General features: G+C 36.9%; 4 protein-coding genes and 3 long non-coding RNA genes across 8 annotated transcripts; 2 read left to right on the top strand and 5 right to left on the bottom strand.

Moving 5' to 3' along the window:
* Nucleotides 1-13055: 13055 nt before the first annotated feature.
* LOC131010777 (transcription factor MYB73-like) lies at nucleotides 13056-14733 on the top strand. The gene has a single exon (XM_057938438.1). The coding sequence runs from the start codon at nucleotides 13403-13405 to the stop codon at nucleotides 14354-14356; it is 954 nt and encodes a 317-aa protein (XP_057794421.1). The 5' UTR covers nucleotides 13056-13402; the 3' UTR covers nucleotides 14357-14733.
* An 11123-nt stretch (nucleotides 14734-25856) lies between these two features.
* LOC131010774 (uncharacterized) lies at nucleotides 25857-30081 on the top strand. Of its 2 annotated transcripts, none has more exons than XR_009096658.1 (3): nucleotides 25857-26314; nucleotides 26730-27733; nucleotides 29939-30081. It is a non-coding gene; the product is annotated as an uncharacterized LOC131010774 (long non-coding RNA). The 2 variants fall into 2 exon arrangements; XR_009096657.1 differs by lacking the exon at nucleotides 29939-30081 and adding an exon at nucleotides 29231-29924.
* A 4536-nt stretch (nucleotides 30082-34617) lies between these two features.
* LOC131010771 (F-box protein GID2) lies at nucleotides 34618-35684 on the bottom strand. Its single transcript, XM_057938437.1, has one exon. The coding sequence runs from the start codon at nucleotides 35436-35438 to the stop codon at nucleotides 34842-34844; it is 597 nt and encodes a 198-aa protein (XP_057794420.1). The 5' UTR covers nucleotides 35439-35684; the 3' UTR covers nucleotides 34618-34841.
* A 707-nt stretch (nucleotides 35685-36391) lies between these two features.
* Nucleotides 36392-37145, bottom strand: LOC131010773 (uncharacterized). The gene is made up of 2 exons (XR_009096656.1): nucleotides 36775-37145; nucleotides 36392-36667 (listed from the first exon to the last, which is right to left on the bottom strand). It is a non-coding gene; the product is annotated as an uncharacterized LOC131010773 (long non-coding RNA).
* Nucleotides 37146-41846: 4701 nt separating this feature from the next.
* Nucleotides 41847-42571, bottom strand: LOC131010772 (uncharacterized). The gene is made up of 2 exons (XR_009096655.1): nucleotides 42230-42571; nucleotides 41847-42122 (listed from the first exon to the last, which is right to left on the bottom strand). It is a non-coding gene; the product is annotated as an uncharacterized LOC131010772 (long non-coding RNA).
* Nucleotides 42572-45618: 3047 nt separating this feature from the next.
* On the bottom strand, nucleotides 45619-47922 carry LOC131010770 (protein NRT1/ PTR FAMILY 8.2-like). Its single transcript, XM_057938436.1, has 5 exons — nucleotides 47828-47922; nucleotides 47646-47754; nucleotides 47347-47564; nucleotides 46718-47277; nucleotides 45619-46626 (listed from the first exon to the last, which is right to left on the bottom strand). The coding sequence occupies exons 1-5, from the start codon at nucleotides 47885-47887 to the stop codon at nucleotides 45768-45770; spliced, it is 1806 nt and encodes a 601-aa protein (XP_057794419.1). The 5' UTR covers nucleotides 47888-47922; the 3' UTR covers nucleotides 45619-45767.
* A 5050-nt stretch (nucleotides 47923-52972) lies between these two features.
* Nucleotides 52973-54778, bottom strand: LOC131010768 (cytochrome P450 81Q32-like). The gene is made up of 2 exons (XM_057938434.1): nucleotides 53787-54778; nucleotides 52973-53716 (listed from the first exon to the last, which is right to left on the bottom strand). The coding sequence occupies exons 1-2, from the start codon at nucleotides 54660-54662 to the stop codon at nucleotides 53111-53113; spliced, it is 1482 nt and encodes a 493-aa protein (XP_057794417.1). The 5' UTR covers nucleotides 54663-54778; the 3' UTR covers nucleotides 52973-53110.
* Between the last annotated feature and the right edge of the window lie 17311 nt (nucleotides 54779-72089).

Here is a 72089-nt window from a genome sequence, read left to right as displayed (position 1 = left end):
AAATTATACTTAGATGTATTTAAAATAAATAGATCTTTCAATATAATTTAGTCAAATAAAATTATATGGTTATATTTAGATTGTAAAAAACATATAACTTTCTCCCTAATAGACGATAGTCCAATATAAAAAAATAGTAGTATAACTTTCTCCCTAAAAAAAATAAAATAAAATTGTTGCAGGATTTTGAATTGTAGGAAAGAAAAAAAATAAACATGTTTTTTTTAATTAAATTAATTTTAAAGTCAATATTTAATTTATTGCAAGTCAACATTTAATTTAAAGTCAACAATAATTAGTAATTTTAACGACATCCTATTTATCCATCTACTTTAACTCTGCTTAGTTCCTGTGCTAAAAAGAAATAGGTCATGAATAACGGGACGGAGGGAGTATATTTTTATGAGAAATTTTCATTATTTTTAATCTTTTGTAATTTGTACAGTTACTATTAATATTTATTTTGTAATGTTCGGATTTTTTGTTGAGACAAGTAATCAATTAAGATAAATAAACTATATTTTGATTGTTCAAATATTTATAAACTTTTCGAGTAGTAGCGAGTATTATTATAAAGTATTATATTGTTTTATATCTCGAACTTTCAGCGTTCTTGATAAAATGACATGTTATACAAAATTTGACGATTGAAAATGTCTCTTCTCAAACTGATTGTTGTCAGTAAATCCTACACCACCAAATTGATAATTCAAGACTTCATCGATGAGATTAGTTAAATACTAGATCAAATAATAAAATTACTTTTAAATTGTGTTTGAGTGGTTAAATTGTACTAAATTCATTATTTTGATTTTTCGTTATCATTTATTACGATCATCGATTTTAGATGATTAAACTCCATGTATAAGGAGTAATTTTTAGTTATAAAGTGATTTTTAGTCGAATGTAACGGGTTATAAATTAGTAGCAAGAAAAAATGAAAAAAATGAAAACCGCGATTTAAAGGGGTGAAATTAAAACACACGTGTGGAGCAGTAGAGGTCACGTGAGGACGGATAGAAAATGCACGTGCGGGAAATGTAGGAGAGGACAGAAGTAGGTGGGAGTTGCGGCAGGTGGCACGTGACAAGTGTAGGCGTATGTTAGAAAGAGAGGAAAACTAATAAAAAAAGGAGATAGTGGGGCACAGCTGTAAACGAGCAACGGCTGCTGCAGAGTCATAATCATGCATGCGCAATTTCAGTTTGTTTCAACTTGATGAGCAAATTCACACACATAAATAAAATATATGCCTTTATTCTTCTACACCCCTAAAACCCGGCTGTCTTTTACTTTCTTTATCAAAATTTTGGCCGCTATTTTTAGGGATCCTCATTAAACGGGTATTGAGGGCTTTCCATTTTGGAATTACTTCCTCCATCCCATCCCATATGGGGTGTCCACTCTTTTTTATTTTGAAATGTTTCAAGTGTGTGCATTTCTTTTTAAATTTATTTTCTCATTAATATTTTTTTTCACTAATAACACATTCACTTAATATTTATTAAAATTTGTGTCACCAACAATTATACATACTTTTATAAGACGGAGTGAGCATATTTTTTTAGAATTTTAAATTGCATGTATACAATTAATCAACAATATTGCTATGACAGCTCATTCGGCATCGACATGTCCATTTCACTCATATCCATTGTGAGGGAAATCGGCCTGCCTGACTTTATGGTGAGAAAATGACATCAGATTCAGAAGTTAACTACTTTTCAAACTGTGATTTGTTGTTATGGTTTTTTCTTTGTTCAAGCTGTTGTTGGTGTTTTTGGTTTGTTGGGTTGTAGACTTTGGTACTACTGGTACCACCCTCTGATTTTTATAAAACTCCCTTTTCTCTGATCAAAAAAAAAAAAAAAAAATTGTGTTTTTGTCCCTCGCTATTTTCTTTCTCTGGTTAGGATGAATCAACTTGATTATTCTAACTTTAGATTTAGATCTCATGTTGATTGTTAGTTTGTTTTTGGTTTGATTTTTAGTTTGTCTTTTTCCTGATGTTGTCTTTTTTGACCTCTGATTGTAGTCACTTTTGTGCTATAGTTTTGTATGATTTTGTTCTATCTGATTTATTTTATTCTCTATTATTTCTGTTGGACGTTGTCACTTTTGGACAGCATCATGTATGAAATATTGGTTGAGTTTTTATTTACAGGTTGGAGGTCTGCTTAACCCCCCACCCTAAAAAAATCAACAATATTGTTATCATTATATTTTGTAAATAAATCAAAAATTTGCTTTAATCTTGCTGTAATTTTTTTTTTTTGAAGTATCAGGCTCTTTTGCAAAGACAAAATTAGAGTTATAACTCACACACTACTATACTAGATGATTCAAATTTCCGACTTAGTGATTGGAAGTAAATCATATTGTTAACTGAGCTACGCTTTGTTGATTAGATGTTCATTTTTTATTTTTCTATTTTGAAATACAAGATACATATCATAAATCTGAACGTATATCTATAATTTATAATATACTCACTCCGTCCACAAAAAATAATCATAGTAATAAACAATTCGGGTTTTAATAGAAATAGTTATTATATTATGTGTGTATAATAGATCTCACTTAAAAGTAATGTTTATAATGATAATTAATTGTATTTGAGTGAATAATAGGGTCCACCATGTGATTGATAGCTTCTTTTTTTTGGTCAGAAAAAGAAATATCATTAAAAATCAAGGTACCAGAGGTACCGAAAGTTACAAATTGAAATGACAAATGGTTTTAGACATCCAGTCCTCTATGCTAATATCACCCTCCATCAAGTGGAAGATTTTACTCCAACTCCAAAGTCTAGCTTTAATACCTCCAACCAACTTGTGAACCTCCCAATTCTTAATGTGACAAATGTGATTGATAGCTTCTAAAAACTGAAAGAGACTAATTTTTGTGGACATCCCAAAATGACAAACATGAACTATTTTTTGTGGACAGATGGAGTATTAAAAAGACAACTTTCAATTTGAAATCAATTTCAAAATTGAGTGGCAATTTTATAGTTATAATAAAATTGAAAGTTTATTATAAACTATATATTTTATTTTTCTTTATCTTCTTATTTTTATGTTTTATTTTTTCTAAAATTATGAATTCGAATAATTATAAAATATTTAATATGCATATCAAAGGGTGACACTTAGCGGGGTTGACATCAAGGGTAACGTCAACTGGACTGACGTCAAGGGTGGCACTTAGAAGAGCTGACCCGTTAAGGGTGACCTCAACATGGCTGACAACAAGGGTGACGTGCAGCTTGGCTGATGTTAGAGGTGACACAAGTGCCGATGTTGAGGTGGAGTGAAGCTTCCGTCTTGACTTTCTTCTTTGATATCATCAAGTTTGACTCTTTACCCTTTATTCATATTTTTTTATTCGTTAGACTTGGCCCGAAGAGGTGAGCATAATATTACCCTCATCACTATATTTGTTTTGAAATTAAAATTCAAAATTTTCTCTTTCCTATCTCCTCTTTTTTCGAATAAGTCCCTTTTTTCTATTTTTATTTTTATAATTTTATTTTCTTTCTTTTTTCTTAACTTATTTTATTCTCTTAATTTTTTGCTTTTCCATAATTTCAATTTTTTATTATTGTGATTTTTTCTTTATTTTTATTTTTATATTAAACTCAAATATATTAAGTTAAAATTATATTTTTTTATTATATTTATATTTTTATATAATAATTAAATTAGTATATGTCATATTTATAAATAAATAAATAACATTTTCCTTGCAAGAATACAAATACCATGGTTTAGTCACTACAAGAAATCAGGATATAGACTAAATGATATAGATGACACACCTTGAAAAACTATTGTCTATTTATCAATAGACGACGGTTTGTATCTTGGTCGTCGTCTATAACCTCGAATTCAGACTACATCTACTACAAACAGTCGTCTATGTACACTATAGACAACGATTTCGGGGGACGTGTCGTCTATATAGGGGCGACCATAGACGACGTGTCAACCAAAACTGTCGTCTATAGTATGTCACTTTACTTTCGGCACGAGTTTTAATAAAATGTGAGTGCAGTTGGTAGTGGAGTAAGGGTTCCACTTTAAATGTGAGTGGAATGGTGTGGACCCTATTACTAAAAATAGATGTGGCATATTTTTTGTGGACGGACGAAAAAGAAAATTGTGGCATATCTTTGGTGGACGGAGGGGTTACTCTTTAATGTGACAAAAAAAAGGCGTGAACGAATATATATATATATATATATATATATATATATATATATATATATATATATAGGGGCGCGCTCCAGTGAGACCCCCTATTTTTCGTGTAACATGAGTACAATGAATAAGACATATAATACTAATGAACAAAACGTATATCTAATGAACAAGATGTATATACTGATGAAAAATAAAATTTAAAAAATTCGTAATGAATAAGACATATATACTGATGAACAAGACCGTATATACTGATGAACAATGCAGTATATAGTGATGAATAACAAAATTTAAAATATTCTGCTCCCTCCAGGATTCGAACCCTGCGAAAAAAAATCACCGTCCAGATACAATATCAGCCATAGGATTGATAAAATAAATGCACCAGATCGTGCCCTAGATCTCACTAAAATTAGGGGGTCTCATTGGAGCGGCCCCCTATATATATATATATATATATATATATATATATATATATATATATATATAGGGTGTGGTTCTAGAGAGAACTACATTATTTGTGAGAACGGGAGAACCATCAAATCTAATGCACCCACTGTAAAAATTAATGCATTCGCTGTTAAAATTAATGCACTGAATTTTTTTTTAAAAAAATGCTCCCTTCAGGATTCGAACCCAGGATCTGCATTCATCCAACAAGATGATGCATCCACCGTAGATCTTGATGATCGAATGGCTGAAAATGGTTCTCCGGTCTTCTTTTATTTATGGTTCTTTTTTGAACCTCTCCCTATATATATATATATATATATATATATATATATATATATATAGTTAGTTAGTTAGTTAGTTAGGTTATAGTGAGATTGCTCTTTTTCGTGAGATGTGAGACTGATGAATAAACAGTTATATAGTGTTGAATAACGATATTAAAAAAATTAGTAAAATTTTCGCTTCATCCAGGATTTGAACCCAGGTAAAAAATTCCCCCCTATAGATAAATATCAGCATATATATGAGAAATCTCATTGGAACTATTCCATACATATATATCTCTCTCTCTCTCTCTCTATATATATATATATATATATATATATATATATATATATCTATATATATATATGAGATCATGTAGTACCCAAGCCTTAGCTAATATGTAGTATCAATTCTGGACCACACATTTTGTCCATGTGGCGCCCTAAGATTGTGACACGTGGCAGAGGCCTTCCAAAGCAGAATTCGTTATGGGTTAAATAGGATATTTATTTTTATTTTTTTATATTTATCATTGATTTGTTTTAGATTTCCTGAAACAAACATGTTTTTCACTCATAAAGTTTTCATACAAAAATGCATAACCCTACACACAAAAATGCATTGCAAAAATATCAGATTTGTCGAAAAATGCAATGCATTTTTTGTATAATTTAATGCATTTTGGTTTGTAAGGTTATACATTTTTGTGTAAAATTTTATGCATGGAAAACATGTCTATTTCTTTTTTTTTAAATAAATAAAAAAATTTAATTTTTTTTAATATCCAAAAATTATATTCCGATTTTACCCCTGCGTGGATTTTGCCTTGAAAGATTTTAGAAGCCCCTTGCCACGTGTCACATTCTTAGTGCGCCACATATATATATATATAAATTAATTATTGCTGAAAAAAATAATTACAAAACAATTTTTTTATAAAAACCGTGATTGTTGAAAATAAAATTTACAGGTCATATATGTTTATTTTTTGATAGCCTAACTACAGCTTCGAAGAAAAATAACTGCGCGCGGTTGGAAAGATTCTTACAGAGTGCGCATATTGAGTTGATTCTAAGTCCTAACTCATTTAGTTTCCATTTGTTTGTTTTATTTAATTTATTGTTGAAATGCTAGGGCCAAGAACTGTACTAATTGGTTGCTCGTCGGCAGCTACAAGCAAATTCCAGATGGAATCTGCAAAATTTCTGTACAATATTATTGTATCAGCTAGGTAAATTGCAAATATAACCAATTATAATAATGACAATAATGATAAAAACAAACAAGTTTTGTACTTTGACAGAAAAAGTGCAGTTGTCTCTTATGTAGTGAAATTAGCAATTGGCTACATTCTTAAAAGAAAAAAAAAAATCGGGAGAGAAGGAAAAATAAGAGAGCAATAAGTTATATTATTAAGAACATCCACATCGGCTTATTCATCCGGGGGGCTTGAGTCATTTTTTGGTTGAGTAAGCCGATGTAGCCCCCTGCTTACTCGAACCTTACTCATCCGGATGAGTAAGGCTCATCTGCCTTTATGTAATACGCGTGCACGCGTCATTTTTTTTTTTGGCAACGACCATAAACGGCCAAATTCAAATTTTTCCTCTTTTTTTTTTGACTCCTATTTCAACCCCTCATTTCGTCTTCATTTCTTTCATCCTTTTCACTCATTCCTTTCATTTCTTTATACGCGGTGATCAAGGAGACCCCACCTTGATTTTTGAAAGTTGTTGTATCCCACGATTTGTGGATTTTTAGCATGCCTTCTTCGGTGTCCCCGGCTCAAACAACGACATCAACGTTCTAAATAAGTCGCTTCTGTTCGCCGACGTCTTGGGAGGAACGTCATCGCCGGTGATCTTTGAAGTCAACTGACGACACTACTACCAGATGGACTACTACTTGTGCGATAAATCTATCATGAGTGGCCAACGTTCGTCAAGAACCTACCGTTGGCGGCCAATCCAAAAGAGGCGAGGTTCAAGAAGATGCAAGAATCGGCACGAAAAGGATGTCAAACGTGTCTTTGGAGTAATTCAAGTTCGATGGGAAATCATTAGAAGTTCGGCCCAAAACTGATACATTGATCATCTCAAAGATATCATGTTGGCTTGTATTATTCTCCACAACATGATTGTGGAAAACGAAGGGGAACGAGCTATCCATTGGAGAGATGACGACTCGGGATACGGGGCGTCTAGTAGTAACTCGTCGAAATCGGTTTGATCGACCCCGCCTAGCTTCAAGGAGTACGTGCATGGAGATGCAATTCTCAGAGATAGGACGATGGATGCCAAGCTCCAAGCGGATTTGATCGAGCACGTTTGGGCACGTTTCGGACCTCTAGGGTCGGAATAGATATTTATGTATTTATTTTAAGCTATGTTTTATTTTTTAAAATTTTATGTAATTTAAGTTAATGCAATTTTAATTTCAAGTAATTGTGTTTTTTAAGTTGGTGTAATTTAAATTAAATAAAAAAATAAAAAAAAAACAAAATTAATGGATATAAGTCATGTTGAATGAGTCTCTCCATTGCAGACTACTCACTTATAAGTGGTTCCCTCCTTGAATGACTCAGTAACTGACTCAAAGAATGTGAATGCTCTAACAAATCTTAGCTTTGGCTGCAAATTAAATTCTTATCTAACCGTGAATAATATGTTTTTGTTTTACTGATTTTGGTACGACCGATTCATATAGAAATATAATGGTAAGACAAAAGATAAAAAGGGCAAATATATTTCATAGAGAATTTGTAAATCGGGGTCAGTAAGATAAGAAAAAGGTGAATATATTTTATAGAGAATTTCATATGATACTTGTTTGTATTATAGGAAAAAGATAAATTATAACTTATAATTAAACTTATAAGTTAGAAATTGAACTTTTAATTAGAGAGAGAAATCGAAATGAACTTAAGAGGGTATGTGAAGAAAATAATAGTAAATTGTAGTTGAATAATATTTATAAAATAACTGTTACATATAAGATTTTGAAAAATAAGTTAAGGTAAATCAACTTATTTTGTGGAGAGCTTATAAGCTCTTTGAGGTTATTTTTAGAGTTTATAAACTATTTAGAATATTATTTTATCAAACACTTTGAAAGAAGTTATAAGCTGATTTAAAGAGGTTATAAGAGCGAACCCACCTCTAAATTACACATACCAAAAATTAATTACATATTTTCTTGTTTGTTATATAATGTGAATTACAAATGATTATTGGAAAACTTGATAATGTTTACTGGGTTGAGAAGGTTGGAAGAATATAAAACTGTTCGTCGCATCTAATGTTAACTGTCTTTGACTAGTTCTATAAACATATGATTGTTATTATATTAATCCATATTAAAAAACTTATCCAATTTAACGTTTATTCATATAGTATATTCTTATCCTGAAAGGACACGAGGCTAACTAAATCCAGTAGAATTTAGTGGCAATAAATCACAAGTTTGAACTTCTAGAGTTCACATTAGATTTTTTAAACCTACTAGTGTATAACCTGTCGAAATTCGACGGAATTTTAAATTATGATTTAAATTATGTATATTACTTTTACATAATATAATTATTTTTAATTAATTTAACTTGATGTAATAAAATTTACATTATATTAATCTCAACTATATTCGTCAATTTTAAATGTTAGTTTTTTTTGCTAAAATAATAAAAATACCCTTTTATATAAATTTTTTTATACTTTTTCTATATTGACGGATAAAAGTTAATTTAAGATCTCATATGACATATAAGCATCATCTCATCTCAACTCTGTAAGATTAGAGGATCATCAAGAACTCGAAAGACAATATTTGACTTTTGAACGCTAAACTTTTAAGTATTATCTCGTCTGGACCCTGAAACAATATATCTGACTTTTATGCGTCAATCGTTTGAACATCACTATCTGATGCTTTAAATATCATAACTCACTTTTAAACATTATTTTCATTAGGAGTTTGAAAGATCAGGACTGACTTATGAGATTATACAATCTAAAGCTTATAAGATCGACTAACTTCTAAACATCATCTTGTATGAAGTTTGAAAAAACATAACAAGCTTATGTGCATCATCTCATTTGAAGCTAATTAAAATACCATAACTGCGTTTCAAGCATCATTTCGTTTTGAAGTTTGAAATAATAAAATTGGCTAGTAAGCATCATCTTGTTTGAAGTTTGAAAGACCATAACTAAGTTTTGAGAATCATCTCGTCTAAGGCTTAAAAAAATTGATATGAGATTGATATGAGATTCAAATTATATCATGTCAATTTATATGAGAATATTTATTTATCATAACTATTCTATATCCTACGTGGCACTCTCACAATTTAGTATTTGCTTCACCCTCAATTCTACACTATATGACATTTTTACATTTGTTTTCATCTATTCAACATTGAGTTTATACAAAACTTCATCAATTCATAACCTAAATAAAAGGCTCAATCTCCATGAATACATTAGCTCATCTATCTTTCCCACATTGATATTCTTTTAAATTTAATCAAGAAAAAATCTAGATAAAAAAAATATTTGTAATATGTATTTCAAATAAATAGTTTTCCATTTTTTTTATAGTTGCAATAGTTTTTCAGGGTAAATTTATATTAAACTTCATAATTCAAAGTCTAAAAAAATTGTAATTAGATTTAAAATCACAAGTATTTATTTTTAAAAATAAAATGAAATAATTTTTTATTTAACCAAATAAAATTGATCAATCATTCCACCAATTAAATGTGAAATTTTGGTTTGAAGAGTAAGAGCATCCTTTTATATAGGTTTAATTTTGGTAAAATCTCATAAAAAAAAATCAACGTGAGATGAAAAGATTTAGATAAATAAGAATGAATAAATATTAAATTCTTTGGAGAATTAGGTTAAATAAAAATGCAAAAATATGGTGATGCAACATAGGAGTATTCCATTTTTTATTATATATGTGATGATATTAATATTTGTTCTCATCCCAAACCCATATAATAATACCAACTAATTTCTTGAATTTGTTTAAGTTTATAAAATATGTATATAAATAAATAAAATATAAATCAATAATTGGTTGATAACCTCGATAAAATTTCAAACAATAAGAATCTATTTATTTCAAATACATTTAAATATATTTTAATTATTTTTTCAAAGTTAAGTGTCTTTTTATTTAGATTTTTAAATGGCAAAGTTTAATAATCCTTTTATTTAAATTTTGAATTGTGAGATTTAATATAAATTCAATATATATGAGAATGTGTTAGATCAATTCAGGAATGATAATTTATTTGAAATTATTTTTCATGATCAAATTAAATTGAAGAATCTATTTATTTTTTAAATGCGTCTCAAAAGTATCATTTTATTTATGTTTTTTTCATGGTGAAGTTCAATTTAAGATCAATGCAAGAATGATAAAATATTAATGTGGGAACGATGATAAACTAATATATACATGGAGATTAAGCCTTTTTTAGTGCAAAAATAAATATGAAATTAAGCTAATATATACATGGAGATTAAGCCTTTTATTTAGGTAATGAATTGATGAAGTTTGGTATAAATTCAACGTGGGATGAAAGAAAATAAATGTAAAAATGTCATATAGTGTAGAATTGAGAATGAAGTAAATACTACATTGTGAGAGTGCCACATAGGATAGAGAATGATGGAGAATGCTCTAATAGATAGATTAAATAATAGATTGATTCCCCTCGACTCATAAGCATTTTTATGTTGCTATTGCAGTTTCATTTGTCATTTAATAATATATTATCTCCGTCCCATAATAAGGGGGTGTATTCGTTGTGGATTTCCACAGACTTTAAAAAGTCCATGGAATTCACATAGATTCCAGACGACTTTCAAAGAATTCGTGGTTGGATTTCACCCCGATTTTCACTGATTTTCGAAGACTTTACGGGATAATTTTGAAATTGAATTCCATGAAACCAGCGCCCACGGAGTCCTAGCGCCGCTGGAAACCCAGCGACCACTGAGTTCCAGCTAGCGCTGGTAACCCAGCGACCACTGAGTTCCAGCTAGCGCTGGTAACCCAGCGACCGCTGGGTTCCAGCGAGCATTTATGATGTAAGAAAATCAATAATACAAAGAAAGGGACAGGGCAATACACCTCGGGTTGCATACATAATTGCAGAAGTAGGATTCAGCATGGTTGCATACAATTGTGCAGCTACTTGAATAAAAATTAGTTTTTAGTCTAAGAAATTCAGATTCGCTGCTCTCAATTTGAAGGGAAGAAGAAGGGAAAACCCCAAATTCACTCACAGCCTGGTGCGGCCTTTACCGTCGGTCACAGGAGCCCATCTCTCGGGCAGCGCACTACATGTCGCTGGTCACCGGTCATGGGTGAAAGTTGAAACTAGATCAAGCTGCTTCGGATATCAATAATCAGTGCAGACCTAGAGAAATTTTTGAAGGGGAAAGAGGAACAAATCACAAAAATATTTCAGATTCGACTGTGAAAATCTGAATCTGAAGGTATATGGGTGTGTAAATCGATGATTAGCTCAGGGGATTGTGAGGGTTGGGTTCTTGAAAATCATATTTCAGATTTGCCAGCGGGGATAGTTAGATTTGAAGGGGAAGTTCGAAAACAAAGCTGTGTGAAAATGATGATAGTACCTAATGACAACGATTGCTGAGTTCCAGCGCTCGCTGGCTTCTTGGCCGCAAGCGCTGGAACTCAGCGCTCGATTAAAACTTCATGGATTTCAATTCTCGTGGTTCTTGGCCGGATTTCGTCGTGTGTATTTTTTGGATGAAATCCATGAAAGTCATTCTGAATTTTAAGTCAATGGAATAACGTATACACCTAGATTTGTATGGATTTTAAAAAGTCTTGAACGAATACACCCAGATTTATATGGACTTTTAAAAGTCTTGAACGAATACACCCAGATTTCTGCAGACTTTTAAAAGTCTTGAACGAATACACCCAGACTTTTAAAATCCATAGAAATCCATCAAATTCCACAACGAATACACCCCCCTAAGTGTGCTGGTTTGTTTCCACATAAAAATTTAAGTGAGTATGATTAAAGAATAAAAAAATAAAGAGTGATGGAATCCATTTTTATTTTATGCGAGGAATAGTATTAAAATAAAGATATTAAAGGTAAAAAGATAAAATGTGATGAAATTCATTTTCTTATTTTAGAATTAAAATACTTGTTATATGATAGGTCAAAAATAAAATTAGGATATTTGTTATGGGAGGGATGAAGAATTATAATGACTCTTCAATAAAAAAAAAAAGAAAAAAGAAATGAAGAATAACTAAAATTGTGCTGAAGGTCGCATGAGTTCTCATTCAAAGTCGATACACTCGATGTGTATAACTTTTGAAATTAATGGATGGATATAAAAGTATTAAATAGTAATGAAATTATAAATAAATATGCTATTAAAATTGTGAATATGACTATGTGAGTAACAAACAACAGTAAAACTATTTTTTCCCTACCTCGATCGAGAATCTATTGATGATTGAATTAGTAAATTTAATCAAAATCATTTGAAACGCTACATATCACGGAAATATGTGACAAGTATAATGCATCAATCTCCTAGTCGTAGGCACAAAAAATATACTAACAGAGATATTGATAAATTATTGAAAACCGAAAACATCAATTACCAACCAATAAACACGTCAAATATCTACAAAAATAGACTAAACAGTCATCCTTAACTAAAATAAAAATAAAAAAAGATATTAGTAGTAGTTTGGAGTCGCTATTTATCTCCTTTGATTTATATTCACATATATTCGAATTAGCATAACCGACACGTGGGCATTATATGAAGGGCCGTTGGGAAGTGTCAGGGTCTACAGCTGGATTTTGCCGTTTCCTCCCCGTTTGCTGGTCTTAGTTTGTCGTTTTGCGCCAGCTCACCGCCCCTCTCTCTATCAACCTTTTTCTCTCTCTAAAAATATCGTTAATGCTGGCCAGCCTGGCTGAGTCAAACCCTTATTTCCCCAACCGTAACACACTCTCTCCTTGTATTAACTTCCAAAACGGTCGGTGATTTGAAATTCCGTAATCAAAAAATCCTCTTCATTTTTATTCAAATTTCATTTTTTTCTTTTCAAAAATGAAAAATACCCGGAATTTATGTAAATCTGATTTCCATAGGTGTCCCGCTTAATCCCCCGCTAATCGACGCGTGTCCCGTGCCAGCTATACACTAGTAACTGCCCTTTCAGCCGGTCACCGCCACCGGCTCAGCCGGTAATCCCTATCCTCTTTGGCCTCCCTCGTATATATATACCCCTCTCCTCCGCCTCCTCTTTCCTCTCATCGCTAAGGCGAGGCTCCGCCTCTCCAACTATTTAACCTACACATACAAAATCCTGCATCTAACCCACTCACATATTCCAAAAATTTCAGGGTTTTAGGTTATTTTTCCTTGAGAAGAAATTATATCCGGAAATCTAGGGTTTCCGATATGGCGGCGAGAAGCGAAGCGGATCGGATAAAGGGCCCGTGGAGCCCGGAGGAGGACGAGCTGCTTCAGAAGCTTGTGGAGAAGCACGGCCCGAGGAACTGGTCGTTGATCAGCAAATCGATCCCAGGGCGGTCGGGGAAATCGTGCCGGCTGCGGTGGTGCAACCAGCTCTCGCCGCAGGTGGAGCACCGGGCCTTCACGCCGGAGGAGGACGAGACGATCATCCGCGCCCACGCGCGGTTCGGCAACAAGTGGGCCACCATAGCCCGGCTCCTCTCGGGCCGGACCGACAACGCCATCAAAAACCATTGGAACTCCACGCTGAAGCGCAAGTGCGTCTCCATGTCTGAAGAGTTCAACGACTTCGATCCCGAGGCCCGCCAGCCGCTGAAACGATCGGCCAGCGTTGGGCCGGGCACGAATATATCTGCTTCGGGCTTCTACTTCAACCCGGGCAGTCCCGACGGGTCGGATATGAGCGATTCCAGCCATTCGGGCCATCTCGTATACCGTCCTATCGCCCGAACTGGCGGGATCTCCCCGCCCGACCCGCTGCCCGACCCGGTCACATCGCTCAGCCTTTCGCTGCCCGGATTCGACCCGAGCCCGAGCCCTTCAGCGGATGTAAGCGCTAGATCTGTTTTGGAGCTTGACCCGCAAATTGTAGTGGATCCTCCCGTGCTTCCGCAACACTCAATTCAAATGTTGGCGTCTCACCCTCCTCCTCCGCCACCGCCACCAGCTGCTCCGGCGGCGGTTCAAACTCATCAGTTTGCCGCTGCGGCGGCGGATAAGCAGTTTTTCAGTGCGGAATTTTTGGCGGTGATGCAGGATATGGTGAGGAAGGAAGTCCGGAATTACATGGCAGGAATCGAACAGAAGGGTTTCTGTATGCAGAGCGAGGCTATTAGGAATGCGGTGGTGAAGCGGATGGGTATTAGCAAGATTGACTGAATCGGCGGAAGTTAAATCAAATTCAATGATGAAAAACACAAGATAAAAATTCTCTTTTTGGGAGAGGCATATTTTAGTTTAATTTCAAGATTAGTAGATTGATTTCAATCTTTGGTTAGAGAGAGGAAAAAATAACTTTGGGGTTGTACAGATGAGAAAGGGGAGGAGGTGGAAATGGCGATGAGCAAGAAATTTCGTGAGAGAAAATTGCCTGGGAAAATTGTGAGATTAAGAGGGTTGTGATGATGATGAACTGGGGAAAGAAAGTTTTAGTTGGTTAAATTAAATGTTTATATTTTCTCTGCTGTTGAACATCAATTTTTGGCCTTCTGTTTTAAGATTTTGAACTCAAATCAATGCCTTACTTGAACTCAAAATCGTTCTGCCTTTTTTTTTTTTTTTTTTTTTTATTTATGGATTCGGATGGAAATATTTTGAATTTAAAGGTTCTGTTTTTTCTGGTCATGGGTTTTTAACTACTTATACAATTAATTATTATTCTTATTATTAACATTATGTTTTAGATGAAATTTTTTCATTCAGAAAATTCAATTGTTTTTTTTATTAAAATTCGTCCTATTCTAAGACTTTCTTTTGGGAAAAAGTATATTTTAAAAATTTCTAGCATTCTCAAATTTTTGGATCTTTTCAAGATTGTTTGGCTAGATTTATATGGTTTTTAAAATTAAAATAAACTCTTAACAATATGAACTTATCAATTTTTATTTTTATTTTTTTAACGAAAAAAAAAAGAATTGCCTTATTTGTTAACACAGAACTTCATTATCATTTGGATGTCTTCGAAAGGACAAAAGTTCTTCAAATTCCTAAGTTTTAAACTATTTTTTCCATAGATTGTTTATAAGGACTATTTATTTTAAAAAATAGTTTTATTAAAATTTATTATTTTCATCATATACTCTTAGATTTAATTTATCTTTAATTTTCTCTTCTTAATTGTAATATTCTTTCTCTAATTTCAATTGCTACTTAATTTATAAATTCAATTATACAAATATTTAGATATTTATAAGTTTTAAAAATATTGCATCTTATAACTTTATAATTACACTTTATAAATTTTTTAAAATAAACTTGGCCAAACGACCAAGTCGATGTGTAGTTTTTCGGTGAGATGTTGAACTTCCATGTGGAAAAAGGTTGCAAAACTTGTATATGAAGAGTGGAATTTAAGAGATGATTAAGTTTAATTGTTAATGGGTACTAAACTGAGTTGGTGTGGTAAATATGATTCAATTGACTTCCGTTTTACTTGAAACTCTTTTTATATGGAAACATTTTGAATTAGATTCGGTTTTGCCTATTTTTGGCAAGTCCTTTTGAAATTTTCCGATTATCATTCAAATGAGAGGTCTTTAATTAATGAAATAAAACAATAAAATAATTATATCCAATTACCAAAACGACAAATGAGAGGTCTTTAATTAATGAAATAAAATAATTATATCCAATTACCAAAACGACCTCCATCATTCAAACGACGGTCTAGAATCCTCTAATTTATGGATTGATTCATCTATTTATTTCTCTTAAAGTTTTTATTTTTACTTTTCAATATGCTACAACATTGAGTTGATAACAAGCTATATCCACTAGTCATTTTTTATAGGAGAAACAATAATTTTAAAGATTATGTAACGATAAATTTAAACTTATTTTTTTTAATTTTAAATATTAATCATATTATCATTAAGAAGGTGTTTGGCTGAGCTTATAAGTTTTCTAAAACAGTTTACAAACTTGTTCAAAACGTTTGGCAAAATAAGCTACTAAAGAGCTTATAAGTTGTAAAAATAAGCTCTAACAGTTTATAAACTCCTAAAAAATAAGTTCCTCTACCCCAACTATTTTCTTATTATTTTACAAGCAACATTTATTTTGCAAAAATAACTCAATTATGATTTTTCATTTTCATCATATATCATTCTAATTTTATTACTATTCGATTTTCTTTCTCTAACTAATTTTTTTTTTCTCTCTAGCTTATAAGTTCAATTATCCATACACTTTGAGCACTTATAAATTTTTGAAAAATTACATCTTATAATTTTTTCAAACATTTTACAAGCTTCAAAAACTTATAAACTCTTTAAAATAAGCTTAGCCAAACACACTCTAAATCAATATACATACATAATTATTGTTATTAAAAAGCACATGGAACATGTCAATCTGGGGATAAAAAATCGATGCACTGGTTGTCTTGGAAGAAACTTTGCAAACAAAAATCTTGTGGAGGCATGGGGTTCCGTCGTCTTGATGCGTTTAACCGAGCTCTTCTTGCAAAACAGGCATGGAGACTTATCAAATTTCCGGAGTCCTTGATTGCTCGGGTTCTTAGAGGAAGGTACTTCAAAGATGTTGATGTTCTGGAAGCTAATGTTTCTTGCAACGCTTCTTATGCCTGGAGATCGATCTGTTGGGGCAGTGGTTTGTTGAAAGGAGGTATTCGGTGGAAAATCGGGGATGGTCTGTCTGTTAGGGCTTTTTCGGATCCTTGGATTCCCAATGAGGTTGGACAACCGCGAGCTAGGGAGGGAGGGTCAGACCCTTCAGTGGCTGTAGCGGATTTTTTGAAGGAGGGGAAGGATTGGGATCTCTCCAAATTATCTGCCTCTTTTCTCCCCCACGAAGTAGCTGCTATTTCGTCCATTGATAGAAAGTTTCCTGCTGTCAGGGATGAGAGATTCTGGAGATTTGACGAGAAGGGACGATATTCGGTTAAGTCCGAATACCTTTTCGAGGTGGGATTCTACTTTGGACACGAGTCCACGTCTTCTGTCGATCACAAAGGATGGTGGAACAGTATCTGGAAAGCTAATATTCCTCCTAAGGTCAGGGTCTTTATGTGGAGGGCAGTTCAGATGTTGATTGCTTCGGACTTGAATCTTCACCGACGACATATCCCTTGTTTAGGTATCTGTTCTTGGTGCCATAAGGACTGGGGTTCTACGGTGCATTGTCTTATCTTTTGCGATGAAACTAGAGCGGCTTGGAAGAAAACACAATGGTGGCTGGTGCTTAAAAGCAAGAAACATCTTTCCCTTGAAGATATTTGCCGTTCGGTGTTTGAGTACTCTAATGGCGAGAGCTTTGATCTGTTCTGCGTTTCGCTGTGGTGGACTTGGTGTTGGTTGTGCAAGGTTAAGCATGATTCTGATTTTAAAAAAGATTTGGAGCTTGTCGTGGGGTGTGCGAACTTCTTGTGTTCGTTTCATGAGGCTTGCCGAAATTTATTGATGCAAGGCAGGCTTCTGCCCAACGTTGGAGATCGTTCTTGGAAACCACCCCCCGCTGGTGCGTTCCGGTTGGATACGAACGTCTCTGTCCACGAGAACGGGGAGGCTACGGGGGTTGGATTTCTGGTTCGTGATCATGCCGGGAAGATCATTGCGGCGGCTGCCCACCGGGTGGGGAGGACGGAAACTGTTTTGTTGGGCGAGCTTCACGCGATGATGCTCGGGATTGGGTTTTGTTTGGCGAATCAAATTGGTCCACTGATGGTGTTCACAGATTCCCTTCTTGCGGTCCATGTTGTCCACGAAGATTCGGCTGGAACGGACTCCCTTTGCGATGAGCTTTTTGAGGTCTTTTCTCATGCGCGGCACCACCTTGTTTTAGATTTTTGCCATGCCCGTAGGGAAGCTAATCGGGCGGCACATCTCTTGGCGAATTTCGCTGCTTCTTCTTCTGATGTAATGATCTGAAAGTCGAGCTTTCCTGCTTGGCTTACAGATATTGCTTCTCGTGATCTTATATAATGTTGCGTTTTCTCTCAAAAAAAAAAATCAGATAGGCCGAGTCGTTGAAGGGAGTTTTTGAATTTTTTCTATTTCTCTATATTTTATTGAGAAAAAGGGGAAACTCCCATTTAAATGAAAGTTTATTTTTCATGATTAATAAGATATTTGATTGAGTACTTTTATCATTACTACTAAGATATATTCACTCTCACACTTTCAATGAGATACGATCAAACAAAATTAATTTAAAAGATAGTAATTATTTTAGTAAACAAGATTAACCTTACTAATTTTATTTAGTTATGCTAAACTTAAAAGTAAATGCCCTCTTAAAAATCTTATTCATGTTTTAAGATTTGAAGTTTTAACTAGGGTATTTGACGGAGCTTATAAACTCTTTGAAGTAGTCTATAAGTTGTTCATGAACCTATAATTTTTTAAGGGATATTTGTCGTAAACTACATGAACTTTCAACAAATTCTAGTTTTTTCTATGACCTTTAAAATTTGAAAAAAATAACACACACAATTTTTTAATTTTTTCTGATTTTCCCACGGGTATGAAATACTCCCAAATAGAAACTGATTTTAGGGCTTTTGACTTATATTTTTTGATACCTAAGCATGAGGGATAATAAAGGTGGCATAATAAAGTTGATGTACACGCTTAGTTATCAAAAAAATCGAAGTCCAAAGTCTTAAAACCAATTGTTGAAAGGTCGTGTATTTTACGGAAAATATCCATTTTTTGAAAGTGTTTTGTAAAATAAATTTTTAAACAATAGCTTATAAACAACTTATAATCTTCTAAAAATTTAAGTTGTTTTACCTAACTTATTTTTTTTATAATCTTATATGTAACGATCATTAAAAAAAATTAATCAAATGAGCTGATAAATCTCATAGCAAATTAAGATTGGATTTTAATACTATAAACAGTGTATGACCCTAAAATCATTTCAAACCATTAACAAATTTTTACTTAAAATTATAATTCAGCGATCACATTTGACCTATCTTATGTAGGATTGGTTACATATTTGTATTATCTCTTGGACCAGGTGTGATAGTCGTTTCTTTTGGACGTTTAGTGTGGTTAGGTCGGAGTGGCTTCTCTAAAACTTTTTCAGTTTCTTGATGTGCTGGGTACTGGCTCCGAATTTATTCGGCTCATTTGGTTTGAGTCTTTTTTTTGGATTGGATGTTTTATCATCCTCTCGTACTTCTCGTTGTCCCTGTCTTCGTTTTGTTCTTCTTTTTCTTTATTGTAATAAACATATACTCTTTTTTATTTATTGGTATTTTTCACTGAATTTTTACCGTAACTTTTTTGTTTTTTATATAAGGCTCGATCCTTAGTTAGCATCTTTGTCCTACCAATGAGTTCTTAGTTTTTCTTTTTCTTTTTTCCTCATGAAAATCTTAATTCGTTACATATTTATGTGTCAATTTAAGGGAGGACAACAACAGGAGAGGAGTTGAATTAAGTTAGATGGGTTTTTCGTGATTTGGGTTTGTAGGTTTATATGGGCTTTAGCTGGGCTGGGCTTTACTCATGGTTCTTTTCGGGCAAGAATTGGTAGAAACTAAAGAGTAAAGAGGATGAAAAATAGAAATGAATTTATCTCAAAAAAAAAAAAAAAAAAGAAATGAATCGGGGAGTGTGCGTTTTCCCCCACTTTAATGTGTGGTGGCGGTGACAATATTTGAGTTTCTATATTAATTTTTAGGGAGAAGTAGCAAATAGCCCCCTATCATACAACTCTTTAATACATTTATCTTCTTATGTTTTAAGTCTTAATTGTGGGCTGTTAGCCCCTCAACATCTCATAAAGAGTGCAAAATTTCCTCTGTTCCCAACGGATACTTAACACCGTTAAATATTTTTATTTTTTTATTTCTTATTTCACTATAATATTTGCCAAGCAAAACACACTCCTACAAATATTTCTACGCAAACCTCAACCTTAATTAATAATTAACAACTATCATTAAATATAAATTTGTATTTTTTGAGAACAATCGACGAGTACGCAAAGATTAAAATATGTAAGATTGGGTGCTCATAAGCTTTCACGTATTTTTCTCTATCATACCACTTGGATCTCATGGTCAATGTATCCTGCTTCTTGGAGAAATAAATAGAAGCAATTGCATGAGCATATTTTAATCTTTGTGTACTCGTCTATTGTTCCCAAAAAATACATACATACATATATATATATATATATATATATATATATGATAGTTATTAATTATTAATTAAGGTTGAGGTTTGTGTAGAAATATTTGTAGGAGTGTATTTTGCTTAACAAATATTATAGTGAAATAAGAAAAAAAAAATATTTAACGGTGTTAAGTGTCCGTCAAAAACAGGGGGAATTTTGCACTCTTTATGAGATGTTTAGGGGCTAATTTCCCACAATTAAGAGATAGGGAGGTAAATGTGTTAGAGGGTTGTATGATAGGGGGCTATTTGCTACTTCTCCCTTATTTTTATAATAATAATAGGGAAAATATGTTTCTTATTGACATTTCATACTCATTATAAAAGTTGTTTCCACTTATATAAAACATTAATTGGTTAGCTACAACCTATTCAAGTAGTATCAAATATAATCTCAAATTTGATTATCTTGTGGAAAAGATTCAGAAGAAGCTTCTCAAATGGAACCAAAGAGAGTTCTCGGGTGGTGGTAAGGAAGTGATGCTTAATGCTATTATTCAAGCTATTTCGACGTATGCAATGCAGTGCTTTCGGTTATCGAATTCTATTTGTGTTGACATTAATGGTTTGGCTGTGGGTTTTTGGTGGGGTGATAAGGATGAGAAACGCCGTTTGTATTGGAAGAAGTGGGAGTCGATATGTAAACCCAAAGAATGGGGTGGCATGGGTTTTCGTAACCTTCAGAATTTCAATCAAGCCCTCGTTGCTAAGCAAGCTTGGCGGCTGGTTACAAAGCCGAATTCTTTGGTGGCCCGAAATACTATCGGAATGGATCTTTTTTGGATGCGAGACCTAATACTAATGCTTCTTACATTTGGCGATCCTTGTTATGGTGTAAGCCTTTGCTTGAGAAATGACTTAGATGACGAATTGGTGATGGCTCACGTGTGAGAAATTTTCAGAATGCATGGGTTAATGGAATGTCGGATGGGCATGTGAGTGGAAAGGATTCCATGGTTGATCGTGCTTTGAAGGTTGGGCAGCTTATTGGTGATAATAAGACCTGGGATTATGAGATGTTGACTACTTGGTTTTGGCCTCATGAAAGAGAGGCTATTTTGCAAACCCCGATTGTCGAGTTTGGACTGGAGGATACTGTGAGTTGGAGGTTTGATCCGAGGGGCGTGTTTTCAGCGAAGACGGTATATCTCTTGAGCCTGGGATATTATGATAATCATTCGAATCAGAGTGATTTTGATAGGAAAAGCTGGTCTCAGTTAGTATGGAGTAATTCTCTTCCGCCAAAGGTTAAAGTGTTCATATGGCGAGCTCTAAATAATATTCTTCCAATGGGCGTTAATTTAAAGCAGCATAAGGTACCGGTTGATGGTGTTTGTGAGCATTGGCATAGCAGGTAGGACTTCACAAAGCATAGTTTGATTTTCTGCCCAATGGTACGTAATGCATGGAAAAACTCTATCTTCTGGATGGTTTTGAAGCATGCTACTGCTCTTTCCATTCTTGATATTGCAGAGTTAATAAGGCAAAATTTTGGCGTGGATGAATATGCGTTGTGGTGTATGTTGCTTCATCGGCTGTGGAGATTTGTTTGTGAGGTGATTCACGGTAAAGCTCAGCCGGATTTTGTTCCCTCCGCTACGGACAGTCAAGCAGCCCTAGATGTTTTTTGGGCTGCGAAACCCACCTTCTTGGTGGAGAATATCATGGGCTTAAGTTTGGGCAAACGGTGCTGGGAGCCACGCGGGCTGGCAGGTTTCGCTGCGACGTAGATGTGCTCTATGACCCATAGTGGCGGCAGTATGGTGTTGGTGTCGTGGTTCGAAATCATTTGGGAGAGGTTAAGCTGGCGGCAGCAAAGACGAGTAAGGCGAGTTCGAACCCGCTTATGATGGAGATTATGGCTATGGTCGCCGGCATTACGTGGTGGTTTGGAGTATGATATTTTCCCGAATGAATTATTTACTGACTCTATGATGACTGCTAGAGTCATGGCTTGTCTGGAGGAGAAGGGTCGTTTCTTGTCGGACAATATTTGGGATATTATTATTGTGGCTAGATCGTCTATGCTTATTAGTGTTAATCATATGTATAGGGAGGCAAATTCTGTAGCTCATATTCGCTCTTGTCAGCATCCTGTCTGTTGGATTGCTGTTTTTCTCGTTGGCTCTGTGACTTGGTTTCAGAGGACGTTACTTAATATATGAGCAAGTTTTCTGCTTCAAAAAAAAAATCTAATCTCAAATTCAATTCTAAATTTTTTAAAAAGAACATGTATGGCTCATTTAGTAGAGTAATTTAGATGTGCAATATACTTATGACATTATAATATTTTGTTTGATATAAAATATGACTTTTATAAATTAAAAATTTGAAAATATTATACTCCCTCTGTTCCATAAAAACATGCATACTTTTCCTTTTTTGTCCGTCACATAAAAACATGCATAGTCCATTTATAATAGCAATTCTCCAACTAAACATTACAATCAATGTGGAACCCTTTCTCCACTCACACTAAACTTTACAGGATTTCTTAAAACTCGTGCCATCCCAAACTATGCATGTTTTTATAGGACGAAGGGAGTACAAGTTTGTAAGTTTCTATATATCTTCGTTCCATTATTTATGACATATGTATTCTTTTTTTATTGTCCTATATAATATGACATATGTCCCTTTTGGGCTATAATTTTTTAATCAATCCGTTGTTACTTTCTCTCACTCACCCCCTGCCTCCCTTCTCTCTATCCAAATTTATGGCGCTTGCCTAGCCTCCATCTTCCACCGTACCTCCTCCACTGTCGATGACACTCACGACTACCTCTTCGGTCTCGACGCCCTCTCCATCTCAACCCCTCTTTCCAACCACCCCACCCTCGAAGAACTCATCTACTTCTCACACTAGCACCATCACCTTCTTCCCACCTCCCCATCCAGCTGCCATCTGTCGCTGCCTTCACCTATGCGACTGGGTCTTTGTCCGCTGTAAACCCCCCATTCGTCCCTCTTTGAATGACTCCACCGCTTCTCTCTTCCTCCCACCCCCTTCACTGAGTGGAGATTAAGTTGAGAGGGTTCTAGCTTTTTTAGATTCGAAAATGGGAAAATTTGGTGAACTTTTGTTTGAGTTTGGATTTGATTTTGTGATAGAATTTTTGTTTGTGTTAGATTAGATTTTTCGAAGAATTTTGAGCCTGTATACCTTTCTACTACAATTTATGGATGGTTTTTTTTTTAATTGTTGTGAAATGAAAAGAATTTTATTGCAAGTAATAATCATTATAAAATAACTCTTAAACACATTATTAAACATGGCACATATCCATCTTTCCTCTAATTTTATTTTCTTTAATATTCGTGCCCAAAAGTCATAGACTATATATAGCGGAACGTGGGGAGTACTACTCCCTTTGCCCTTATAAAAAGTATCCCTTCTAAATAGCACGAGTTCTTATAAAATAGTTGAATGCATGTGTTGTGAGTTGAATAAAAGTCTCATTTTATTGTGAATGAAAATTTTATGTTAATAGATAAAAATAACAAATTCAATACATTTATGATGACGAAAGGAGTACATACCAAACGAGTTCGTAACGTAAGAATTGGTTACGATTCTGTGACTATTCTAACGTTAGACCCAAAACACACTAATACAAAATTTTAACTTTTAAGATTTTTTTTGGGGGAGGGGGGGGGGGGGGGGGTTGGACCTAGAGTTTCCCCTCATCTATCCATTGTAATAGCCGCCAATTGGTTTCATAATCTATTGTTGTTGGGTGGATTAGTTAAAGTACTTGCAAGAAAGTTTGACTAGCAATTGAACACATGCGAGAAATGATACTATACAATGCCGCCACATGCATCCATATATCCATATATATACAGCCCCATTCCGGAGATTTCATGGGCCCTAGGCGAAATGAGAAAAAATGACCCTTTTAATTGAATATGCTTGTGTGCTTGTGGGCCCTTTTTTTTAATAGAATAAGATTGGAGCTTTTGGGTTTGTATGTATTTTTTACTGATTGAGGCCCATTGTACAACTAAAAAAAATTATTTTCATATAATAATAGCAATAAAAATAAAAAAATTGGGGCCCCATTCTGCCCTGGGCCCTAGGCGGTTGCACCCCTCGCCTATGCCCAGGGCCGGGCCTGTATATATATATATATATATATATATATATATATATATATATATATATTTGTAACTGACTAACTGTATCTGTATGGACCAAAGCTTCTTTGAACGATAACTCCTATTTTGTCTATTTTATTCTTCACATGCATGCATCTTTAACCGAGCTAGCTAGCTACGACAAATTAATAAACTAATACTGCAACCTGCATTTTTTTTTACTTGGATTTAAATCAAAATCTTAGCGATATAGATTAAGTCTGTTTGTCTCCTAAATAGGTCGAATTCAACTCAAGATTTCGAGAGAATTGAATACGTTGATTCGGAGCGAACGTATATTGATGCATGGAGGGGAAAATACATCATTTTGGTATGCATTTAATCATTAATTCAACAAGTAGAAAAAATATTCATTGATTTTGGTAAAAGAGTACAAATGTGTAAGATTTGTCTTCTAAATGCAAATTTGATAATTTAAGTAATTTGAAACACTACAAAATATTCGAGTTCTAGTGACGTAATTTTCGTCTCAAAACCCCGTATATTCCGTCGTAAACTTGTAGTTGTAACAAAAAAGCGACTGGATGAGGAAGACACTAAAAAGGGGTTGCGAAATTTCGTAACGACAAAATTAACTTTCCATCACAAGTCTTACGACGGACTTGCCACGAAAAAGTAATAGCAGCCTCAAAATTGGAAGTGACAACACTAGGAGTGCAGAAAGAAGCAAGGAGGGCTCCAGTGTGCTCACAAATCACTCATCCACTGGGCACCATGCTGCGTCTGTGAATCGTAAGATCCATCAGAGTTCAACTTCACCCATAGAGACTTCGGGGGAGGGGGGCAGCGCACCATAGTGGAGTGAAGAGTCCTCCTCACGAGGGAAGGAGGGGGCTAGTGGCATGAAGTCAACTGGGGCAGCATATCCTCGCCAGTGAGTATTGGTGAGTTTTCCTGCCGCAGCAAGTAGACGTAGATGATGAGTAACCAACCAACTCACATGAGAAGCATGAAAAGGAATAGTCCTGTGCTTACGGCTATTCGTTCTTTTCTGTTCAAAGGAACCGCATAATCAAATAAGGAATCAGAAATGAAATATGCCTCTTGGCCTCCCTGGGGAAGGCGCGCCTCCAGTGACCTAGTCTACGTGCAATATTGGTACTCATGTGAAAGCTATGCACATAAGAAAACAAAGAATCAAGACAATCAAAGCAGCCTCACTCCACATGAACACTAGGCAAAGTGAAGAGAAGAAGAATTCAAGCTAATTTCATATTTAGTGTTACGACGGAAATAGCTATCTCTACATATTTTAATTATATATTGCATTTTTTTAATTACCTTGCGACAGATATTTCTATCGTAACATAAATTATTTTTAATCCTGCGCTCTCCTTAATCCGGGGAGAATTCACCATTCAAAATCTCTGCAATTCTAGAGCCTCTAGCTCAATTTTCTATCGCTGACGTGACAATATAATTCCACATCACTTATTTTATTTTAAAAAACACAAAATCTAACATTTCTCTACCCCAATTCCCAAAACCTAAAATCAATTCCCCTTCTTCCATCTCTCACATCCGATTCTCCCCTCCCCGCCGCCGCAATCTGCCCTACTGCGCCCCGCCCCTCCACCGCCACGATCTGCTTCGCCGGACCACCTTCAAACCTGAAACCCTAATCTAGCGCGCCTCCACAATGTGCACACACTTGCGCCCCTCTTCTTCTCTCCTCTGAGGCGCGACCAGACCCCGTCGCATCTCATTCGGCCACCGTCGCGTCGCCCCGCTCGCCGTCACGCCGCGCTGCGCCGTCGCGACCAGAGCAGTCCGCCAGTTGCGCGCTTGGAGCAGGGGATGATACAGTCAGGTAGGATTCTAATTGTTAGATTTAATTGTTGGATTTATTTCAATGGCAGTGGGTAACTAATGGGGGCTGATTTTCGATTTAATTGTTGGTTGGATATAATTGTTGGATTTTCGAAAGATGGGTGTTAATGGGTCAGCCCCTTTTATGCTGTTTCTCCTTGCTCTCTAGCTGTTCGACGAAATGTCTGAATGACGATTGTGTTGATGATGCCTATTGGGTTATTGTGTTATTTAATCTATCTTTTTCTGTACAAGTTCAATCTGGTGGCTGCTCTAAGCATTAGTATAACTCGTGTTTGAAGTGGCGATGCATTTTTTTTGTTTCTCACATAAATTTTGGAGTGTAGATAGGTTTGATTTTATTAGTCTGTTCTGAATAATTAACATAACTCAAGGAAGTTCTGTATTACTGTCAGGTTTATGCTGAGTTGGCTTCAAAGTATCGTGTTCAAGTTTTCAAGACTTTGAAGATCAAAGTGGGGAAGAACTTGACATCTGATATTGAAGTTCTTAAAGCTATACGCACAGTCCATTCTGATTGTTTGTTCATTTTAGATGCTAATGAAGGTTATAGCTCTGAGGAAACCATTCAAGTTCTCCAAAAATTACACGGTAACAAAGTAATTCTGAATGTGTGCATTCATGCCAAGGCTGCGTGAACTTGCATTAGTAGTAAATATATGTTTCTTCTACCTGCGTATATTCTTGGAAAGATCTCAGTTTCCTTCTCTTTTCTGGCAGAAATGGAGGTAATGCCTATTCTTTTTGAACAGCCAGTTCACAGAGATGATTGGAAGGGTTTTGGTCATGTTAGTCACGTTGCAAAAACCAAGTACGGGGTATCTGTTGTTGCTGATGAAAGTTGTCAATGGGTCAGCCCCTTTTCTACTTGTAGTTGTGTTGCATGGATGATTCTTTTGGGCTATCTGATATTATTTTTCTTTGCTTATAGTTGGTACTAAAAAATGATGCTATTTTGATGCCAAAAAATATCTTCCTGGATTGATGTCATTTTATCCAACGGTTTGCTTCAAAAGGATGACTATATTATGATTTTTGTTTATGGAAATCGAATCACCAAAGTAGGTTGATTCTGCAAAACCAACATATTAGATCATCTGCTTTGCCATTTGCTGGGTCAGATCTGGTCCTAAGCCCTTCACAGTGGAGCAGTCATGTTGTTGGTTTGTCCTTCATCTTATACAGCTATTCTTTTATTTTTATGTATGTTCTGATCATACTTGCAATTGTGTGCTTGAGCTTCTGTAATCAGGCTCAGCCATGTCAAGGATATCATTATAAAGCATATACAATATTATGATATTGGCTGTAAGTAAGCGATTGCTTTACTTCCCTGTTTTGTCGTGGCTGAGATCTCCGAGCACATCACCAACAAAGTCTTCGAGCACTGCATAAAAAGGTAAATGCTTGCGGGCTGGCTACAATAATGTTCCTTTGACTAATAGTGTTTTTAGTTCACTGGCGGGCTGGCTAATTGAGTGTTCTTTCATACTTTGCACCTAATTGTGTGATTCGTGAAAATTTCTCAATCTTTTGTGACAATTGCAATATGAATGGTGACAATAGCGAATGATTTAAAATGATATTTCCATGCATATTTATGTGGAGTAGTGATTTGAGGAATATATTATTTCTAGATATGCTATAATTCATGAGTTTATTTGTATGGTGATGCTAATATGTAGTAAGGTGATGTATTTGAGCTCTACATCTCTTTATTTAGCCAAGCCATGAATTTTGTTTAGTTGAAGCAAGACATGCCTTGCTGTCAATTCTTGGCTGGAGTGGACAGAGTGTTGCGGGATACTTTTGGGGGTGTTCCCGTGGTTCAAATCAGTTGAAATTTTTACAGTAATAACTTTATTACGAGTAGTAAATATTTGCAAAATTTCAGCTAAATCCGAGACCCTTAGATATGTCAAATTAGTTTCTGAAAAGTACTGCACGAAGCAACGAAGTTCAGTGGCAGATTCTGCCTTTTGTGATATAATTTCGTATACACTTGATATATTATATTTTTGTAACTTTCTACTAAAGATAGACTTTAATAGCTTTCTAAAAAGGTAAATCTTGCGTTTTTCTTTGAAGTAGTTGATTTTATATGATTTTTCAAAGTTAGAATTCAAATGTATATGGTTCTTAAACTTGTGAGTAATAATTAGTTGAAATTCTAAACTACTAAATTTGGATTGAGGCTTTATTTTCTTTTAACTTTTATTTTATTCTCACTTTTTGGAATTGATCGAGTGAGATATAATGCAATGTTTTGGTTTTCTGAACCTCTTGGATTTTGATTGTGGAACTCAACTTTAGCTATGTGTAATGATTCAAGAATGATTTATTTGACTGAATGTAATCTCTATTAGTATTTTTGCTTTGATAAAGTTTTGTGATCTCTGCTCTGATTCATGTTGAAATGAACCGATGTGATTCTGATTTTCAATGGTCAGGAATCTATGGAGAGATTTCTCTAACATGGTTCTTTGAAGATTCTCACTATACCGATATTCTGAAATTTCGAATTTTGTAAACAATCTTTGTGTAATTGTATATATGGGTTTAGATATCTCTACTGATTTGTATCCCTTTGAGCTTAGTTGCATTTTATCATAATTATTTATGTTTGCATATTGCATAGCATTTTACATTTATGACAAGCCATGCCAAATGCCAAGAGGAATCCCAATCCCATAGCCTTTTTTCTGGAGAAAAAGATAGTTTGCACTTGCGCACACACAAAAATGCAAATCGGAATGAATATTTAAATTGTGTGGAATTAGAGCATGTTGATATAGGGGATAACATTGAAGCAAATATGGATGGTTAGACATCATATGGTTATATGTGTATTACCAAATCAAATATAGCTTCTCTAATTGATATAATTTTTCTGCAGGGGTTATGGAATGCAAAATCGTCCATGTTTTTGCTAAAGCATTTTGTTTATCTGTGTAAAGCATTGAACTACAGTTGATAGTTGATTGGACTACAGTTGATAGTTGAGTAGTTTTTTAGTTAGATTTGTTGTTATGGTGTATTAGTCTTTGAGGTAAGTTTTGTAATTATTGCAACTGAACTACAGTTTATAGAGGATTTTGAAGGTTCTCTATTACAAGTTAGATTACTTGTAGAGCTCATAGATTAAATTTGGTCGTCTCTTTTATCTTTTTGTTGTGGGGAAGGTTGGCTACTATTTTATTGGTGAATTATGAATTTATAATATATATAAAATATATTTTAAATAAAAAATTAAAATGTATTTTTGACGTATCGTATCATGTTTTTTGGAAAAATGACGTATTTACGTCCCCGTATCATTTTCATATTACGTATTCGTTCCCAGGCTTCATCGAATTATTATATTATTCAATTAATATTTATCGTTATTTTCAAGCCTCGCGGGTATCCGACGGGTAGTGGGTGACGGATATCTGGCGGGTGGCGGGTTGGTGGATACCCAACGGGTGGCGGGTATCCGCGAGTCGTGTGTATGGGTGGCAAATAGTAGTGTACAAGAAGTTGAAATTTTCTCTAAAATTGCTGTAATTTCGTGGTGATTTATTTGTTGGGTGGTTTATTGCATTTGTTGGGTGTTTGATTGCAGGATGTCGACGCCGAGAAGTAGCAGTGCTCCTACCTCTCAAGCCTCAGCGGGTATCTGCGGATCGCGAGTATGGGTGGCAAATATCTGCGGATCGCGAGTATGGGTGGCAAATAGTAGTGGGTGACAAATAATTTTTTTGAATATACGTTTCAAAGTCATGTTAAGGATGAAAGTCATTTTTAATTTATTTTTTTATTTTAGTTTGATGTGTTACGTAAACCTATATCATATTAACAGCTTTTTTAGTGAATAATCTCCATAATTTATAAATATATTAAAAAATAATTTTTACATTTTTTTATATATAAATTATAACATCAAATGATACCCGTCGAATTTCGACGGGTTACACACTAGTACATATAATAGCTGGAATTGCAAGATAAAGCATTACAATCGGCCAGTTTTATTCTTATAATTATTTAATTATTAGTTTACTACTAATTATAACAGAACTTAGAAAATAAAATATAGTAGGATTATAATTTCTTAAAATTGAATTCTTCTTTGTTGAGGGATCAAAGAGACACAAATAATTGTAGGGCAATAAATTGAAAAAATTGCAAAAGAGCCCAAAAATAATGAAATTCTTCAAAACAACCCTAAACGCACCCGATTCGTGAGGTGGGCACACCCGATTTGCGAATCCATTTTTTTTTTTTTTTAATCTTTTGGGGGGATTCGCCATGTGGCGAATCCCGTGCAAATTCCACGCGAATCGCACCCGCACTCTACGCGTATCTGATATTGCAATGTGCTATTTTTTGAAGAATCCGTGCATCATATATAACGACTCATGTTATAGATCTACTGTTGCAAAAAGAATTTTTTTTTGTAGTAAAAGTAGGATCATAATTTTTATAAAAATGGACATTTTCAATATAAACATTATCAATGTGAGCTTTTTAATTCATCTCCATAACATTCACTAATAAAACGAAATTGAAATGGTCCATATTCAACTAATATGGTTATACTTTTCAATATGTGCACGTTGCAAGGCTGACGCTAACAAAATATGTATCATCCAGACAACCGACAATGTTGAAAGAAAGAATTACCGTTTCTCTCTCCCACTCTCTCATCTATATTTCTAATTTTGTATACTTGAGTATGAAAAACAATATAAATCGAAGCGTGGTGACATATTAGTAGTTTAGAAGGAACTTAATTACAACGCAAAAATTTAAACATTAATTTAGAAAAGAATGTATATATATATCCGAACGAATAATTTCTTTGTTCACGAGAAAACAAATAGTACAATATTACACACTGGCCCTATTATTACTCTCACCACTCCAACGAAAGAATAACAAATCAATTAACATTACAATAATTAATAGAATATGCAAATTAAGTAAACAAAAAATAATAATTTTCGAGAAGTAATTAAGCCTCCCAAAGAAAATTAGAGGCAGCGAAGTAGTTTAATTTCCTGCTCCTGGGCTTGGACCAGATTTCTTGATTCCCTCAAGAGTTAAAGCTCTATTGGGTGCGGCATGGCCTTCGCCGCCGCTACTCGGCCCGCCGGTCTTCACAGCCTCCACGTACAAATCATCCAAAACTTTCATGATCTCCATTTCTATGGAGCTCTGAGGTTTCAGCAAACGCGCTTCGTTACCAAAAACGATACAACTGAGAAGAACAAGAAGAAGAAGACTCGAGAAAAATGTGGCACCTTTCGCCATTACTAAGGAAATTTAATTTTGCAAAATCTTGAATTTTACTTCGAAGATTTGGAAGATGAGAGTTCGGTGATGATTTTTGTTGATGTTGGAGAAGATGTGGTTTTTTCCGGCCTATTTATAGAATGCATGCATGCAGGAAATTAAAAAGGTGGTGTGAAATGGAAATTTTGACTGTAATTTCCAATTTATGAAAAGGGTTTGGTTTTTGTAGTATGGTTCATGCTTGGTGCCGGCTATGCGTGGAATTTTTCTCAAGGGAATTAAATTTTAGGAATGGATTTAGGGGACACAAGAGTGTTAGGAATGAGAGTCCAACTTTGATTGTGAAAATTCAAATTACTTGTGTAATTAGTCCACAACATAAGTGGGATATTGAATTGAATATTTTGGTCAATGTTTAGAACTTTTTGTGACTTCCGTGATATTGCTTTCCAATTCACATTTTTAGGCTTAAAGTGCTCGACGTAATGGCCTACGTATTATATAGTGATTTTTGCTTAGTGCTCAACAATTAAATGAATCGCCTTCCTTTGTCATGTACTAGCTAAGAAGGATACGATACGGCGTCATTTGATGTAATTATCCAGTGCGAAATGCGTGAAATTTTAAGGGACATTTATCTTTAAAAATTAATTTTGATAGATAAAAATAATAAAATTAATCTATTATTTCTTTCGGAACGTTTAGACATCCAAAATTCTCAGCCCGATTTCATTTATTCCTCTGATATTCTCGGTTGCACAAGGTTCTTACTTTTTATTTTATTTTTAAATTAAATTTATTGTGTCAAAAACTCACCATGACATGTAGAAAATGATTATTTCCTTAAAAAATTATGTTTTCTTATGGAAATGAATTTGCCTCTTTTTCATGGTAAAATGAGTTATAAAGAATTCATATAGTCAATTTCGTATTACATCATAAAAAGGCCATATAGAGTAATCGACAGAAAATCGATAAAAATATGAGAACAGACAAAAGGCTAGCCAGTAAGGGGTATATATTGTATATATGACCGAAATAAGATTTTTTCAGAGTATAATTGACGTGAAAAATTCGGTTTCGCTCTTTATTTATAATGTCATATAATGTCCGAATAATCTCTCAAAAAAGAAATAATGTGGAAATTTCCTCTCAAGAAAAATAATAATGTGGAAATTGGTTGAAAGTTAAAACGTATTTCCTCCGTCCCACGAAGCTTGAGCAAGTTCCTTTTGGCACAAGTTTTAAGAAGTTGATATTTTGTTTGTTAAGTATGGTAGGTGAAAGAGTGTAAATGTAAATAAAGAGTAAATTTTTTATTATATAAAGAAACTGCTCAAATTTTATTGACAACCTGAAAAGGAAAACTGCTCAAGCTTGAGTGAGATAGAGAGAGTAATAAAGTTCAGGCTGAGAGTGTAATTTTCGCAAAATAAAAAAATGTAGGAAATCCATAGCGCTTTAATGGTCTTGTTGTTTAGATTTGGATTAAGATGATCTGAAATTAAACGATTATTGGGCTGGATAGAAGGCTTATTTCAAAGCCTCCACTCCTTAGGAAAACCATAATTAGTTACTTTGAGAAAATAATTCATTGCAGCCCAATACAATCCATCACAATCTTCGATAAAATTCCCCTGATTATCATTAATCAGGACGTGCACTTATTAATTGTATTTTGAGTTGATGCAATGATTATAGGTTAAATAACTCGAACTTAAAAAAAAAAACTCGAGTTTAGTGTTTAATCATCGTACGGACTTTGATTTTTAACATGTTTTATAAGTCGTTTAATAATGACAATTTTTTTATTTATTGACAATTTATTAATAATGATAACATATAAATTACTGAATAACAAATTCTTATTCTACATATGACTTATAAATTTTTTATTAAAATTATTTAATTATTAATTTTTTTTTTCTTTTCTCATTTTACATATTCGTCCATTTTTTGTCATTGTGACGTGATATAAATATACTCACTTGGCATACATGACATAAATATACTCACTTGCTATAAGTATGCTTGCATGACATAAATATGACTGTGTGAAAAAATAGAACTGACGTTGTATTGTAGTTGGATGGAAACGACATCGTTTCAGGACCAAAGTTTGACTGGAAAATGAGAAAATAATAATAATAATAATAATAATAATAATAATAATAATAATAATAATAATAATAATAATAACAAAAATTTTAAAATTCACGTACAAAATGAGAATTTGTTGAAAGTTTAGTAATTTATATGCAATTAACTCTAAAATAAATATGCCTACAACTTTATAATAAATTTGACTGAAAATTAGGGTAGCATGGAAAAAAACCACAATTACTTTTCGCCATTGCAAAATTTCGAATGTATCTATTTTGCTCCAAAATTAAAAGTGGTATGATTATTAAAATGGTTTATAAAATGTTTCTAAAATAGAAAAATGGGTCAAAGTTTGCAAATTCTCTAAGACAATGTACCTTCATTAGAGTGATCAGTGATACCGCATCTTTGCGAAAGAAAATTTTAATGATTAACATAAAAAAAAGGGGAACATATGAACATCCCAATAATGTCAGAAATCAAGAACTCTCCAGAGAAAAATTTAATCATTAACATAAAAGAACAAATAAACATCTCAATAATGTTAGGAAACAAGAACTCAATAATTTTAAAATAATTTTTATTATTATTATTATTATTATTATTATTATTATTATTATTATTATTATTATTATTATTATTATTATTTCCTACTTTTTTGATGAATGATGATAACTCAAATCTCCAACCAACCTAGTGATAAAAAAAGGGTTTTGCCAAATGAACAATGTAATTTGTATGTTCAACTATAGAATTGTGTGTAGCTCAAATAGAGACTACAACTAGAATTACTTTTCCACTCATACTAAGCTTATAATTATATTTTACCTAAATTTACCATAATCATACTTTTTTGTTTTGAGGTGTACCATAATCATACTTAGACGAGTATGAAAGAGAGGATTCAGCACGGTAAATATAATTAACTTAATTAGAAACGAGGATCAATCATTACAGTGGTAGATTCATAATAATACACCAAACCACAAATATTACAAGCAGTTATGCGTCGGTTAAAACATCATTAAATAATTAAAGAAAAATAGGAAAAAAGAAAAGGGCACAGAAATTAACTTCAGATAATCAATCACCGAGATCAATCGGAATGAATTCAAATCACCAATTTCTCATTTGCTTCGGTGATTGAAACTCATCTTCTCGAAGTACTTAATCGAGAGCAAGGAAAGCGAGAGATTCACTTCATCCTTCCCCCACCGCGCCTTCAACCTCGCCGCCCCAGGCGGCGGCGCCGGAGCTAGAGGAAGGCAAGGCCACGGGGAAGCAGCAGCAGCAGCAGCAGCAGCAAGCGGCGCTGAAGACGAAGAAGAGGAAGCCGGCTTCAGCAGCGGCCAGAGATGGCTCGAGTAGAGGCGGCGGAATCCACCGAGCGCCGAGACGACGGCGCGTAGCTGCGTCGGGCTGCGGTGGTAATGCCTCGTGCAGATCAGCTCCCAGATCCGCTCGTCGTGAGCCGTCCGCCGCCACTGCCGGCTGACAGAGGCCGCCTTGGCCAGGGTGGGGCCGTCGTCGACGCGGCGGAGCACCTCGTATAGAAGATTCTCGTCCAGCAGCACCGCCTCCGCCTCCTTCGACATCTCTCCTACTTCGTCTTCTTCGCTGGATTGTTTGATCTTCTTGTTCGCGTCTTTGTCACCGGTGGCAGCGGATTCTCCGCCGCCGGCAGCGGTGGAGTCGGATTCTTCGTCGGCGAGGGGGCGCTTCATCGCTGGATCGGAGAATTGTGGATGAGGATTGCGGATTTGAGGGTTTTGTTAATTGGGGGGAAATTGACGAGCAAGAAGGAATTTCGTGAATTGGGTGTTATCAATGAGGTCAGGATCGGAAATTAATGCCTTTTGGTGTTATTAATATGAAATGACGCCTTTAACCTTTTCGTATAAAATTCTAAACTATAGTATTTGGTCTCAATATCTAAGTGATGATGTCTAAAGAACCCAAGAAGTTTCTCAAATGTGAGTCAAGCCAATACTATTTGTGTGGCATTAAGCAAATACACCCACTTTTGATACAAAGAGTGTAAAAATAATTAGTTTAATAAAAACATTCATTCTATCAAATTTAATGCATACTGATAAAATTATCTATCAATAAAAGATTGACATTGAATCACATGTGGGAATCTGTTGTATTTTGGCTGGTATTTACTTGTGCTTATAAGTGATGTATTTTGTCGAAATATTGTAGCTTTTCATTACTAGAAAAATGACCTTTTACTATATTAAATTTGTGACACTTATCATTATCTCTCTTCTTTTTTGCTGTAATCATTGTTATCTGTCTCCTTGCCCTCCGCAAAACAGAGAGGTCCATGCTCATTGGCATCATATAAAACATCGGAGGCATTAGCATGTATGCCTTCTCTCCGCACTGATACATAAATTCTGTTTTTTCTTTTTTCTGGTGACATGTATGTAGTGATGATCGATAGTGAAATTATTTGCCTAACGGATATGTCTGGATTGCAGAAATGTGCCTTAAAAAATAAGAATACCAAGTACATACCGTTTTGATAATGCTATGCTTGCCTCGAGAAATCTGACCGCTACATGGATGTGAGTTTATTTACTAAATCATATAGTATTAATTTCTTTCTTAAGAATTCATTTAGATGTATAACTTATATATGTATATGTTAGAACCGGGTACACGATCGAGATATTACAAAATAAATATTTTGAGATATTACAACTCAAAATAATTGAAAATATTACAAAGAAAATAATTTGAGAAATTACAACTCAAATAATTGTATACAACTGAAATATACTGTATAAATAAATTATACGTATAAACTAAGTCGAGTCGAGATGAATCTCTTCCCGCAAGAAGATTATCGCCCCGGTAGTGCTCTTCGGTTTGGCGTATCTTCCCCAAAGGTAAAACGACTTCGTCTCGGCGGATGTAGCACCACAATCCGGCGAGCTCCGGCGAACTGAATAAGGATCGAAAACTGAGCTAGAGGTGGAATGCAGAATGCAGACTATTTTGTGAGTTGTGAGTTGTGAGTTTTCAGAGTGAATTCTAAAGCTCACCACACACCCATATTTATAGGTGTTAAACCGAGTGTGAACGGATCGGCAGTCAACTCCGGCGGCTGCGGTAGGTGGCCGCAATCGTTGAACGCAGAAGTTGAAACAGTCAATTCCGGCGGCTGCGGTAGGTGGCCGCAATCGTTGAACGCAGAAGTTGAAACTGATTTTCCCTCTTCAACATCCAAACTTTGACATACAATATCTCACTCACCGGAAATCGGTTTTGAGACTTCAAGTATATCACGTTGATCTACTCGAGATGTAGATTAACATCCAATTATTATTTTAATTAAATAATAAATATTTAATTAAATAATAATTTTCAGATTTGGCATAAAACCATATTTCCAACAATCCCCCACATGAGTGAGAAATCAGTATGCGTATGTATGCAGACATTTAGCTCAGTCTTCTTAAGAAACAACATTGCTTTTGGAAAGGTAGCTTGTGGCTTTGAACCTGCCATAGTCAATATTATCGAGTATACCGGCGGCCTAGTGGATTGTGTTCCTTGAACTAGTCCTCCTCGGTGTATACTTAGTCAACAATATTGACACAATATTGCTTCAATCCTTATTCGTTCTCACGTTTGTGTCCATTACAGGCCTTGGAACACCTCTTTGGATTCATAAGTGTTTCAATCGAAGCGGCCCCACTTCACACTTACATAGGTGACTCTTAACTCAAGTATCCTGCTATACTTGTCCTCTTCGAGGAGTTCTAGAGTCATTAAAAGTCAAAGACTTAACCTCACCACGTGCAGGTTTCCGAACACTCACTGTTCTACAAGGAATAGGCAATTCGAGTGTTCAACACACGGATTTTCATAGCTTAGTTGTCCCATTGAACCAAGTTCTTGGGATCCTCCAGTCATCATGGTTGGGTTGCCACTATGATTATCCTTAATTTGTGGACTTCAAACCCATTCCCCCTAACAGTTTATACATCTGATCTCGATGGATACTTTTTGTCAAAGGATCCGCTATGTTATCAATTGATCTTGTATAATCAATTGTGATAACTCCACTAGTGATCAGATGTCTCACGGTATTATGACGTCGACGAATATGTCTCGACTTACCGTTATACAAATGGTTTTGTGCTCGTCCGATAGCAGCTTGACTATCACAATGAATTATTACGGACGACACAGGTTTCGACCAACATGGAATATCCTCGAGGAAATTTTTAAGCCACTCGGCTTCTTCACCAGCTTTATCCAAAGCTATGAATTCTGATTCCATGGTCGATCTAGCAATACATGTTTGCTTCTTGGATTTCCAAGACACAGCACCACCCCCCACAGTGAATACATAACCGCTCGTTGAAAACGAGTCTTTGGCATCAGATATCCAATTTGCATCACAGTACCCTTCAAGTACAGAGGGTTCCCTAGTATAATGAATCGCATAGTTTTGAGTATATTTCAAATATCTCAAAACCCTTTCAAGAGCTTTCCAATGTTCATTACTAGGGTTAGCTGTAAAGCTGCTCAACTTGTTGACCGAGCATGCTATATCGGGACGAGTGCAATTTGTTAGATACAACAAGCTCCCAATAATCTTCGCATATTCTATCGCGTCAACAGGTTCTCCTTTGTGTACACTCAAATGCACACTAGGTTCCCATGGTGTCTTAGCTATTGGCTTGTCAAAAGCGTTGAATTTCTTTAACACTTTCTCAACGTAGTGAGATTGTGTTATAATAATACCATCAGGTCTTCTTAGAATTTTAATTCCAAGGATAACATCAGCTAAGCCCATATCTTTCATGCTAAAATTTTTACTTAGCATGCCTTTGGTTTCTTGAATCACTCGGGAATTACTTCCCATGATGAGCATGTCATCTACATAAAGACAAACAATAACATATCCGTTATTAGAATTCTTAATGTAGACACATTTATCGCACTCATTGATTCTGAATCCATTTGACAACATTACACTGTCAAATTTTAAATGCCATTGAAGCGGTGCTTGCTTCAACCCATATAAAGACCTTTGAAGTTTGCATACTTTGTGCTCTTGCCCAGGTACTACAAACCCTTCAGGTTGCTTCATATATATTTCATCTTCCAACTCGCCATACAAGAACGCAGTTTTCACATCCATTTGGTGAATCTCGAGATTGTGCAAGGCAGCAATAGCGAGAAGCATCCGAATAGATGTTAGTCTGGTCACAGGTGAATAGGTATCGAAGAAATCGTACCCTTCTTTCTGCCTGAAACCTTGAACGACAAGTCGGGCTTTGTACTTATCTATAGTACCATCAGATTTGTACTTCTTCTTTAGGATCCATTTGCATCCTAAAGCTTTACTTCCAGGTGGTAGATCCACTAACACCCAAGTATGATTCTGCATAATGGAATCAATCTCAATATCGATGGCTTCTTTCCAGAGAGCTGCATCTGAGCCAGACATAGCTTCTTTAATCGTCACCGGTTCGCCATCTAGCATCAAGACAACATAATCCGGTCCATAGACATTAGCTTTTCTAACTCGTTCCCCACGTCTCGGTTCTACATCCATAGGTTTAGACCTTGGTCTTTTCCTATTAGGTGGTACATGATTAGAACCCGTGGCATCATCTACTTGAGTAGAATTACTAGCTACTTCCATAGGTTTAGAACCTGTAGCATCACCATCAACTCCATCATTAGAGTTCGATGTACCTTTATCCTTGTTAGGATAGATATTTTCAAAGAATATAGCATTCCTTGATTCTATCGTTGTCCCAACATGTATATCAGGTATCTCCGATCTGTGCACTATAAAACGATAGGCACTGCTATTAAGTGCATAACCAATGAAGATACAATCCACCGTTTTAGGTCCTATTGTAACTTGCTTTGGTAAAGGCACTTCTACCTTGGCTAAACACCCCCACACTTTGAGGTATTTATACGAAGGTTTCCTTCCTTTCCATAGCTCATAGGGAGTTACATCTTTCCCTTTGAGTGGAATCTTGTTCAAGATATAGTTGGCCGTTAAGACAGCTTCCCCCCACATGTTCTGGGGTAATCCTGAACTAATCAACAAGGCATTCATCATCTCCTTAAGAGTTCGATTCTTGCGTTCAGCAACGCCGTTAGATTGTGGTGAATAAGGAGCCGTCGTTTGATGGATTATACCACTTTCGTTGCATAATTCAGCAAACGGAGCTACATATTCTCCACCTCTATCACTTCGAACCATCTTAATTCGACATCCAAGTTGATTCTCGGCTTCATTTTTGAAGTTTATAAAAGCTTCAATAGCCTCATCTTTACTTTTCAATAAGTAAAGGTAACAATACTTTGTGCAATCGTCTATAAAGGTGATAAAGTACTTCTTGCCACCTCTAGTTTGCACGAACTTTAAATCACAAACATCGGTGTGAATAAGTTCCAAAGGTTGAGTGCTCCTTTTTACCGATTTAAACGGTAACTTAGCCATTTTGGCTTCAATACAAACTTCACATTTTTCTTGTGAGTTGTATTCATCAACTTTTAGTAAATTCATTTTTACTAATCTCTTTATAGCATTTAGATTAACATGTCCAAGTCTACAATGCCATAAATCAGAACACTCAATCAAGTAAGCAGAAGAGGTTGATGCATCTTTATTGATTTTAGCCTTGGCAGGCTTACAAGCTCTTACACCAAGTTTGAAAAGTCCTTCGGAGGCATAGCCTTTCCCTAGGAACTTTCCCCACTTGCGTATTACAACATAGTCAGATTTGAAAAACAATTCAAAATCCTTATTCGTAAGCCTAAAGCCCGAAATTAAATTCTTTCGGACAGTTGGAACGTGTAATACGTCTTTTAATGTGATCTCCACGCCCGACGTGAGTTGAAGAATCACATCTCCCATGCCAAGGACTTGGGATGTCCGCTCGCTAGCCTCCATTATCGTTTTGTTTTCCACTTCCTTGTAGTTGTGGAACAACTCACGATTTATGCATATATGGACGGTAGCGCCGGTATCCACGAACCAAGCGTTCGGGTTGTCCACATGATTCACCTCGGAGATCATGGCAGCAAAGTCATCGTGGTTCCAATCGTCGAAGTCCTTCTCGACGTTGTTCACGTTGCTCTTTGCCTTCTTCCGCTTCGGCTTGCGGCAATCTTTAGCCATGTGACCTTGTTTGTCACAATTAAAACATACACCATCAAACTTTGATGGTTGACTACCGCCTTGTTTCCCTTTACCCTTATTATTAGGGTTAGGGCGACCACGTTTATTGGAGGGACCGCCTTTCTCGGTGAGATTGGCCTTTGCCTCCATCGGAGCTTTTCCCTTTTGATCACGACTTCTCACGTGATCCTCCATTTGAAGCTTGGATATTAATATCGGCACGGACATCTCCGAGCGCTCATGCTTCAAAAGGTTTTGAAATTTCCTCCAACTAGGAGGTAATTTCTCTATGATGATTGCAACGAGCAATGCATCCGCCAAGGGCATCCCTTCGGCTTGAACCTCATGTGAAAGATTTTGGAATTCTTCCACTTGGTCCATCAATGGCCGGGAGTCGACCATTTTGTATTCCAACCATTTGGCGACAATATACTTGGTAGTATTTGCCTTGTCCACTTGATATTTCAAATCAAGGGCCTCCCACAATTGTTTCGCGGTTTCATGAACCTTGAAAACACGGTAGAGCCGTTCGTCCAGAGACATGAGAACGGTGTTACGGCACAAGTAGTCGCCGCGGCACCAGTTCAAATATCCGGCAAGAATTTCTTGGCTCGTCTCCCCTTCACTCGGGGTTGGAGGTTTATCCTCCATCAAGAATCCGGCAAACCCCACGGTTGTGAGGTAGAATAGCATCTTTTCTTGCCAATATTTAAAATTCTTGCCCGAGAACGTTGATGGTTTCTCAGCAAGACCAATAGTTCTGGATGTTTGCAATGGGGCCATGGTTGACGTTGAAGCGCCCATTGATGCAAACGAGGAAAACATTGACGACGTGGTTGAACCGATGGTTGCAGAGGTGGTGGCGCCGTCCATATTGACGTCGGTGTGAGCCATTTCTCGAACGTGTATCAACGGCAGAGAAATAATCTTCTTGCGATTGTTAGAACCGGGTACACGATCGAGATATTACAAAATAAATATTTTGAGATATTACAACTCAAAATAATTGAAAATATTACAAAGAAAATAATTTGAGAAATTACAACTCAAATAATTGTATACAACTGAAATATACTGTATAAATAAATTATACGTATAAACTAAGTCGAGTCGAGATGAATCTCTTCCCGCAAGAAGATTATCGCCCCGGTAGTGCTCTTCGGTTTGGCGTATCTTCCCCAAAGGTAAAACGACTTCGTCTCGGCGGATGTAGCACCACAATCCGGCGAGCTCCGGCGAACTGAATAAGGATCGAAAACTGAGCTAGAGGTGGAATGCAGAATGCAGACTATTTTGTGAGTTGTGAGTTGTGAGTTTTCAGAGTGAATTCTAAAGCTCACCACACACCCATATTTATAGGTGTTAAACCGAGTGTGAACGGATCGGCAGTCAACTCCGGCGGCTGCGGTAGGTGGCCGCAATCGTTGAACGCAGAAGTTGAAACAGTCAATTCCGGCGGCTGCGGTAGGTGGCCGCAATCGTTGAACGCAGAAGTTGAAACTGATTTTCCCTCTTCAACATCCAAACTTTGACATACAATATCTCACTCACCGGAAATCGGTTTTGAGACTTCAAGTATATCACGTTGATCTACTCGAGATGTAGATTAACATCCAATTATTATTTTAATTAAATAATAAATATTTAATTAAATAATAATTTTCAGATTTGGCATAAAACCATATTTCCAACAGTATATATTAAAATTTGGATAATTGAAAATGGAATTGAAGGAGCGTTTTCCGTGGTGCAGTTCTTTGTGTACGCTTATTACTACTTCACAGCTAAGAGCATCTCCAGCCCGAGCTTGGAGTGCCAGCTTGAGTCGACACCAATGGAGGGGTGGCGGGCTGGAGTGCCTCCTTGGCTCGAGGGTGGCATCATGCTTCGTGCCTCAGCATGAAGAAGAGAGAAGAAGGCGCGTGTTTCACACGCGTTAATTTTTTTTAAAAAAAATCTGAATTACATCTGTTATTGTTCAAACCGTAATTTTTTTTTTCTTTTTTCTTCTTTTGACGGTTGCAGCTTTCTTTTTTTTCCACTAATTTTTCTTCTATAAATACTACCCTTTCTCTTCTTGTTTTTCAGATATTCTACAATCTCTCTACAATTTCTCTACACTCTCTCTAAATTTCATCTCAATTTCAAGCAATGGAGGAAAGTTTTGATGATTTTTTCAAGAAGTATTCTTAAGACGCGGCCTTTCCGACTACCAACCCGATGATGGGGTTCACTCCTTTCTTCCAAGCGTCCAACGCATTAGAGGTGGGCAACGTTTCACTCCCGGCGAACCCACCCCTGTTGCCGACGAAGTGAAGCCGAAGGCTACAAAGGGATCCCGTAGTGGCTACACCTCCACCGAGTCGAAGCTCATATGCATGTTGTGGGTGGAGGCTACCCACAACTCCATAGTGGGAGATGCTCAAAGGGCTATTGAATCTTGGGGTAGCATCACGGAAAAATACAACGCGAGAAGGTCACCGGGACTTATTTATCGTGAGCTGCGGCTTATCAAATCACACTTTCAACGAGTTCAAAAGAGTGTTAAAGCTTGGGAGGCGATAAGCGATATAGGACAAGTGCAAAGGCAACTGGGGAAGCGAGATGAGCGACGACCAAATCAGTGAAGCCGCACAAGAAATCTACGAGTCCAACCATAGAGCTCGATTCAAGTACCTCAAATGTTAGCACATTTTGCGTGAATGTCAAAACTTCGCATCTCAAGGTGAGGATGTTCATTCCTCCAAGAAGTCGAAGGGATCCGACGGAGCGGCCGCTACAACATCTTCGGAGCCGAGCATCACGACGCGAACCTAAGGCCAGAAGGTGGCGAAGCGCGACAAAGAAAAAGGAAAGAATGAGGAATCATCGTCGGACAAGTCAGCGTACTATATGGCACTTGAACACGTCGCCGAGAGCATGAAGGAACATGCCATTCAAACTAGTTCTATCGCCGAGGCAAAATTCAAAAAAGTCGACGTGCGAGCTAAAGAAGTCGAGGCGAGGCTGCGAGAAGCCGAAGTATGAAGGGAGGAGCTCGATTACAAAATTCTCAACACAGACACTTCGGGTATGTCTGAGGCTCAATTGGCATTGCACAATAGCATGCTCCAGGACGTGATGAGGCACAAAAGATTGATTTAAATTTATGTAATTTTTATTTTATTTTAATTATTTAAATTTATGTAATCTTTATTTTATTTTAATTAATGAAATGTTGAATGTTTAATTTAAATGAAATGTTGAAATTTAAATTAAAAGAGTAAAAAATGAGATTAATTGGAAATGGGGATTTTAGTGTCACTTAAGCGCCAATACACTTGAGAGGGGTGGCGCTAAGATGGGGACCAACAATTAGCGTCACCCCTAAGCGCCAAGGGTTGGAGATGCTCTAAGAACAATGTGACAAAGGATGGAGTTAAGGAAGATGATGTGTACCTTATTACTTCACAACTAATAACAATGTGACACAGGATGAAGTTAAGGCAAATGATGAAATGAAGCCAATCGTGGAAGTAGCTTGTACGTAACTTATTGTGTTTCGATGGGATATCAATTTACATTATAATTTATAAGTAGATACTATAAAAATAGTTTTACATTTGGATAGGATTGTGCTATTTGAAATCGTTGAATATGGTTGAGTATGACATCGATGCGGCTACTATGGTCAATCATCTACACCCATGTGTATTTGTACCCGTCCCAAATAAAATTAAAACATAGTAATTTTATTACTCATCTTAATCAAACTTGTATAACATTACTCATTAATTACCTAAACACATTTGAATGTATAAATATAATTATTACAATAATTAATATCCATCGCATGTAACACCCACATATTTGTAAGACTAGAATGGGCCTATAAATGTGTATAAAATGCAAATTGCTTTTTAGCAATCTCGTTCTTAGTTTGTTGGAATTCTTGAATTTAAATCTTTTATTCAGACAAGATCAATATCCGAACTAAGAGATAATTAGGCACGTATTAAAGTTAAATTAAGAGTTTACTTGACATTGTAGAGTGAACGTGCATATCAATTTGGGAGTTAACAAGATTCTTTCTCATCTCTTTTATAGATTAGACATAGTCCACAATAATAGTATAAAATTTAGACCGACGCCTATATAATCAAGTGCCGATCACATATAATTATTTTATTCGTATTTACTTTTCTTGAATGATTTGAAAATTGTTACACAAGAACTACAAAGATTGATGTCTCTATGAATGAAATAACGGCTTTATAAAAGATTGGTGTCTTTATTCGAAAGCTTTGTATCTCTTCTAGTCTATAATATTTTTGTTATTTTGCTTTGCACAAGGAATAAGTACTCTTTATTTATATAACAAACAAACTAAAACATAAACAAAACAGAATGCAACCCCCATTCATAAGAAAAGCTTGTAAACCCAAATTCATTCGAATATTGAAGAAAAATCAATTTTGTCATAGAGAAGAATTATCAATCAAAATTAAAGCGTTGGGAATTAATCAATCAATCAAAATTATCTACGTTAGTGACATTTTTCTATATAGGTCTTACCAAAATCGCAAAGCTAGCTCAACAGTGGACATTATATTGTCCATTGTTAAATTTGCTAGCGATTAGATTTAGAGTCGAAATATATATGTCGTTATCGTTGTTCGTAGATATTTTTATAGTGTGAGTTCCTTAAAGATACCATCTACTTCTATTTCTAGATCCGAAATCAAGGATGCATCAAATTTCTAGAAATAATGTGACTTTGTGGGTTTGATATAAAAAGTTGAGATTTTACAGCAATACTAGCACAATTAACTTTGCAGCAAAGAATTGAAGAAATATTTGAAAACTAGTTTAGTAAACTAAAAGAAGGAAATGTGAGAGATTCCATTCAGATGGCCACGCTGCGAAACTCGGCCTTATCATGGTCATCTCCATTTGGGACCAACTCAACCGCCGCGACGCTGCTCCGGCCACCGTTCCTCCCCTTATACCGCTGCGCAACGCACACATACACCAAGAAGTTGGCGGCACTGATCCCGGCGAGAGTCCAGTAGAAATAATCGAGGCGGCTCTTGTTCAAATCATTCCGGAGCCAGCCCTTGGTGACCCCGCCCGTAGCTCCCTCGATGATCTTAACAATGGCGGTGCTGAGCCAGCTCCCGATCCCGATCTCGCTCAAGAACATGGCGCTGCTTATGCTCCTCGTCCCGTCCGTCGCCTCGTCGTAGAAGAACTCCAGCTGCCCCACGTACGTGAACACCTCCGCCAACCCGATGAGAAAGAACTGCGGGAAAAGCCAGAAAACGCTCAACTTCTCGGGCGACTCATCCCTCCGCTTCTTCTCCACCAGCGCCTCCGAGATCATGGCGAAGATGGAGACGAAGAGGCCGATCCCCATCCGCTGCAGCGACGTTATGCCCCTCGGGTGACCCGTCTTGGACCGGAGAAACGGGACCACCAGCTTCTCGTACAGGGGGACCACCAGCAGGGCGTTGAGGACGGCGAAGACGGGGCTCGAGCTCGCCGGAATCTCGATCGTGCCGATTCTCCGGTCGGTGGTGCCGGCCTGGATGATGAAGTAGGTGGAGAGCTGCGCGAAGGAGATCGCTAAAGCTATGGTTGAAGCCCAAATGGGAAGGATTCTCACAAAGGATTTGAACTCCTCAACTTGCGTCACACTGCAGATTCTCCACCGGTTCCTCGTGTCGCAATCCTGTTCCGTTATGACAGCAGCTTTGTCCAAGAAGCTGATCAACACAAATGCAAGAATCGTTTTGAAACTTCGAAACGCAAATACATAACACATAGCACAAACAAACTGGATGAAATATTACAGACCTATACTGTTTGGTGTGATCGAGCTTCCGTGCACCAAAAATGTCGGATTCTTTGGTCTTAACCTCGTAAAGATGATGAGCCTCCACGACACCAACTCCTCTAACATGATTTCTAAGTGCAACCAGCATAACTTGCAGGAATCTGGTGAAGGCGCTGCCCATGGGCTTCTGGTATCGATATTTCATGAATCCGGCGGCCAAGATGAGCATGGAGATGATCATGGCTGCGGTGGGGACTCCGAATCCCCAAATCCATCCAAACTCATCTTGTATGTACACCATGAGCGTGATCCCCACAAGTGCTCCCATGTTGATGGCGAAGAAGAACCAGTTGAAGAAGGCGTACTTCTTCTGGGCTTCGTTGCTGTCGGATTCATCAAACTGATCCGCCCCGAATGAGGACACGCACGGCTTGATGCCCCCCGTGCCCACGGCTATGAGCGCCAGCGAGCAGTACAGGAACGCCGTCTGCCTCCTCGTTGATGGAACGCATGGTCTCTGGCTGCACCGAGGCGGCCTCAGGCTGTCTATGGATGCTGAGAGTGTTAACATCACCATTCCCTAATATTCAACAATCAAAACAGAGTGAACAAATGTGCAAAACAATTACTCTAATAAATAAATTCTTACCACTGCATAGATACCGGAGAAGATGATGATGGTCCTGAAACGGCCTAGATAGGCGTCTGCGAGGAAAGCTCCGAGCAGCGTCAGAACGTATGCAGCTCCGATCCAATCAGTGACATGAGTGGCTGCATCTGGGAATGGCTGATGCATCTCTCTCACTAGATAAGCCACCATGTTCACAGCAACTGCAAAGAATGCCAGTCTCTCTGCAACCTCATTCACTGCATGAAATGTACATACTTTATTATGATCATATCATTAGGTGATTTTTGAAAGAAAATTAAACAGTTCATGGCAAGAACCTATTATGAATGGGGAGGCTTTCCATCCTCCAGTAGCTTGTTTACTTGCAATCCTCCCTTTATAATCCACGCAGCCATTCGAAACCAACGCCAATTCTGTCGCTTCTTCCTACAAAATTTCGTATAATTAGGAACATATTTACAAACAAAATCAATGTGAAGAATTTGTTGATGATGTTCACCTTCATGTTCGTTTCGGAGAACACACTGAATGATCGCTGTTTTACGGTTGTAATTTCCATGAAGATGATGAGCTACTGTGTGATGTATGTGTATGGACTTTGTATCATCTTTTATAATCCAAGTTTTTTGAGAAATTATATTTAATAAGTGTACCTTTTGACTAGTATGCTTAGGCGGCAACATATATATCATTAAATTAAATAATGTTGCAGGATATATATTATAAGGGCAAAGGAATATATTATGGATGTTATTGGTGAGGTGCTTGCTTCATCAGTCCATTTGTTTGTAGCCAGCTGATGCAGTCAAACTGTGCCGTCCTGGCATACATGAAGGAAATTTTATGCTTTAAATTTAAGGATGTAATAAGCTAAGTAATCAAGAAGATGATTTGCCAGATATGCTGCATGTCATATTTAACCGGCGATCATAGTATATAATTAACTAGTTTGTACCCGTCGAAATGTGATGGATATCACTTTATGTTAGTACTCGTTCCCTCTCCAAAAGATTAATTTGTTCTATTTTTTTAGGGATGTCTCCAAAATATTTATTACGATCTACTTATTTTCTATTTTTGTACATAATCACACTATCAACTTTACAATTACAATCCTTATCAAATAGGAGTATAAGAGCATCCGCAATGGGGTTACTTGATAGTGGTTGTGTTATTGAGTAGGTAGTGCTGCATTGGGGTTACTTGATAACATTAGTTTTGATTTTTATGTTTTTCATTTAAATTTAATTGCATAATTTAAATAACATATTTTTCTAATAGTTAAATACGCCATTAAACATAAAATTTTAAAACACCTAAAACTTAAAAAAAAATTACATAAAAATTAAAAACACCTAAAACATCATAAAAAACCATCATTAAAATTACATAATTAAAATCCTAGTCTACACCACGAAGCCTGAGCACGTCGGCGACCATGGACGCGTGCAATGCCCTTTGTGCGTCGTATCCGCGTTCAGGAGCTGCATATCGAGCTCCCTCTCCTTGATATCGTTCCTCCGCTGGTACTGGGCGGTGAATGCCCTCATCTGCTGGTCGGACCTGTCCAACCTCTCCACTATTTCCGGTGGAGGATCCGAGCTCGTATGCGACGCTGATGCCTTCCCTTTCCCCTTTGCCGCCTTCGCCGCCTTGTTGCCAATGGGCCGGGAAGAAGAGATCTCCTCGCCCGACGCCGAAGTGGTGAAGCCGCCCTCTTCCGTAGTCTTTGTCCTCTTGGAGGCATGCACGTCTCCAAGGAGGTACATCAACATGAACTTGGGATTGTTCCGGAGAACTTTCCACGGGTTCCAAAAATTGAATACGGCCTTCTGTGGGCTTCGAGCCTTGAAGAGGATTTGGGCCTTGTCACGAAGCATATCATCCGAATGACCGGAGGGCCAATTGTTGCGCGTCTCCACCCAAATAGCTTCCCAGAGACGCACATCCGCCGCTACTCGAGCCCAGTGGCCTTGAAGTTGCCGGATCTTAAGGTCGACGCCGAGGATGGGGTTCACACGTGCGCGGATCCGGCCCCAATACGCCTCCCCCTTCTGATCCGTGCCACGGATGGCATCGTTGGTCTCCTCCGCCCAAATTTGGACGATGAGATCCGTATGCTCGGGAAGGTAAGTATGACGGATCCTTCCTTCCTTATCGTGCTTGATTTTGGTGGCCATTTCTAGGGATGGCAGTGGATCTTGGACCCGGTCCAGATCCGTGGATCCACATCCCTTTTTACGGATTTGGATCTCAATTTTTTGGACCCGACGGATCTGGATCTGGATCTCAGTTTTGAAAACGGATCTGGATCTGGATCTTGAAATTTTAGATCCGGATCCGGCCCAATCCGACCCGTGGATCCATATATATATATTTTATATTTTATATTTAGTTTACTAATAATATTAATTAAATTAAAAATAATAAATAAATTATATTCAAAAGAATAAAAACTAAAAGTAATTAGATAAAAGAATTTTGTGTTATATTTTTCATGATGGAAATTAGATGTTGTTGATTTTATGATTTTTTTTAATTTAATTTAAAAATAGTAGATCCATGGATCTGGACCCGTGGACCCGCGGATCTGACGGATCTGGATTTGGATCCAAAATTTTCAGATCCACGGATCTGGATCTAGTATATGAAAACGGATCTGGATCTGGTATTGGCCAGACCCGATCCAGATCCGGCCTGTTGCCATCCCAAGCCATTTCCTTCCTCCGACCGCCCTTCTTTGGTTGGGAGGCACTCTGCTGTGCACTGACCGATTCCTCCTCGGGCGGGGTCTCCTCCAAGTTGATTCCTCCCATATCGGGATGGTAATCGAAGGAGAGATCGGGGCACCAATTTGGATAGTAGAAAGGGTTGTGTGGATCCATGAAGGAAGAAAATTCTTGAAGAGAAATGGAGGAGAAGAAAATTGGAGAAGAAGAGGTGTGAAGAAAAATGGAGAAGATGGGGTTTTTTAAAGAGGAGAAGAAAAAAAAATTAGAAACGGTCGGTCAAAGCACAAATATCGAGGCAAAGCAGTCAAAATTCGAATTTAAATTCGAATTTCTCTATTTTTTTTAATTAGGGCGCGTGCATTGCACGCGCCTTCCATCTCCCCCCCTTCGAGCATACTCGAAGACTCGAGTATTGCTCGAGTACCGCCCCCCCGCAACGCACCTACTCGAAGGCAACGCCTTACTCGAGTAGGCACTCGAGTAAGTCGTTGCCGATGCTCTAATTTTTGTACATGACTCCATCATCAAATAACTTTTTACCATCTTTTGTTAAAACTTATGTCATTTTCGTTGGGGCAAACTTTTCAGGAACAAAGAGAGTATAATTTATTAGTAGAAATTATAAAAGTAATTTTATACTACTTAAGTAGTTTTTATTTTTTAGAATCATTGGTTGTGGTTAGAGCTATCAAGTAGGCGGGGTCGGGCCAGCCTGGCCCACAGAGCTTTCAAATTATTCTGGGTAGAACAAACTGGACGGTTGGGCCAAACCCGCCTAATAACTTTTTTTCCCCAGAAGTGATTTAAAAAAATAAACTAAATTAAATCGTCTTACATCAAAACAAATCATCAATTCACAAATATAATTAAAAACAAAATAAGAATCGTAAATCATACCATTGTAAGTCAAAACACAACGAAAAATAAATGAAAATCAACATGAGATTCAAAATAAGATGGATATAATGAAGTTGTGTTTTTCATTCTAAAATACTCCATAAAAAAATTTCATAAATCAAATAATTACCTGTGTTAAATTACAGAGAAAGAGAAGAGAGAAGAGAGAAGAATATTTTATTTTAAAACTTCTGACATACATAACTTTCTTATTTAAAATCTATTATTTATAAATTATACTATATCAAATTAATATTCTTGTCACAATCTTTAATTTGATATGTATATTGAATACTCTCTCCGTCTACGAAAGAATTTCCTAGAAGGGAGTTACACGAGTTTTAAGAAAAATGTGTTGAGTGCATTGAGAGTGAAGATAATGTTGTTAAATGTTTTGAGAATGGTGAAAAAGTATTTTAATTAATATTGGGAGTGGTGAAAAGTAAGTAGTGTATAGTCCAAAAATAGGTAGGAAGTTCTTTTATGGACGTCCCGAAAAGGAAAAATATGAAGTTCTTTCGTGGACAGAGGGATTATTTTATAATTAACCAAAGTACTTGTTTTTAGCAAAATAGTGAATAAAAGAAGAGAAATAAATAAATAAAGAAAATTTTATCATTTAGTATAATATTTCCATGTAGGGAGAGATAATTATTATTGAAAATATAGAAATAAAATAATAAATTATTATTAAAGAAAATAAATGTAGAATTGCATAAAAATAAAATCTCTCATTAATTCACATGGGACCATGAAAATATAGAAATAAAATAATAATTATTATACAATTATTAAAATGGCAATTTCAGTTTATTTTTCTTTAGATTTTTTCAACGATGGCCCAACATTAAATTTTAATAGACTGACATCAAATTTTTCAATATGTAGACAGTAGGCAATCTAAATTTATTTAATTTTAATAGACTGACATCCAATTTTTCAATATGTAGACAGTATATAGGCAATCTAAATTTAAATACATAATCTCATGTGGGTTCAAAGCACCGACATGCCATGTGGGATTTTAGGAGCCAGAAATTAATATCCATTGGCGTGTAATATAATTGTAAAAATTTAAACGCTAGTTATTGAACATTAGGATATTATTGAAATTAAAAAAAAAACGATCAAATGTTGGGATGTAAACTAATATTGTCCTAGTGACAAAAAATTGTCAATCTGTTCATGTTCATGAGCGGATCCTTTTGTTGGTCAGTAATGGTCGATTTCATGTTACGCTAACATGGATTTCTTCAGAGGTAAACCGTTTATGAATATTATTTCATTAAATAACCATCGATTACTTCTCGAAAAAAAAACAAAACAAAACAAAAAAAAAAAGAACAAATCATTTGCTTGTTAATCCAGACGCGATCAGATCCCAACTTATAAAAGCATAAGTGTCAGATATATTAGTTGGATCTTTATAGCTAAATCTTTAGTGCTAAGTCATGCATGTGCAGCCAAAATAAAAATGCATTAAATTAATTTGCTTCTACTTATAATTAAGAAACAAAGAAAAAACTTTTGCCTGCTGCTCATGCAGTACAAGCCACATCTCTTCATTATTTGTAATTTGATATTTCTCGGAATCAAATCCTTAATTCAAGAGATTATCTGTAACTCTAACGTATAAGATATTTTAAGAACTTATAAAATATAATGTCTCAAAAGTTTATAAATTATAAAAATATATATTTGAACGTTGAGCTTATAAAGTAGGGGCAAAATTGTAAATTACAGCGACAAAATTAAAAAAACTGAAATTGGAAATGTATACTATAGAAATAATAAACTATAGTAAAATTACTTTTGTAGAATGATTGTTGGTTGTTGAGATTAAAGTGGGCCCAGATTACTCGAGATTGAGTTGATCCAAGATTAATTTAGTGACATGGGGTAAGTCAAGACTATTTCTGCGTGGCATTATCTTGAGATTAAATACCGGGTCGTATCCACCCAACCGAACAAGATATTATAAGATTAATCTAATCTAATTTCATCTAATCTTTCAAACCAAACAATTGTTTAGAAGTTTATTTTGTGAAACACCCAAATAATTTGAAGCCATACACCAGTCTCCAAAAACAACAGCTTAATTATTGCAACCAATGAAGAAAGAAATGAAGTGATGATTAAAAAAAATTCAAGGCCTAACAGAAAAGCTTGATGATATCCTCCCTTGGTTTGCATAGAGCCTCAAGGGGCTTGGCCTTAGGTATACTAAACCCTGTGCCATGAGCCATGTCCACCATCTCGTCGCTCACTCTCTCCCAGTCGAACGCCTGAATCATCGTCCCCAGGGCCAAGCCGAGCACCCTGGTGGCGACACCTCCACCCGGGCACTTACGCCTCCCAGCTCCAAACGGGAGCATGAACTCCCCCTCTCTACGCGCCTCGTGCCTTTCTGGCTTGAACTTTTCTGGCTCATCCCAAAGCCTCGGATCCCTGTGGATGGCCCACAAATTGACTAGGAGCATCGTCCCCTTTGATATGTCGTAGCCAGCAACTTTGCAGTCCTCAGAGGACTGGTGAGGTACCAGAAAAGGCACAGGCGGATACAGCCGTAGAGTCTCTGTGATCACATTGTGCAGGTACCCCAGCTTCGGCAGATCCTGCTCGTCCAGGAGGCGATCATGTGGCACATTCGCCTCTATCTCACCTCTTACCTTCTCCATGCTTTCCGGGTGGTTTAGCAGCAGTGCCATTGCCCACTCCATGCTTATCGACATTGTGTCAGTGCCTGCTACTAGCAGCACCTGTTCCATATGTTACAATATAATTATGCACGGTAATACTTATTTAATTATGATAAACACAAGCACTGACCAGTATAATTCCTTTGATGAGCTCATCTGTGTAATACTCGGGCTCCTCTTGTTGTAGCGACAGCAAGTGATCGATCATGGTGTGCGACGAGGCCGATTCCCGGCGCTCGTCGACCAACTCCTGCATAAACTTATCAAGCTTCTCCATCAAATCGGCGAACTTCTTCTCCAACCCTTGGAAATCAAACCATTGCAGAAACGGCAGAAGGTCTGCCAAATTCGTATTCCCACTGTGCTCGAGCATCTCCCTCATTGTGAACCTCACCCTTCTCGCCTCCTCTGCGTCGCCGACATTCTCGCCGTAGTATCTCTTCCCGGCGATCGTCATAGACAACACATTGAAGGCGAGCTCGATGAACTTGGACTTCAAGTCCACCGGGGACGTTCCTCCGCCGCTGTTGCGGGCAAGATCACTCATGAGGAGCAAGAGCTCCGTCCTCCTGGTGGCGGTGAAGGCGGCGATGCGGGCGGGGGAGAAGATCTCGAGGGCGGCGAGGCGGCGGAGGTTGCGCCAGTGGTCGCCGTAGGGGGCGATGCTGATGGTGGTGTTGTTGTAGCTGAAGTGCTTGGTGGAGAGAGTGGAGGGGCGGTTGGCGAAAACGATGTCGTTGGTGGTGAAGCATTCATCCACTGCAGCGGGGGAGGTGATGACGAGGACGTCGCGGACGCCGAACTTGAGGGATAAAACGTCGCCGTATTTGGCGGAGAGGGACTGTAGGGTTTGAGTCATGGGATCTTTGAGTAGGTGGAGATGACCAATTAGTGGGAGTGAAGGAGGGCTTGGAGGCCGGTTTTGCCTTTGTTTCTTTTTGTGTTGAATGAGGAGCAGCAACACAAGAATTACGAGTATGGTGAAGAAGAGAGTGAATTCCTCCATTTCTGCTGCAAAACTTGAGTTGTGTGTACGTGTAAGAGCTGTCAAGTAGAGTATTTGGAGAAGGTGAGCTACAGGGTTATCGTTTATTGCTTTGTTTTTTAATGTGTGTGTATATATATATATATAGTCTACAGGGTTATAACGTTGTGAAAAGTATAAAATTGTATAAAAAAAAAAAAAGGTTTATTGCCAACCCACAAATCTTCTGTTCTGAGAAGGGTTTTTTTTTTTTTTTTTTTTAACAAAAATTGTCAATGGAGATTAGTTAGTCTCTCGATTATGTAATGTTCTAGGTCACCTCAAATATTCGATCTCATTTTTTGTTTGAATATATATTCGATCTCATTTTTAGTGTGTCATTTCACATCCCATTTTTTTTTCTGGTTTCTAATTAGTATATTTTTCTTCAAATTAATTTCTCATGTTTTATTATAATTTTAAGATTGTTAACTAGAGTTTAATTATGAGGTATAAAGTGATTATAATAGCGTAAAGGGATCCACAATTTTATAGGGTCATGTGGTGTAATTTTACCAAAAATAGAAAGAAATATTAAATTGAATGACAGACTAAAATGAAAATATGAATACTAAATTGTGAAAGAAGGGCAATAATACTTATTTACTTTTGTTGGTTTAATTCGTGCAAAAGTCGTGTATTCATCAAAGGGAAGGTCGCATTTATAATGCGGAGGGTCAGTTTTGCAATTAAAGAATCACAGAGGTATTTAGTTGCAAAATTCTCACGCCCCGATTCCAGGCACGAATGCCGAGATATGACTAGGGATTGGATTTAAGAAAGAGAATAATAATAATAATAATAATAATAATAATAATAATAATAATAATAATAATAATAATAATAATAATAATAATAATAACTTAATTAAGTAGTGTAATATTTAATATTAAAGTCAGAAGGTTTGGCTCAGCACGCTGGTAGTTTAGAACCAGTCTACAAATACGTGCGGTTAAACAGTCGGACATTTAATAACAATTTCAATAAAGCAGATAATGATGAGGTAACCGAGTCTAGCTAGCCAAAAGGAGTTGACCGACCAGCTCACTCATGAGGTTGTCATAGCACCAAAATGTTCATGAGGGCTTTGGTCAAGCGTCCAAAAGGGGCCGACTACATGCACTCTCCATCAAGTGATAAATAATAAATAAATAAATTGTGTGCAAAGAAATAATAATACTATATCTTATATTGTTGGGGTCCCGAAGGGTTTCTGAACAGGTGTATGGGGAGAGGATAAACCTGTAGAGTAATCCTTCGCGAAAACTGATTTATGAAAAGAGAAATTAACTTAACAGTTTTCAAAAGAATAGAGGCTAGTGGCTAATACTGATAGAACTATCAGTGGATGACTTCAGTTGTCTGAATCAGTTAGATAACTTTGATTCAAATAAGGCTTCAGTTGGGTTTGAACAAAAACAGAAAAGTGTTATGAATCTTACTGATTATCCGTAGATTTATCAATTAGACTGATAACACTGACAGCGAAAAATAAACTTAGTTCAATTAGCCTTTGAAAAGAATGACACACATAAAACTCTGGGTTGCGCTTTTCAATTAGTCAGTTTTAGTTGAGATCAACAAGGTTGCAAATAGGAAATAACTGAAAGCAGAAAAGGACACAAGAATTTTTACGTGGTTCGAAAATAACGTTCCTACTCCACGGTCAAATAATCAATCTGACAATCACTCTGGGCTAATGCGTTGAGGTGCACAGCAAACCTACCAACACCACTCTTGGTTGGATTTTTCACTCTTAGCACGCTTAGGCACACTCGTGCCCAGTCAGCGCTTCGCTAAGATCTCTGGAGACGACAGAACCCTTGGTCCGAACTCCTTCTTGGCTTACCGGGTGCCAAGGAAACCGATCTGTTTAGTTTACCTGGTAATAAACAGCCACTCAAACACTTTTTTCTCTCGTTTGAAAGGGGGGTTTGATCTCTTCCATTAATGATTACTGAGAACAGGCTCTCAAGTAATCAATCTTGTGCTTTGGGTATAACAAGGATTTGCCTAAGAAACTAAGGGCCTGTTTGATATGGGTTTATAGGTAGGATAAATTAAATTAATACAGATTAGTGTGATGTTTGATATCATGTGCAGTTAATATGGTCAACTCCTACTTAATCCTACTTCTCCATGCTATTTTGTGGGATTAACCCATACTAATAATCCGCCCACCCCCCCTCGGATAAATTTAATACTGAGAAGTTGGATAAAAATTCTGCTACCATTCCTCACGCATATCGATGCAAATGCCCAAGTAATGGTGGACACACATGATATTTTTAAAATTATGTGAGGATAGTTTTGATATTAGATAATATAATCCAACATAATCCTATGGATATCAAACATAATATAGGATTAAGTAGCCATGATATCAAACACCCATGAAATAATATAAATCCACACTAATCCACACTAATTTCTCAAGATAATTTTAATCCTAATCAATCCTAAACTGCAAATCAAACGGCCCCTAAGAGAATATATGTAATCAGTGAACTGATTTTAGCTTTGATGATTCTCTTCTTCGATTTAAACTTTTGAAGGCTGTTGAAGGTTGAGTTGCAATTTTGGCAAAGTTTCAGCTTGTGTGTTTGAATCGATGAAGATTGCAATGTTCCTCGAGCTCTATTTATAGGCGAAGTCTTGAATAGATCTATTGGAAAGATGATCTTCAGGATTTTTGCCGTTGTGAGAGAATGTCACTTCTTGGGCTGAGGCTACAATCTTCGAGGTTCCTGTTTTGGTGAAGAACGGCGTCTCAAAGTACATCCGATAGGGTGCCTCTGAAAGGTTACACCAAATAGGAACTCTCTGCAAAGAAAGGACGATCTCTAAAATCTTTGCATTTAATGCGGCTACATGAGCATTTAATGCTGGTTTCAGAGTATCAGTCTGATGAAGAATGTCAACTGATACTTGTCAGGAATATCAGTCTGCAAATTCCATTTGCTCCGCATTAAAACATTAGTCATCATTGATAGTTCAGTGAGACTCTCGTTTAGTCAAAACTGATGCATTTTGACTTGTCTTTTGCAGCTTTATTCAGTTGTGGTCTTCAGTCTTCAAACTAACTAAAAACATGAACTCTAACACTTGAGTTCAAAAAAGTTATAGTCTATTACAATATGAACAAAGAGTTTTGGTATTATCAAAACTAGAAATGAGATATTTCATTAAGTTCCCAATATATATATATATATAATCTTTGACTAGTATTTTACATGCTCAAAATGTAAAACAAACTTTCCAATATAATAGTTATTTCAAAATATTGCAGTCAACCCTCCACAGTTGCTTGCATCTCTACCAACTTACTGACCTGATTAAAAAGATTTGTGGGCTGAGTACCAGTGTACCCAGTGGGTCATGCATTTTTTAAATTATCACTTTATGATAGTCCATGCATATACGTGAATTATAGAAGGTTTTAAAATAAACTCATTTAACTTCTATAATCACAAAATATTTTCATTCATTTGCGCGCGCCATATCGTAACACAACTGTTACTCTTATCCTTTCATTTGTAGTCTATGGGCGATCCTTGGAAAGTAATCATTCATTCATTCATTCAATCATTTACTAGATGGGATCTCGGGACGAACCCTCGTCAGCTACACCATCTAATCGGATTAAGGGCGAGCCCAAAATCCTCCTTTCGTCTATAAGGCTCGTGGGGGATCAATCCACTAACTTAAAGACAGTGCGCACAACTTTTAATAAGTGTGTTAGACCCATTAAAAACCACAATTATTAATATAAGAGCATTAAACAGTGAGAGATCATAAAAATATTTTATTTAATAACATCATAACTTAATAACTCATACTCCCTCCGTCCCTGAAATAAGTTCATCTTTTTCCATTTTGGGACGTCCCCCAAATAAGATCCTCTATCTTTCTTTCTATTTTTGGACAACTACCCCACCACTAATAATACTTTATTTATTCTTACTTTTCACTTTTTCACCACTCCAAATACTAATTATAACACTTTTTCACCTTTTCACCGCTCTCAATACTAATTATAACATATTTTTTTCCACTATCAATACACTTTACCATTTTCCTTAAAACTCGTGCCGTCCCCAAAAATGAACTTATTTTGGGGACGGAGGGAGTACATATTTTCAAAAATATAATCCACCTTAACCTTTTGATGCTTTCTGGTAATCTATGGTAATTACTCACAATTTTTCTTCCCACTTCGATCACTACAAGTTACAAGATCCCTTAATATTTTGACCACTTCTCGTCGTCCCTTTTCTTTAACTCGTAGTGTAAATGGGCTATCTCATGCCCTAGCATAGGAATTTTAGGTCAATACATAGCTTTGCTTAGTCATGATTTTAATTAATAGGTATATAGACTTAATTACTATTCATTTAAAATCCTACACGTAGCATGCATCTATTTCCTTATCAATTTATTTCCAGTAATATTAATATTTTATTAACTAAACAACATACTACTTATATATATATATATAGGAAGAGGTTCTAATAAAAACCTCTGTTAAAATGAGAACTAGGAACCTAATCTTGACCTTTTAAATATTAGATCTAATAGTTAGGATTTAGTCAACAAAAGAAACTGTGCATCTATTATATTTTATTGTGCACTTAAAAAATATGCAATTTATGCAATTGAAACCAACAATGCAAAATACTCAAGCAAATCGAAATTGTGCATCTATGCAATTGAAACTGTGCATCTATGCAATCGAAATTGTGCATCTGTAGTTTAATCTCAGTCCTCTATTTTATTTAAATCAATGGCTTTAAATTGATTCCTAGTTTTCATCTTAAGAGGGGTTTTTATATTAACCCTACCCTATATATATATATATATATATATATATATATATATATATATATATATAATTCGATCAAATTAAATTTTAAAAATATATATTAAAAATATCATTATTAAATTAAGACTATTATTAATTATTAAATGAAAAGAAAAAAAAAAACGTCGCGAGCACAAGGACGCGACTAAGGGTCGGACCTCGTAAAAAAGAGAACCCAAAAGGAAAACCAACTTAAAGACTAAGATCACAAAGAACCGAGCTTCGGACTAGCCATCACCTAAACCAAAGAAATCTCAACTATTAAGAAAAACAAAAAAACAACAAGGCTAACGAACCAGACGAACATAACTATGAGAACAAATATCTCTAGAAACCACCCCAAGAATGGCAGGAATAGCATGCGGCCACCACCCACGTCCATGGTCGGTCGCGCCATGATGTCGGTAATGGAATTACCTTCTCTGAAGATGTGGGTTACCTTGAAATCAATGTCATGAAGAAGACTGAGAGTTCGACTCCAAGCCACGGTTAAAACGCCATGGGACACTAAGAGAACGATCTTCAAGTAAATGCACCACATAAAGGGAGTCAGCTTCCAGCCATAGTGTTGTGCATCCTCGCGAGTGAGCAATATCAATAGTGGTAATTACGGCTAAGAGTTCCACTTCGAATGCATATCCACGTCCCCATTTTACGTTGAAACACCACCCTCTAACCGAGCTGTGGCAGTCCCGGAAAACTCCTCCGGCTGAAATATCCCCAGGAGAGCCTGTGGTAGAACCATCTGTATTTACCTTTATCCACGCTCCCATTGGCGGCCACCAATAAATGTTAACGAACTCCGGTGGAGGAGCAACGCGCGTCTTAACGGCAAGGTTGCGAATGGCTGTGTAAACTCTCCAAGTATTTGCCATATGACCAAGACAGCCACCCATGGAATCAGCCTCTAGAAACGCCACTCTAACAAAAGCAAGCAGTTTACGGCTGCTGAAATTATCCCCATCGAAGCGGCAACGGTTTCGAAAATCCCAAATACCCCAAACAAGGCTAAAAATTCTAATTTTCCAGAATGTCGTCGGTTGAGAGCTAAGCTTCATGGTGCAAGCAAAGATAAAGAAGTTGGACATATCCGGACAAGCAAGACCGTGAGGTAAATCGAACCAGTCAAGAAGAGCCCGCCAAACTGAACGAACAGCAAGACAAAGCCAGAAAAGATGATCATGAGACTCCGCATCGTTAAAGCAAAAAAAATAGTGGTTTGGCGTTATAAGGCCGCAAGTGATAAGGCTATCCGTCGTCGGGATTCTGTTGTGAATAATTCTCCAACAAATCAAAGAACGACGTGTGGGGATGAACGATTCTCATAACCAAGTACCCCAAGCGACCCACAGAAATTTGTGGCAGTTAGCCGAGAATGCCAAAGCCGAAGAACTTGGCCACTAAGAGCAGGCTTCCAATATCTAATATCATCACCATCACCCATAGGTAAAAAAAGAATATCCACAACCACATCAGGAAAAAGTATTGACAAACTCTTTCGAGAAATGCCAAACACCATCATAAAAATAATCCGCAACTGATTGGGAAAGGAAATCATGAACGTAGTGATGAACGCCCAATTTGTCCACAAGTCTATAGCCCAGCCAATCATCTTTCCAAAAAAGTGTTCCAACACCATTGCCTATATGCGAGTGTGAATCGTTTGTGAGTGTTGGTTATCCTTGACATCATCTAATGATACGCAGCGGAATATACATTCTTGCTTTGAATCCACTACAAAGGTATCCACGTGTGTGTCGATTCGATGCAGGAACAATTCCAAGTGCACGATTCAATCTTCGACAGCTAGGAAATCTCCGATTAAAACTACAGTGCTCTCTTAGTGTTTTGCAAGCAAAAGCTCCTCTCTAGTAAGACCAAGAACTCTTACTTATAGGCCAAAAGAATTGGCTTACCTTGTAAGCCAAAGAGTTGGCTTCTCTTATAAGCCAAAGAATTGTCTTACTAAGGAAGCCAATCCTACTCCAATTAATAGGTCCAATAGTCCAACTAGTTCCCAATTAATTAAGTGTTATTAGAATATATCAAATATATCCTAATCTAGTCCATAATATCTTTCAGTGAGCTCATTGATCTCATCCCTAAGACCAAGCCACACCGAAGACGCTGCCACATTCGCCTTGGCAAAGCCAAAGCGTGTCAAATAACGACCCTGAAGCAAATCATATCCAAAATCTGTCCAGCGAATAACATTCCACGCCATTTTCATTAAGTAACTTTTGTTCATGATGCGGAAAGAACGAATGCCAAGTCCATCTTCCTCTTTAATACTACAAACCCTATCCCACTTAATAGGAAATTTTAGACGAGAGTCAGTATTTCCTATCCAAATGAAATTTTTGCAACGCCTATCCAAATCGTTGAGAAGCGACCTAGGCCATTTGAAGACCATCATTGAATGGGTCAAAGAACTTTGAATAACCGACTTCACTAAGCAAATTCGCCCCACCATCGATAAATGGATACCCTTCCAACATGCAAATTTGCAAACAATTCAATCTTTAATTTGCATGAAATAGCTCGCTCGTGATTTTTTCCTTTTTTTATATATAAATTTATACTCACTCAAAACGACGTTGTTTTGAGTGTTATAATATAACTCAAAACGACGTCGTATTATTTGAATGCTGGTGAGTCCATGTCTGAAAATTTCGAGAACCACGTCAACACTGATTAAGGTGGCGGTCAACGCGTGTGCAATTTATAATTAAATTAAAAGATGATATATTCTGGAGCTAATTTTAAAGGTGATGTGCAATATGCAAATCCGTGATAGTTCGTGTATTTTCCGGCTATTAACTCTTTTTCCTTTGACTGGAATCTGTCTTTTTCTTTTTTGTGATGTCACATTTGATTTTTTATGTTTTGGTAGAATTTTAAGATAATTAATTAAGGTTTACTAATTCAATTAGATTTATAATTTTTTATAATTTTAATTTTTAATGAAAAATATTAATTATAATTTATTAAAGTAATATTTTTTATGTTTTGGTAGAACTTTAAGATAATTAATTAGGGTTTACTAATTCAATTAGGTTTATAACTTTTTAAAATTTTCAATTTTTAGTGAAAAATATTAATTATGATCTATTAAAGTAATGTTTTTTTATTTTTGTAATTAATAACTATTTTTAAATTGAAAGTTTATTAAAAAAGAAAAACCTAAAAAACCCCTGAAAGCATAGAAAAGCTGATTAAAGGGCCGGACCTCATTAAAATCTTGCTAAGGAAAACCCCGTGGGAAAAATCAAAAGCAAGGAAAAAGAGTATTCGTCTAAAAACGCTAAAAAAAAGCAGCAAACGACAGGGCGACAATGGGTGGACGCATCTTCAGGAGCTTAGGCCTGACCTTCTCCCCTAAGAGCGACCGAAGCCCATTGCCACTCACAACAAAACCAGAAAAGAACAGAAGCAACATGAAGAACGGGGCTAAAAAACCCGCCACCAATTCTACAATGACAGTCCAATTGGTGGCTAAGAAACTCAAGGCCGAAGGCATTTGTAATTAATAACTATAAAATAATGAAATCTATCTATCTATCTATATAAAAGCAAAATAAACCCTATCCTATGTGGCTTCATGTAATCACTCCATTCCAATTTTCCTCAATTCTCATTCATTCTTATTTTTTCTAAATTTTTAATCAATTTATTTGGTAAATTGAAATCATGTACTAATATAATATAGTTTATCTATTTATTTTTCTCATCGGTTGGGCAGTATGGAACAAAAGTTATCACCAAAGATTTTATTATCTCGTTAATCTTCTTGGGCAGTATGAAAATTAGATTAATTACGTACAACCATTATTCTCTTGGAAATATTTGGAACTGTCAATTTATCATGATGATAAATCCATTATCATCAACAAAGTATTTTTAATCAACCATTAATTAAATTCAATTATGATCAACATCACCTCAACTATTCTTTTCAGAATCAACAATATTAACGTGATATATAATTGAATTAAAACTCTAACTATTTCGGATATGCTAGAATTAAATTCAATTATTAACATGTATTTGATCAACATCACAATTATTAACAAATAATAGATTGACTCAAATATATATAAATCCTATCAAGGTAGAACTATTCTTAACCTCAACTATGTTTCTCGGTTGGCAAGTTGGAGTACCAGTATTTCTGCTCTCTTTCTCCGTCTAAAGGTACCTCTTTTTTTAGCATCATAAATTTGTTTGGTAAATTGAAATCATGTACTAATATAGTTTATCTATTTATTAGTCTTCTTGAGGAAAACGGTATTCTTCTCGGTTGGCAAGTTAGAGTACCGGTATTTCTGCTCTCTTTCTCCGTAAAGGTATGTCAATGTATGGCTATTCTAATCTTAAATATGATGAAATATTTAGAATGATTAGGCTCTCAATAATTTGAGGTGGAACTTTGAAATAGACGACACATATGATTATATTATGGCTCTTTGCACTGCATATGATTATAGTATGGCTCTTTGCACTGCTATATTTAGTTTTCCTTTCATAATTATTTGTTGTAGGATTCGTTATATTATGGCTCTTTGCACTGCTATATTTAGTTTTCTTTTCATAATCATATGCTGTAAGATTCATTACGTATTTGACAATTGATTTACTTACTCTAAATATAGAAAATGTTGATGTATAATGAAGTTATTCGTTTGAATGCCATCAATCCAAAAATACAAAATAAAAATGTGGTGGTCAAAATTTTGCTCTTATGGATTCAAAAAGATAGATTGGGCAATGAAGCACTTGAAATGATTGCGATTGATGAATGAGTAAGTCTAACCACAATTTTATTGAATAAATAATTTTGTAAAATTATTAATTTTCAATTTATACAATCTAATAACATATTTTTATTATGTAGAGCAACAAAATCCAAGCATCTGTCTCAATAGGATTCAAGAAAAAGTTCCATGAGTTTCTTAAAGAGTGACAAATAACAGTTATGAAAAACTTTCAAGTATTGGAAAACAAGCCTAACTTCCAGCATGCCAAAATCAATCATGAGTGGAAAATCGGTTTTAGCCTGAGAACCATTGTTCTAGAATTAATTGAACGCCCGAATATTACTGAGAATGGATTGAGACTTCGTTACTTCATAAATTAAATTGAAAGAGGGATATATGTATAATCATGCATCTCAGAAATATTGATCCATCTAATGAGCTTTGCAATGAGACTAGGCTGATAGTAACTCAACTTGGGGAACACGTAATTGAAAGCAAACTCATTTCAGGAAAAAAAATTGGGCAAGAAGTTTCCCAATTCAACTTGGGGAACACGTAATTGAAGGCAAACTCATTATAAGTCCATCAGATTTCACTAAATTCCCAATTCGGTTTCAGAGAAGGCAATTCACTGTTGTTCGCTAATATTTTCACCACGCCGCAAGTATACGGGTAGTTGTAATATATGGAAGCAAGATCGTATCCCACAAGGATTAGTAGTTCAATCTAGTGATTATCCTAAGTCATTATGCTATAGCTATTTAGACTAAACGATGGAGTGATTGGTTTGATTATCTACTAATTACTTAACAAGTGCAAAGACAAATAAAACCAAATAAGCAAGTGGATTAATAAGATGATTAAGGCGATTTAGGGACTAGGCATCGATGATTAAGTAAAAGACTTCAATTATAGCTCAATATTAATCTTGACAATCCTAATTATCTAGAGTGATCTCCCAACTAGTTCTAGCCCCCTCCCGGACGACTAGAGCGGTAGATTACGGGTCATAGATTACGGGCCTCTGTGCGCGGCTGACTTTGTCGGCCCCGTTCTCCCTCGTCCGAGCTCCGATTCGGGCGCCGTTCACGCTCATGGATTCCTCTCGAGACGTACTTCAATCCTATGCTCTCACAATTCTCCAATCAACTCTTGATTTGCCCTGAAAATACTCAAAAACTATACCAAGCAATCAAAACTTCATAAATACTCAAAATTGGGATACAAACACATATATGCAATCAATTCATGGGGAAAAATGACAACAATTCGTGTGATATTGAGGTATGAAATCCATGTTTGTCAACCCTCCAAACTTAAAGCGTTGTTTGTCCCCAAACGACAAAAAGAAAGAAATAAAAGTAAACAAACATGTAAGCATGAATTGATGTCATTTCAAGGGCTTCAATTTTTTCAAAATATTTCACTAGTGTATCACAAGTAGATATGCATTTCAAGAAGTCACAAGTGATAGTAAGTTCAACATTATAGCCTCCAAGCTTGAATCCTCACAAGGTGGATGTTTCAATGGTGCACTCAACTCTCAAGTGTTTAGAATGGACGTGTTTGCACTCAACTTGAAACAATGCATGCAATCTACCATAAGCTTGCCATTTATCCTAACTCTTTATACTTCAATGTGTTATAAATAAAGATCAAAAAGGGCTTTCCTTGGGTTGTAATGAGGGTTCTTTGGTAAGGTGAGTAGTTTTTAGGCAAAGTGACTCATCCCACGATCAAATAATCATAATGAACAAATCGACTTCACTATTTCTCTTATCAAACATAAACCACAATCCCTGCATTTCATCCTTAGTGATATCTATCATGGCCATGATTCAAAAGGCAAATCACTCCCCTTTATGCTCTTTTATTCACATTCATTTTCATTTCTTTTTCATTTTGAGCTCATAGGGGACTAGTGATTTTCACTTAATCAAAGCTTGATAAGCACTTTCAATCATTTCCCAAACTTTTCTTCATCAAAGCAACCACCAACACTCTAGGTTCTACCCCTTTATTATTGGTTATTCAAAGAAAGGCTACAAGGCACAAAAGGGGTAAACTAGGATCATATGAGAATTTGGACACAATTTGAGTTAAGTGGCTAACAAAGATGGCCTTAAATCACTTCAATATTAACAACACATCTACTTTTATTTTCAAGAGAGGACTCATGGCAAGTTCTAGAGATCAACACACATGCTCAAATGATTTACACTCAAGAACAAAATGAGATTGTAAATGTATGACAATCAAAGGCTCAATTCTCACAAGCTCATTTCTTTTTCAAGTTCTTGGAGGTGCAACATTTAGCTCATCATCACAAGTTCAAACTCTTCATGCAAAATCAACAAGTGATACATAACAATTTCTTTTCAAAAACACAATCATATCATAAGCCCAATAACAAACAAATCATCCTCACAAAATTTGTTACAATTATCCCAACAAAAATCAAAACATCAAAAAAGTCTTTCAATTATTCAAAACATAACAAAAACACAACATGCAAAAACACAAGATAAACGAGACAACTAATCCATCTTCCCCCTCCCCCCAAACTTATTTCACACAAAGTGGAAATAAGGATGGAGGAAAAGAGAAGGATAAGTTGGCTCGGACTCACAATGGTACGGGCACGACTACGGTGGCGGGAAGGGGCCATGGAAGGCATGGAAGTGGCGCATGTGCTCTTCATAGCGGCGCCGCTCATCCTCTTGGTATTGCAAAAAGGCTTCATATTGCCTTCTTTGCTCTTCTTGGATTGCATCAAAGCGGGCCATGTTTGCGGCTTGGAAGGAGTCAAAGCGGCCCATCATCCTATCCTCAAATCCGACACCCCCTCCTGGATACGCCGGGGGTGGTTGAGGTATCTCACCACCTGGTTCATATGCTTGCTCGTCCTCCTCGCCCTCGGGGGCGTGTTGTTGTGCATGTGCGTCTTGGAGGTGAGCAATGGTGGCGGCAAAGTGGGCGGGCTGATGCATGCCTAGGTTAGCGGCCTCCCCGGGGCCCATGATGGTGGTAAGGGCCGGATTGGGCAATGGGAAGTACACATTGCCGTTGTCGCCCTTGAGGATCCACAAAAGCCGTCTCCCGGAGGCGAGAAAGTGTTGTTGCACTAGGCAACGTTGGTCGAGGAGGATGTCACGGGAGATGGGGTCTTCTTGAATAGCCACCCCAAGATGTGTCGCTATAGGGGTGATCATGCCTCCAATGCATATTTTGCCCCCTCTTGTGTGAGCTTGAGATTCGAATTGGTCGGCCAAAAGACACCCAAGAGATAAGGAGATGTTGGTGAGGGCGCCTTGAATGAGTAAGAGCTCATTCGACCGACAAAAGCCCACATTCTCCCGACCAAGGAAAGTGAACCCGAAGGCCCGTTGGGTAAGGCGGATAACCGGGTTGCGCAATGACGCTGCCTTTGATCGCCGGGAGTCATAGCCTGCAATCTCCTCCACGCCTCGAAAGTGACATCGTTCCCACATACGGGTGGGATTGAACTCTAACCCACCGGCGTATGCTCCTCCTTGGGGGCAACCCAAAATCTCGTCCAACTCATCAATAGTTAGCTCTCGGGGCTCATTCCCGAGTTGGAAAGAGATTCTTGATGGAGCTCCGTTGGACTTGATGAGCTGGAATGTGGAGAGGAACTCAAGAGTGAGCCCTCGGTATGCTAACCATCCCCCAGTGATTACTCGCCGCCATCCGCCTCTATCCGCCAAAGACCAAATGTCTTCGGCTATTCCCATGGCCTCGATAGTTTCCGAGCAAATATACCGGCATTGCCGGTGAGGAATGGCACAAAGTTGCTCCCAACGTTCGCGGGAGTCCGGAGTAGGAAGTCGAATCCCATAGAATTGAGGAGTGTGCCGAGTGATAGTCACCTCATCGGCACGGGAGGTACTGGCCTTCCCCTTTCCTTTGCCCTTTGTTACACGTGGTGCCATAGCAAAATGTGCCTACAAAACCAAGTGTGAGTCTTTATTTGACACAACAAACGACAACAACAAGATACTAGAAAACAACTTAACTAAGCAAATTAGCCCGGGAAACGGGCGAATTCTTATTCTAAAAGCACATAAATTTATCACACCATCACAATGCATCTCACAACAACACATAGCATCAAAATCAAGCCCACAATCACCAAAATCTCCCCCCCAATCTTAGACATTTATCTACACCCAACACAAGCAAATTCTTAAGCAATAATGTCAATTAAGCATAAATTCACCGATTAAATTGCAATTAAATGAAAGACCCATCATCCTAGACATGCATAGAAGCAATTAAAATCATCAATTCAACAATGTAGCACAATGTAGGAAAAATCCTAATTTTGAGCCCTAATTGCATATAAACATGTAGAATGCAAAATATCACAAAATAATCGGTAAAAATCTTCTAAATCATGCTTAGAATGTAAAAATGAAGGAATGAGAGCAAGTAAAACATACCTTGTAGTTGGATTTGGAAGTGAAAGTGAGGAGGAAGAGTGTGTAATTTCGTGGGTGGTGTGAAATGAGAGTGAAAGGTGAGGAAAAAGGGTGAAAAAGGGTTAAAAACCCGAGTCAACGCAGGTCAACGCGGGGCCAGGAGGCCCGCGGTCCCGCCCGCGGCCGCGGGTGGTGACCGCGGGACATCCCTGGATCAGCGCGTTTCGCCCGCGGTCCCACCCCGCGGCCGCGGGTGGTGACCGCGGTCTCCCTGGGAGTCCTCCCCTCTGAAAAATTCAATTTTTATGCGTTTTTCTCTCAATTTTTTTTTTTTTTTTTTTAAGATAAAGGGAATTAAACTCACAAACAAAAGAAATCACACACATATATAAAAAAAATATACATAGATGAATATATAATACCTATGTATATGTGTGTTTATTGAACTTGCAAAAATTAAAGATACCTTGTTGGGGTGCCTCCCAACTAGCGCTTAGTTTAACGTCGTGAGCTCGACGTCTTCATGATGGTGTCATGTCTTTGGTTCGGCGAGAATGATGACGGACACTTTCTCTCGTGGCTCGGCTCGAAAGTATGCCTTAATGCGTTGGCCATTCACCACAAAAGTGCGTCCATCGTTGCCCTTCAATTCAATAGCTCCATTGGGGGAGACCTTGTTGATGAGGAATGGGCCCGACCATTTGGACTTGAGCTTTCCCGGAAAGAGTGAAAGGCGGGAATTGAAGAGAAGGACCTCATCCCCGGGTGCAAATTCCCGTTTGTGGATCATCCTATCATGAAACCTCTTGGTCCTCTCTTTGTAGAGGCTTGAGCTTGCAAATGCCTCACTTCGAAATTCATCCAACTCATTGAGTTGAAAGACTCTAGCTTGGCCGGCCTTCTTGAAATCAAAATTGAGCTTCTTGACCGCCCAATATGCCCTGTGCTCTAACTCTACGGGGAGATGACATGACTTCCCGTATACAAGTTGGTATGGTGACATGCCAAGCGGTGTCTTGTACGCCGTTCGATATGCCCAAAGTGCGTCATCAAGCAAGAGAGACCAATCCTTTCGGCTCCCATTCACCGTCTTCTCTAGCACTTGTTTAATCTCCCGGTTTGCCAACTCGGTTTGACCATTGGCTTGGGGATGATAAGCCGTTGTCACTCTATGCTTCACCCCGTACTTTTTGAGAAGTCCTTCCATCCACTTGTTGCAAAAGTGGGATCCTCCATCGCTTATCAAGGCCCTTGGAATTCCATGCCTTGTCAAAATATTCTTTTGAAGGAACTTGATCACCACTTTGGAGTCATTGGTTTGAGTAGGAATTGCTTCCACCCATCTTGAAACATACTCCACGGCCAACAAAATGTATTGGAAGCCGAAAGACATTGGGAATGGGCCCATAAAGTCTATGCCCCATACGTCAAAGAGCTCAACTTCAATCACATTGTTAAGGGGCATCTCGTGCTTCTTTGATATTCCTCCCATTCTTTGGCATTGATCACAACTCAAAATAAATGAGTGGCAATCCTTGAAAATAGTTGGCCAATAGAAGCCACTTTGAAGCACCTTAAAAGCGGTTCGGTTGGTGCCAAAGTGCCCTCCACTAGGGGAAGAATGACATTCCCTCATAATAGCTCCCCATTCCTCTTCGGGTACACACCGCCGGATGATGGTGTCGGCACATCGTCGATACAAGAACGGCTCATCCCATAAGAAGAATTTCACATCATGAAAGAATTTTTTTCTTTGGTAACGATTCAACTCGGGTGGTGGATGAATGCCGGATGCAAGATAGTTGACGTAGTCCGCATACCATGGGGTGTGGGTCTTGACTTGCAAGATTTGCTCATCGGGAAAATTCTCATTGATGGGCACATCGGCATTTTCCCCTTCCACGGGATTCTCAAGTCTTGAAAGGTGATCCGCCACAACATTTTCACATCCTCTCCTATCTCGGATTTCAATATTAAACTCTTGAAGGAGGAGGATCCACCTTATCAACCTCGGCTTGGCATCTTTCTTTTCAAATAAATATCGGATGGCCGCATGGTCGGTGTGAACAATAGATTTTGTGCCAATGAGGTAGGAGCGGAATTTGTCGAAGGCATACACAACCGCCAAAAGTTCCTTTTCAGTGACGGTGTAGTTTGATTGAGCCTTATCTAGAGTCCTACTAGCGTAGTAGATGACTCTAAATAGCTTGTCTTTCTTTTGCCCCAACACGGCCCCGACGGCGATGTCGCTTGCGTCACACATGAGCTCAAACGGTTGTGACCAATCCGGTGTGATCAAGATGGGAGCACTCACTAAAGCCTTTTTGAGTTTTTCAAAGGCCACCAAACAATCTTCATCAAAGTTGAACTTTGCATCTTTTTCAAGAAGGTGACATAAGGGTTTGGTGATCTTTGAGAAATCTTGGATGAATCTTCGATAGAACCCGGCATGTCCAAGGAAGCTTCTCACGGCTTTCTCATTGGATGGTGGTGGAAGCTTCTCAATGGCCACTATCTTTGCTCGATCCACCTCCAATCCGGCTTTGGAGACCTTGTGTCCAAGCACAATTCCATCCCTAACCATAAAATGACATTTTTCCCAATTCAATACAAGGTTAGTTTCCTCACACCTTTGCAACACAATAGATAGATTATGGAGACAATGATCAAAAGAATTGCCAAAGATAGAAAAATCATCCATAAAAACTTCCATTACATTTTCAATTAAATCATGGAAAATGGCCATCATGCATCGTTGAAAAGTAGCGGGGGCATTGCAAAGACCAAATGGAATGCGTCTATAAGCAAAAATGCCATAAGGACAAGTGAAAGCGGTCTTTTCTTGGTCCTCCGGGGCAATCATGATTTGATTATACCCGGAGTACCCATCAAGAAAACAATAAAATTCATACCCCGCCAACCTATCAAGCATTTGGTCAATAAAAGGAAGAGGAAAGTGATCTTTTCGAGTAGCTGTGTTCAACATCCTATAGTCAATACACATCCTCCATCCATTTACTAACCTAGTTGCAATTAGCTCATTATGCTCATCTTTTATGACGGTTATCCCCCCCTTTTTAGCAACAACTTGAGTGGGACTAACCCACTCACTATCCGAAATAGCAAAAATAATTCCCGCATCTAGCAATTTGAGAACTTCTTTTCTTACTACTTCTTGCATAATAGGGTTTAACCGTCTTTGGCCTTGCCTCCTAGGTTTAAAATCATCTTCCATCAAAATCCTATGCATGCAAATGGATGGGCTAATCCCTTTTAAATCGGAAATTGACCATCCTATAGTGGACCTATACTTCCTCAAAACATTTAGCAATTGATCAAGCTCATGAGG

The sequence above is a fragment of the Salvia miltiorrhiza genome, chromosome 2 (assembly GCF_028751815.1).
Source record: "Salvia miltiorrhiza cultivar Shanhuang (shh) chromosome 2, IMPLAD_Smil_shh, whole genome shotgun sequence".
Lineage (NCBI taxonomy): Eukaryota > Viridiplantae > Streptophyta > Magnoliopsida > Lamiales > Lamiaceae > Salvia > Salvia miltiorrhiza.
This window is presented reverse-complemented; position numbering and strand designations above follow the sequence as displayed.

Bases quoted from the DNA above. Each gene is read 5' to 3' on its own strand.
- LOC131010777 (XM_057938438.1), top strand. From the start codon at position 13,403: ATGGCGGCGAGAAGCGAAGCGGATCGGATAAAGGGCCCGTGGAGCCCG.
- LOC131010771 (XM_057938437.1), bottom strand. From the start codon at position 35,438: ATGAAGCGCCCCCTCGCCGACGAAGAATCCGACTCCACCGCTGCCGGC.
- LOC131010770 (XM_057938436.1), bottom strand. From the start codon at position 47,887: ATGGAAATTACAACCGTAAAACAGCGATCATTCAGTGTGTTCTCCGAA. The intron at 47,278-47,346 runs GTAAGAATTTAT...GTTGAATATTAG, and splicing joins TCTCCGGTATCTATGCAGTG to GGAATGGTGATGTTAACACT. The intron at 46,627-46,717 runs GTCTGTAATATT...TGTGTTGATCAG, and splicing joins GATCACACCAAACAGTATAG to CTTCTTGGACAAAGCTGCTG.
- LOC131010768 (XM_057938434.1), bottom strand. From the start codon at position 54,662: ATGGAGGAATTCACTCTCTTCTTCACCATACTCGTAATTCTTGTGTTG. The intron at 53,717-53,786 runs GTCAGTGCTTGT...CATATGGAACAG, and splicing joins TCATCAAAGGAATTATACTG to GTGCTGCTAGTAGCAGGCAC.